Below are 72,089 nucleotides of genomic sequence, written 5' to 3' on the forward strand. Positions count from 1 at the left end.
CCTCAAAGTGCTACTATCGCACTGTGCGATATGTTCGTACCACTTCAAAGTGCTACTATCGCACTGTGCGATATGTTCGTTTTTTTCATATCACAGACGAACGGTTCGCTCAATAACGACGTGGTTTATAAGGCTACATGTAGGAATAAATTCCCTATCAAGTAACGTAATTAGAACTATGTAATTCAGAAGTTTACGAGGAAGAGTAAGAAGAATAGTCAGCTGATTTCGATGCGTGTTTGTCTGTCACGGTCGTCTCGCGGCCGACGCTCTTTGACGTTATTGTTTTGCTTCGTTCTTTTGATTTGTAAGTGACTTATATTATTGTTTATTGAGTAATTATTTGTGCTATGAGTGAACTTAGTAATTCAAGTGCCATTAGGCGCTGTTTTGATGACGATTTGAGTGGAAATGATAGCGATGCAAGCAGCACCCCCACCAGAGAGTGACTCAGACTAATTTTTTTTAGTCTAATGTATATAAGCCATTTTTTTTGTATTTTTAATACTTTATCTGTCATTTTTCTTACTTTTACTCATATCAGTAACTAAATATGTGTTTATTTTGAGGCAATAATCACTATCCACCTACTAACTGCCACTTGTTGATGTGGTAAATATTTTAGTAAAATTTTTGCGAAAAAACATTGTTTTGTTTTTTACCAATTAGTATTGTGATATGTTGTGCAAAAGGTTAAGAAGTGATATTTTTCTTATTCAGCATTATATTTGGAACATTTTGCATATTTTTAGAACTAGGACTACTACATTTTGTAGAAACTATACGTCAAGGATTTTGAAAAATAAAAATATAAAAAACTACACAACCTGTTAGCAGTACCAGATTTTTTTATGATAAAAGATAAGCATTTTTATTTTTACTTGATCTTATAGAACATATGTTTGTGTAAAAAACCATATGTAATACATGCAATTTGAACATATGTTTGTATATAAAAAGTTGTTTAAAAAAGAAATGTCATATGCTCGAAAATGGCCTAGCACTTTGAAGTGGTTTAGTCATCACTTGGAGGGTTAAAACAGAGGGGCCGGGCACTAACATGACTCAATGAACCATTCACTCCATAACTACAATTTGAGGAAACCAGAAAGTGCACTACGCCAATGACCATTGTAAATGAATCACAAAGCAATACAAAAGACAAAAAGTGAAATTTGAATTTGTTTATGACAGATAACCACTGAGGGGGAGAGATCCATTTTGCACTGACAAGGGATATGATGCTGATTAGCATATAAAGATTTATACAGTACCTCAACTGAACCAAGGAAATGTGATGATACAACAATCAGATATTGGAAAGCATAATCTGTAACCTACTTTACTAGTGGAGGATGTATCAAAGTAGGCATATATTGCCTTTTACGGAATTAAACTAATTACAAATATTATTAGGAACTTGGGAAGGTCCAAAAACATTTTGTCTGTACGAGTATGTGTGTAAAAACGGTTTCAGTCTCCACCAAACACACCTTTTAACTTGTATTCCAATCATTCTAAAATGGATCGGGAAATTGGAATATATTCTAGTAACCATCACTTATCTCTGGAGTGTTTGTCATTTAAGAAGGATATGCCTATAGCAACTCAGTTATTCAAGAAAAACTTGTGTGCAAAGCCATGAATAAAAGTTATAAAACAAGAAAAACATTAATTATATGTTTTAATTTTCAGTGTAAAGGAATGACCATGTTACTATTTACGTCATCCTACCGGCATATAAATCCAGAATCATCACAGAACCAAGTTTTTGTGTGGGTATACTATTAAGCACCTTAAAGCATCAGGGAGGATATAAATCCTATACTAATTTAGTGTACGCTGCACCAGTAATGAAGTTTATAGTAAAAAGAGATATCAATAGTATTAAAAATAACTAGATGTACTTACTAGATCCTTTACAGTTTGATACCAAACACATTTTAATAAAATTTAGTTATGATTTGGGTAGTATGTTTTATATGAGCATCCCCTTAATTACTTTTGTTAAAAATAATATGTATTTTTTGCACACTTAGATTAATACATTCCTGTTCCTGTGGTTAAATGTACACATTTTAGCGAAAGAAATACAGTTTGCAAGAAGAATGTTAGTCCAGTATACTTTTAAAGGAACCTTGAAATGTAACAAAAGACCTTACATTTTGGTTTAACTACTCTAAATATTACCCACAATGTAGTGTAAATATTAATTTAAAATCAAAGTGTTACAGGAACTGCTTTATACTCAAAATTCTATAAGGGTTAAGAACAATGTTTTTAAAAAGAGGAACAAAGTTTTATCCTATAGGATACAGTAGAGGCCACAATTATGTTGGTGGTTGGCATTATTCGTACTTTGTCATCTGTTAAAGTCACTCTTAGATTTTAAGTCCATTTTCGCAGCAGACAAATAATGAGTATCTGGAAGACACTTGTTAAGACTAGGACATCTTAGAAGTTGCTAAGCACATGTCCCTTGCCAATTATTTTATAGCCAGAGTTATGGAAAAGTGGATAGGGGTAGTTCAATAGGTAAATGGATAAACAACATCACTCATATCACCAAATAAGCCTGCTACATTATATCCATGCTATTTTATGCAGAACTCATCTTATAACCATGTTTAAACATTTTCAACATAATTAAAATCTTGAAATACTTCTTTCAGTGGTCAAGTGGTTCAGGAGAAACCAATCTCGAAAACTTTAAGAGTGACTTCTGAAACACTCACCATTATTCAACTTAGAAGATTTGAGTTTCACTGTTAGCACCTTATCTTACACGGTTAAGAGTCATTATTGTAAATACTAACCATGAAATTATTTTATAGATTTTATCATTTCACTCTGGCAGATGAAACCTGTGCTTTTTGGTTGAACACAAAATGACAAAATACATTCTATACCAGACAAAAAAACGCCTTAGCCACTTGCAACAATAGATGACTTGAACACAATATTTATTAGGAAAATATGTTATCTGGAAAATAAAATTGTTTATAGTTAACTGGTCCATGGTAATCAATAAAAATTGGTTCAATTATTAACCCTTTAAAGAGTATGGACATCATATGACGCCTTCCTTTGGTAGTCTAAAATGAGTAATGGATGAAATCCAAAAAAGTACCAAAAGGAGTAAAATATCAATCTTCAAAATCTCTTAAAAAATGTTTATTTACATTTTAAAGCTTATTAAAAAAGGACTACGTTTTCTACAAGCCAATATTTCAGTACTTTTTCAAAATCAAATGTCTTATTTCCTCACTACGGCAGACTCAATCAGATAAATAAGATACAGTATGCAGTATACAAGGAATGGCTAGTATAAGGTAGCGTCCTTGAGTCGGTGGCTTTTACCGGGTGTCTACTGCGATCTGGTGGTAATATCAGATTACAAGTGAATGCAAGAACAAACATGGAAGTTAAGTATGATGCCGATAGATGGAACCACTTTATACAGACTAATCTACCTAAAGGCAATCATTAATAGCAATACATTTTCGATAATACAAAAATACAGAGGCTAAACGTCATATGACGTCCGTACTCCTTTGGGCCACTATAAGAATATACGTCATATGACATCCTTTCCTTACTCATTATGTAGCATTTAAACGCACTCCTTAAAGGGTTAAAATCAACAGTATAATATATTAGTTTTTGTATTGCACTTTGACTAATTAATTACATACAAATCACAAATAATTAATTAATTGGTGATAAATTATCAATAAATACTATTAATTGTAATAACCACACTAATTATACCAGTGGCATGAATATAGAGAGAGGTCAAGAGAATCAATTCACCTTGTGAGCAAAAATAAATTTTGAAACTTGAAAAAACAGGAACATAGATTCATTTTTATTTACCTTGAAAAACAGTTATTCACATTAACTCACCAAGTGCCTCTGTTTTGTTAGCCTACTATTATAATAATTAAGTTTTTTGTTAAAATCATTATTAATACTGTACATTCTCAAAAGAAAGAAATAGTGTTTTTAACAATTCAGCTGCAAATTAGTCTATAAATAGCTTACATATACATGTAATATAACATATAAGTATTTTAATATGTTTCAGTTATTTTCCAGGAGTGAACATACCAACTCCTTCCCATAGTATTTGTCTTATCTATCGCCCCAGACAGAGACTATTCACAACACAGTTCTTCCATTTTATTGATAAAAACTACATTTGTTAATGACATTTTTATCAATAACAATTATTTTTTTAATAACTTTTGGATGAGAATTTTAGGAACATATTGTACTGTAATATTAGAGAGCATCTGACCAATACATTTAAGTGAATTTAATTTAAAATGCAAGATTTGAATAACATTTCCTTAACTACAAAATATATTTAGGAAAATCGATTGAATTATGCATTATGGTAAACTTATATGTCCTCACAGTCCACATCAAAGTGAAGACTAGAAGTGTTCATAAGAAATAGTCAAACCACATTTACTACAATTTTAAATGTAATGTTTGCAAGAAAGTTAAGTGCAAAATGCTCTTTGAATTTGTTGAAAACATACCATTTTACCAATGGACTGGCCATGTTTAAGCCAAAATATGTTTTCCACTCTTGGTGAATAAAATAATACAACTACAGCTAGTCTTTGTTTTGACCAAGAGTTTCATAGACTGTTTGATGTTAAATCATGCTTTCATTTTGTTTTCCATGGTGCCAATGGCACAATATCATCAACTAAACTATGATCATCAGATGTTCAAATAATAACTGGCCACTATGAGAAAACGTTTTAATATCCCATCAGTCTTTATTTGTGACAAAGGATCAATATTATTATTTTGGTCTTATAAAAGTCCTTTACAGATGGCTTTTTGGTATTTATTAAAATATTATAACAGAATATAATAAGTAAAACTAGTGAAAATGATAACTTTAAAATATTAAAAGAAACTTGATCCAACAATAGAAATGTGTCAACTTTTTTAAAGAATGTTTATTTTGCAGCTATTGTGTATTATATATTTGCTTGAAACTTATATTTCAATAGTAATTAAAAATATTTTATTTACAACTCTGGTGTCGTTTAAACTATATCATTTAAATTTTAACTTTCCAGTCCTCACTTTGAAAAATCCATTATAATAAAATTGCAGTAAAAGTTACATTAAAAATGTTATAATAAAATTAAAATACTCCTGTGTCAATAATCAATGATCAGTCTTAATGTAATACTACATATAAATAGGCCTATTTTAGAATTCTAGCTAAAACTCTGTTAAAATTTAAATACACATTAAAGAGTGATGTTTAAACAGTCTCCTTACTCCTGTTGTCGATACTGGAACAGAGCAAAGACAATTATTATTACTAGTATAATTAAGTAATTTTATTGATTTTCAATACACATTGTAAAGGTACTACATTGGCATTACTTTAATGTAAGATTTATACATTTTAATACTAGTACCGGTACAATATCACAACTTTTTGATAATAAACAACAGCAAAGAATTTGCAAAAGTAATGAACTTACCAGTAACTAGGAATATTCTCATGTACTTATTATAACAGTAGGTTTTGTTGATGCTGTGGAAATATTTTTACTCATTACTTAATGTGTTGTTTAATTAATTCACATTGGCTAACTTTTATTCTTTGTTTTGTTTTATATATATATATATTTTTTTTTTCATTTGGATTTACTATCAAACCCAACTTTTCAAATCCCAATTAACAACAATTCATGTAATAACTCACTAAATAAGACTCAATAAATATAAATAGACACCTTAATTTTCAGCTTGGAACTGATTACATAATAATTTATCCTATGCCTATTGGTCAGCATCACACTAATCTGTATATTAGTGAATACCCCTACTCTGCAGTAAGTTCAATTTGATAATACAGGACTGAATCTGCATGGTTGTATATGTATGGAGTTTAGTAACCAAACAAAACTATTATTATGATTGGTTACTAGAAGCCAATGGCAAAAAAAGAGGAATGTACCAAAAGCCGAGAAGACAATGCTAATTAATTATGATGTTCATTTTGTTCAATCAATTTCCAGCTTTAAGAAAGTATGAAGAAAACACTTGATGAATAGTAAGGCATTGATGACAATGACTCTGAATTTCAATAAATAAATGGTGATGAAATAGTTGACAGTGTAATTGAGGATAAGAATGAAAAAACATTAGTGAGAATTATCGTGGTTAGATCAACAGGTTGAAGGAATGATGATGACTCACATAGCTCACTAAAGATTGGTTTCTTTATGTTTAGAAAGATGAGCAAAGAGTAAACCACAATTTGTCTCTCTGAAAAGCATAAAAGATTTGACTGCAAAGAAATATACTTGCACCCTCTTGTAAAACAATAACACTTTATAAACAACAATTGCTTTTGCTGTAGCTTATGTCTATTACACTATTAGAGAAACTTTCCTCTATTTCTCATAAGAGAGGATGGTAGGAATTTTTATTTTTAACTCTGTAGAAATAGAAAACCATATTATTATCATTTCTTTAATTAATTCCTGATTATAATTCTAATTGTTAGAAACTATATTGGTATTGTACACATTTCATTGTTAAAAAGTGAGAAACCATAATGGTATATTAGAAAATTATATTTCAGTATTTCATTACAACGTAAGATCAAAAAAATAGCATACAGTAAGTAGAAAAGAAAATGCAGTTGAGCATTATATAAGGATATATTACAATGAAAGGTATAACATCTCAACATTTTCAGCATGCAATAAATGACCACAGTTAATGGTAATACTGGTAACAAACAACATTCACAAACATTAAAACGGGTTGAGAAGTAAGATTGAAGAGTTCCCCCACGTATCACTACTGGATCCCTCACTCCTACTCTCTTACTTCTTCACAAGCCTTAGCAAGTCAACATCTTTATTGCTAGTGGATTATTTTTCTGTAAATTACCTGGTGCATCTATTTATTTATTACATTCAACTACAGCATCGTTTAGTTATTCATTTAATTAGAATGTGAGAAAAATGGATGATTTACCAACAAGAAGGCACACTGAGAATCAATTCTTTGTTCGAGGTTTTTTTGACGATGGAAGGATTGTGAAGGAAACAGGATTTTTCAGGACATTTGCCATCGTTCAGGGAAACAAAAAATCAGTAACACTACGTTTCGAGATTAACTTAGTTTGTAATTATGTGTTAGTTTAGTTACTTACCTCAAGAAGAGATTTCAGATCTCGAAACAGTGTTACTGATTTTTTGTTTCACTGAACGATGGCAAATGTCCGGAAAAATTCTGTTTCCTTCAAGAAGGCATAATTAAACTAATAGTCCCTAGTAGAGTTCTCTTTTGAGTGATTTATATCTTCCAGTTGAACTTACATTGGGTACAGCAAAAACTGATGTATCACTTAAATCTAGGCAAACTTAATGATATCCAGAAGCAGCACTAACTGCAAATTTATAGATATTTGGGTACAAAGGTATCTATCTATCTACCTTAGATCGATAGGTCTAGTCTACTGGGAGAGATGACTGTTTGAAGTTGGTGGGGCTCACTTGGGCTGTTGCTAGTCTGCCTTAGTCAAACATAAGGGTACTGAGAGTGGTAGCTGGCTTCCCCTTCTTCCAAGGATACATGACAAAAATTAATGCCCAAAATCTTTCCTCATCGATCTTGACAGGAGTCGGCTCCTACTCCCAACCTTACCCATTCAGAATATCCTATCACTCCGGAAGCAGCACAAATGTCCTTTTAAGACTAATTGCAACTTCTCAGCTTCTTGTCCTAAGAGAACAAAAATAAAACTAACAATAACCATCACAAGGAGTGATGGAGGAATAACTCTCTTTATAAATCAGTATCTCTCCTCTTACAAACAGTATTCTTCAATGTTTAATTTTGCTGATAGTCTGCTTCGGTAGCAATTTTTAAGAAATTTTAATATAAAAATCTGCAAATACTGACCTTGTGTTGTGCCTGTTCTCAAGGAGAGCTCTCGACTTCTCATCACCGATAAGGAACATGGCTTCCTCGTATGAGGGTGGTGGTGGTTCTGATGGTCCGACATTGCCCCCACTGGCTCCCATCAGCAGATCATATGCAGGAGGTAGCGTTAGAGTGCTAGGGTTACGAGGGAGTGATGTACCTGACGGGAGATGCGATCCCTGCTGGGCCATCTCCTGCAGGCCCTGGACAAACACCCAGATTTGCTACAGTACAATGAAGAATACAAATATTATTGTATTATTTGTAATTGATCAAACATTCTCATTTGTACTCAGCAACATATAATTCTCATGTGTACTTAATTCATAGAAGATGTCTGAATGGCCAACTTTCATAAAAACAGCATAAACGTGTAAATAATTTATTAAGTTTTTTAAAACTTATTATGTTGTATATTTTCCGTTCACTAAGCCACCTTTCCAAATAAAATTAATAGGTTTTGTAGTTCCCACAAAATATTTTAAGAATATTTTTCTAATAACCAATGTTCTCACGTTGTAATCAAGTAGGCAAATATATAAAGTTAAATTTATGTGTGTACTGCTTTGCTATTACAACCTTCATTTACAGTGTTGTATTCTACTCAAGCAATAAGTATTGGTCTCTTTGAATTACTAGCCATTTTCTAGAAGGTTTTTGACAATGCACGTTTATAGCTTTAAGAAGTTGCTAATTTTTGAAATGCCTGGCATTTAAAATATTCTAGCCTCTAGAAGTTCCATGAACAGAAGATTCCAGTCTCTGTTCTAGCCTAAATATTTTGGCCACATGCAGCTCCCTGGAAGCTTGCAACCTACAAATTCCCAGCTTCAGTAGGCTGCCTACTATTGGAAGATTGTTTCCTCTGAAAATTCCAGCCTCCAGAACGTAACAAAGACTTCGGCTGCGGTAGGTTGCTGACTTCTAGGAGATCCCTACCTGTGGAACCTCCAGACATTTGGATGCTCCTATAATCAGGAAGATTCCTATTTCTAAAACCTTTTGAACTCTGAGAAGTACAGCCCCTAGAAACTAACACAGTGGAACTACCACAGTATCTGTAGTATTTTAAAAATTCCTATCTTAAATTTCCAGGACTTAGAGAGGACTGAGTATCTGGAAGCTCACGTTATTTACTAGAACCTTGAAAAATGATGTTTCCTACACCTAAAAACTTTGGTCTCTGAAGGGTCCTGATCCTTGGAGTAATTCAACATTGAAAAATGTCTACACTCTGTGAGCTCTAATCTAGTGGGTGTGAGTTTTAACCCTTGAAATTTAACTTATTGAATCCTTTGCTTTTGTAAACACATAAAATCACATCGCACTCCTTGGGTAATAATTCTTTAATAATGTATGTTTTTTACCCATGAATTAGTGATACCATGAGAATTCTTAGAATGAAAAATTGATTCTGGCCCCAGATTATTTACCCATTTGGCCTGAAAGCCCTCAGTACATGTTCTTGACAGGATAATAGGATTTCGGGCACTTGCCATCATTAGGCCTATATTTAACAAAATATATAACACTGTTGTATATACATAATATGTATTTAATACTTAGTATTATATATTTTGTCAAATATAACAATGGCAAATGTCCAAAATCCTGTTACCCTTTCAAACCACCCAACGTCAATGACAAACTTCAAACAAAGAATTTTTTTGTTCAAATATGTCCCATTAATTATTAATTTCAATGTTTAATTGTATCATCCTTGGTAATCAGGGACAAAACTGTACGCCATTGCCTTCAATATTACTCTGCAAATACTCTGTCTTAAGAACTAAACCATACATATGTGGAAAAGTAGGTTAAAATTCATGGATCTGACTATCCAAGATTCATGTGTTGGGTATGTTTTTATCTTGAGGGATTTGCTTTATTAGTTGGCCTAACCAAAACTTAGGTTTATTTAAGTCATTTACGCTCATGAAACGCATATTATGTGTTTAAAAAATTCTAATGTAACTTAAGTTATAATCATAATTTCAAAAAGATTTATTCTTTCATAATGGTACAGTAAATATTTGTTAATTATGTGTCAATTATTAAATTTATTTTATTTTATTTATTTTTTATGTACGACACAACCTACTTTGTCAAAAAAATTTTATTGAAAATTTTGAAAAATCTCTATAAATAGTTTACAATTTAGGTTTTAAGTTACTATCAAAATTTTGAAGTGAAAGGCTAATGGGTTAGTAGTTAAATAATAATTTAAGAAAATGTGTTTACAAGGTTTTGTAAAATTTTCATACTGTGTATCCTTACTTTTCTTAATTTCAATAAGATGATTATTATCACAATTATAATTTGAATACTTAAAAGAGGGTTGCCCCTAAGACAACAATTTAGTTATTTACAAAATAGTTGTTTTAAGTTAAACTCCTTTTTAGTTACAATGGTGTTATTTTATAATGTAATTTTTTTGAAAATGTAAGGAGACACACATAAATAATAATCAGGGGACTCTATCTAGATGATTCTTCAAGCCAGTTCCATATAAGAATTTGTGATTACTCACAATGACTACATGATTACTCAGATGGATGTGCTGCACAATGTAAAAATAAGAAAACCTAATTAATATTAACTTAAATGCTATCATGGAAAAAGACCACATGATGGAGTTGGGGGTCCAAAGAAGAGGCTTAATGAAAGAACAAGCCTACAATGTCCATTTTGAAGACCAAATTTTAACTCATTCCCCACCATATGAATGGGTTGTCAGTCTATAAACATCCCTCGAGATAATACCGAAATTCAAGTTCAGATAATGTTCATGAGTAACAGGGAATGTTTCATTTTGGCACTGCTAGTAACACATAATTTACTATAACCTAATCTAAACCTACTTATATCGAATAATAACATTCCACAGTGTAATATTTCCATTCCTAGTCACACTGCTTGCATGAAATGACCTCGGCTGTTACTGGTTAACGAGTAACCTAAAACCAGAAAATCTTTATGAGGACACCAAAACATTCAGCCCAGGTGTTACTGAAATAACAGTACGCCGGTAATAGGTTACCACTGAATTACCTGGTACTGACACTAATACTGCCCATCTGCAATAGCAGCAAGTACAATGAATAGAAATTTGTCTTTATTGAATACAAAGAAAAACGTAATTCAATTGGCGAGTTTAGGACTACTTATTAGGTAAGTCCTATTTAACACCTAACCATAAATTACATTGGCTATGTATAAGTTTTTTTTTGTGTCAGACATGTTTATTCTTCAAAATAGTAAAGAATAAGTAAATATTATACTGTTTTGTTTGTTAATTATAAATATACACATAGCCTGGATTGCTTTTTATTCACCATAATATTATTACTCTTTATACTATTAATTTGAAAGGTTTATAACATAATTTGGTTTAAGTTTGGGGAGTTAACTTCTAATAAGCGGCCTACATTCATTATTCAGTTGCTTTTATCAAATGTATCGATTCATTCTATCAAATTAATTATTCTATATTACGATTTATTTAACTTAACATATAACTTCAATGTATTCATAAATTATAATAATGTCTAACGTTTAAACAAACAACGAGTAATAGGTCTATCTATTTTTTGGAGATTTAACAAATGGCAATAAGTACGAGACTGAGAGTTGTTGGCGAGCGGTCATAGAAGTTTAGACTGTCTAGCAGACTATCTTTGTAATCGTTTGTACTGCAGAGAAGTGCACCTTTCAGGTAAGAATCCTTTCCTTCATTTCACAAAAACAGTTGCTCAAAGCTATCCGGGCAAGCTGTAAGTATTGTAAAGTATCTCTAACATGTTGTCCAGGGTAAAGTTGGTTTTGTTATTTTTAATGCTACTGTTGTTTTTTTTATGGTGTTATTCATGTATTAATTTATAATAATTCTTATTGAACGATTATTATATAATATTGTTGGGTAATATACCGAATCGTTCAATAATGACGATTGAATATCAAGAGTAGGCCGCTTATTAAAGTCTCGCTTTTAGTAGTTATACAAGATTCTTTACCCATGAATATCAATAATTCGATAACTTCAATCATTTAACTGTTGGATGCTTATTATACTGCAGTCCCAAATACTTTCAGTTCCCTAGATTGATGGACTCGGATCAATGGAGAAATAACCTAAATTCAAGCACGTTAATAATTTTAATGCAATAGTCTTATATGGTTCTTTCTGGAAACAAATGTATACTATTTTAGAAAATGGTAAGTTATTCTATGTAGCTTTGCTAATGTAAACATTACCCAATATAGCAAATATGATAGGCTACCACTAATTTTAAAGGGGAGACTTTAAGCAGCCTACACTCGTTATTTGATTGCTAATATCAAACAATCTGATCCTATTACCCTACACAATAAGAGTAATAATAAATTGTTGTAACAAGAAGAATCTCGCAACCAACTGCAGCCGAGACTTAGATATCAAAGAAAGGGCAGGGTACGATAAGCGGACCCGGTTTTTTATATCGAAATTAGCAACCGATATTACTTAATCATAACCATCGATATAATCAATCATACTAATTAATCATTTTGAATATTCTATATCAACAGCTATAAATACTTTCCAATAATACATATAAGGTAATATTTCAATTTTACATAAGTAACATTTGATTATTAAAAATGACAGTCAATTTTAGAAAACTAGACAACATTGCTTTGAAAGATGATAAGACATGTTTTTTCGTGGCTTCAACATGGACTCGTACCGAAAAACCCATTATGTGAAATTTGTGGGAAAGAAACAAATGTAACTGTGAGAGGAGAAAATATGGTCGTCTTCGGTTTTCCTAATTTTGGTTATAATAATTTGTTTGATCACTGTTAATATTAAATTCACATTTTAATTTAAAACATATGTTTGTTATTGGGGACCATAGATACTTTTATATCGATTGATAGTCTAGGATTTGAGATGCGAATATCAGGTATCGATGATTACATTCTTCGATATAAAAAACCGGGTCCGCTTATCGTACCCTACCCAAAATTACAATATTTATAACTTCCTACTTGATATCAATGGGTAATCATTTTTATGACATGGAGGAAAGAATTCTCCCTATGTGTTACCAGGAGCCAAACCTACATGTTGAAGCCACATAATAGGCTAGGCCTAAATTTTGTGAGAAATATCTCACATATTATCCTCACATTCATCACCATCTTCAGTCTCATAAATTAGTTACTGTACATCTTGATGTTTATTGTTTGCATTCAAATTACTATGGGAAGATTTTAATAAGCAGCCTGCACTCGTTATTCAATTGCTATTATCGAACAATTCGATATATTGTCCAATTTCGATGTATGTGAAAATCATACACAGAATTATAATAAATTACCGTAACAATAAGAATCTCGTACACAACAATTTTAAATACACAAATTTTACGATAACATTACAAAACAACAAAACCAACTATGGCCTACACTTAGATATCAAAGAAACCTTACAATATTTATAACTTGCCCAGTTTGATATCAATAAGTAATCGCTTTTGTGAAATGGAGGAAAGAATTCTCCCCAGTGTTACCAGGAGCCTAACCCACATGTTGAAGTTTCTTAAACAAATCTTGTCATTTGGAAGGAATAGGCTATCTTACATATTTTCTTCATATTCATCGCCATTTCCAAAGTCTTAAATTATTAGTTACTTCTTGTTGTTTATTGTTTACATTAAAATTACTATAACTAAGAAGGTGAAATTATATGATAAGTTAAATAAATTATAATATATTGAATTACCGTTTGGAAAAAAACAATTGAATCAATCGATAATAGCGATCGAATAACAAGTGTAGGCCGCTTAGTATACCCATTACTAGCCTATAACTAATAAGTTGAAATCATGAGCTTAATTAAATCAATGGTAATATCGAATTATTCCTTTAGATAAAAACAATCGAACCATTCAATAATAGCAATCAAATGAGTGTAGACTTCTTATTAAAAAGTCTACCCATTTTAAACTCTACCTGTAAGGATTTATGATAGACTAGCTTATAATATCAACTTAACTTATAATGTAAAATTAAGACTTACTCTTAGTAAGGCTCTCTGGCGCAATAGCATTTGGATTACACTTTTTCTTCTCAAATAAAGAATACTCTTTACAGCTACCATCATTCCAGAACAACAAAGAATAGGCCCAACTAACCACATATGTCCTAGGTGTAAATACAGATAATCGCCACCACTTAAAGCCAATACTGTGATGAACGAACCGAATGTAAAAAATATTACTGAAAGAACGAAATATGAATATGAAGTACAATCACAATCACCAAGGGCTGAAGGTTCAGGATACAATTCTTCCATTTGTCGTAATCTTTGTCTAAAATAATTGTTATGCACCAACATAGTACCCATCGTTAAATCTTTTAAATGTATTTAAAAGAAATGTAACTTGTATTGCTTTCTCTGCATCTATTGACTTTAAATAATCAAAACGTATCAACAACTGAATAATAACCTATAACTATGCAAATGCCATTGTTTTGATGAGCTGACATTTCGTTTCAATCGTTTCGTTTCAAGGATATCTAGTGAATAACAAACAAAAACAAATGAGAGGATACCAGGTTAGCCACTACTCCACAGTATAGAGAAAATAAATATCAAAACGTTCAAGATTCGATACAATACAATACAGCAAATATTTTCGTTTTAGTTTCGTTGTACTTTTAAGTTTGTTTAAAAGAGAAATTTGTAATGCTGAAAAATTAAGACGAGAATGTGTATTAATTTTTCCAACTGACTAGATGAGAAGGGTGAACTTTTGGCTGTACCAAGGCATACTACGGTGGACAAATGTAGTCTCATCTTTCAATTGCATAGGTATGGTGGTCTTCTTATTCTTAACACATTGATACGCTGGATTAAAGAATACTTTTCTGAGCATTACTTTTTCATCAGGTTTGTTCAACCGTATCCAGACAATTCCGTTTAGCGTCATTATCTGGGACCATATCTATGCAAAGTGTTTATTAATGATCGAAGTGTGAAGGGAGTTGAAACACTTATGTTTGCCTATAAGCATGAATTGCTGAAATTTTTCACTAAAAATGACTTAGTTCAGCTGCAAATCAAGTATAGTAATGTTGCGATAAGGACAAAATACAGATCAATCCGAGGAAATGTATTCATTTACTATATTTAATCGCCCTATTTCTCTACGCATACTCTTGTACTCTACGGGCGAAAATGTTTCTCTTAGGGCTTCAACAATTCATGATTCAGGTATTCTTTTTTTACATGCGAACAGCAGTTTAACAAGCATAATATTGTGATTGCCGTGAAGACAAACCAATTGCTTCAACTTGTATTGAGCTTTTTAAGAAGTTTTAAGAATAGTATTGCCAGATTTGTATCACCGACGTCATTTTAGTGCTTTTAGGTCAGACAGGGGTTCACATAATACTTGTTGTTTGGTCACGGATACACAAAATATTCCTTCGACTTGTGTCTTTCGAATAAAAACCAGCACCATGAAGACTTCAACTATACTAACTATTCGTTTACTTGGAGTTCATTTTCATACATTTATATGATGCTATATTATTAGAATTTCTTGATTATCGTATGACGATTTCAAGTACCTCAAATATATAAATATATTTTTTTAAAGTCCAATATATATAAAATAATAATTTTAAATAACTTTCACAACTTGAGCTCAGACAAGAATATTGAATCTTTTAAAACCTATATTTAAAATGTTCCAAACTTTAAACCAGCGTATTTTTTTAAGAGTTTACCCTTTGAAGTCAGATTTGTGGCATTGTACTTTACTAATAAAGACCTTTAATGTGACTACTCAACCTATGATGTCATTTAAGATTCTCTTCTGACTCCTCGTGGCCCATCCCCTGATATGACAAAAAATGGTCTTTTTCCACGTTGTACACACACACACACACACACACACACACACACACACACACACACACACACACACACACACACACACACCCTTACTTAACAGGGTAATCGGTCTATTGCTTCACATCAAGGTAACGTCATCCACTTTAAATCATAAATGACTGGCAATCTTGTAACCTCTGGAAATTTGCCTGTACGTATACTTCAATTAACAACGTGCTTCTTAAATTAGAAGCGGAATGCAAAGGAATTGATAGTTATCGATTAAGAGGGATGCAGATATGCAATCATACCTCGGAGCTAAGCCACTGTGCATGCTAGTAACGTACCGGTGAAGTTCGGTCTCAGTGGTAGTGTGAGTTGTGAATTCCATGTTAACTGTAGTCATTGTCATCAACGAAAGGTGGGCCGATTGAGTCAATAGGACGAGCTAAATTGTAACCTACTTGTGCAAAATAATCATTAAATTCTTCAGCCATCTGTTAACACTGCAGTTTCACGTTTATCACCTGTAAATTGTAAAATGGGGAGATTGTTTTTTTAATTCTCCCTTCCATTTTGTTTTATTAATGGCGTGGCAAACATTTTCTGATCATTCGTACTACTAATAATTTTTTATTCAGCTCCGAGTTATGATTGTATATCTGTATCCCTCTTAATCGATAACTATCAATTTTATTCCTTTGCATTCCGCTTCTAATTTAAGAAGCACGTTAATCTATAATAGTTAAATTTTGAAGATTTAATTTGAGAATTCAACGTACTTTTCAATTGGATATAGTATTATGTTAGATTTAGATTGAATGGCTGTTTTTAAGGGTTTACTTATTGTATCTCTTTTCCTAATGCCTCTTACTAACTCTGCCGTAATCCATGGTATAATTTTTCTACTAATCTATGCTTCTCATTATTTTGTAAGTGAAGTCTTAGACTTTTCAGTAAAACTGTTTAAAATTTGGAAGAATAATTTTGAACAAACATTGACCTCAGCGATATTTGTGATACATGTCCAGTCGTAGTTCTCTTTTCGTCGATCAAAGTAGTTTCACCAGGAGTTTTATGGTTTTGTCTTTGCTTTTAATTACTCAGTACAGTACAATAGTGGTCAGTAATACTAGTCTCGATCACCGCTGTGTGTAAACTGTCAAAATTATTGTGTTTAATAAAAATGTGGCCAACACAAGTCTGACTGGCCCCTGCCTCTCTAGTTGGACTGTATATGTCACACATAAACCTACATTCATACAATACGACCAAGTATCTTTCAGTCTTGTTGTCAGGTATCAAAATGTTAGCGTTTATGTCACTAATAAGTATATACGTTTTAGGTTTGGTTAGGTGGGAGTAGTGGTCTCTGAGCGCGGCAGTAGAGTCGTCTAGATCGTTATCGTGATTTCTGTACACCACCAGCAGGTTGAGTTGTTTGTTATTTTAAGTAAAGTCACACAGTAGGCCATGCACATCGCCCTGTTCCGTCTCTTGCAACCTCACACCACACACACTCTCTCATATCCATTAACACACCATTATTTGCATCTCACAACGTTTTGTAGCTCTTATATCCATCAAGCCCCATCCCTACTCCATTATCATAAAGCCATATTTCACTTAAAACAAGAATATCCCGAAAAACTTTAATGGTTTGTAAATAAACTAAAAAGCTGTCGAAGTTTTTAACATAGCTTCTTATATTTAAATGTAATATAATAAATCCCAAATATGAAATTCGTGAAACGAATTATAACTAAGTACGTCAACACTGCTAATAGTTACACTAATAATTCTTCTATAACCATCAATTAAATTATGATGATCGTTCACGAGTGGGAATATCCAATCCTACACAGTAACTAAAAAAAACAAAAACAGTTTGATTGAATAAGCTTGTTTGAGTTAACACACTGCAAAACGACGCTCTTTTAAATTAGTATCGTACTCATTGTCACACTCTGATACACAAATTCGATACTATTATAAAATATTCATTTATAAATCTCATTGCCTTTGAAAAATAGGCCCCTACTATATGTCCTTGTCTACAGAATGTACACAAATTAAAAGTTAAAACATAATACACTTAAAAAAGATCTAAAACATCATGAATAAAAACTTCACCTCATTAAGTAAATTAAAGTGTCCATACTATGAATAGGATACAAAATATAACATTTTTTGTGGTACGAAACATAGCAATAAAATTATTTCTTCCTTCATAAGACATTATACATACATAGAGACATACAAATGCACACAGAAATGCATCATATTAAATACTATTAGGATTCAAAGGCTTCAAAAATAGCTATCAAAATAGCTTTGATCATGCTATATTGATAATATACAGAATATTCCATGAAAAGGTTTAAACGTTTGGTTTTATACTACTTGCCCATTTACGCACCAAACATTTTCAAACTCTATGTAGTAGGGTTTAAAAATATTCTGTGAAAATTAAAGATCCCTAAAAATTGTAGAAGCAAAATAGAGACATATTAAAAACTTTACCATTTTGCTTCCTATACAAATTCATTTCTTGAATTACCTGATTTGATGATCGTGTTACAGTTTTAAAGAACAGCTGTTTAATAACGCTCATTTTTGAAAACAGCTGTCTGATTGAAGAATACTGCTTGTGCTATGAAAACATAACCTAACCACATCGATTACAGTTTTACTGATATTGAAGTTCGAGAAATGGCTTTTAATGTTGAACGAAAAGTGAAGTGTTGTGTGTGGGCTATTGCTTTTGGCAACATTAAATAAGTAGTTAGACAATTTCAGGTTGTCTACCCAGCAGTTGAACCACCTAGCAATCCAACAATAACTAAGTGGAAAAATCTTTGTTTCGTAAAAGTATCGTAAAAAATTACTCTACAATATCAAATGAGGGAACAGAAGTACTAGTATGCGCATCAATGCCCCACTCTCCAGGTAAACCGAAATCACTAAGGAAGGTTGAATTTGAAAGTGGTATTCCAAAGTCTTCAATACAGAGAATAATTAAGAAAAACAAAATTAAATTTTACAAAAGTCACTTGGTCCATAATCTTCTTGAAGATAATCCCAACAGGAGAGTGGAATTTCGCTCTGGTATCCTTGAGTTTCTTGAGTTAGAACCTAATTTTGGTAGACTATACTCAAATTAATTGTTTTTTCAGACGAATCCACTTTCTACCACAATGTTGATGTAAATAGGCATAAATTGTAATTATTACAACACCGGTAATCCGCACATTCTTGAACAGACTACTCAAATCAAAAGGAATTATTGTTTGAGCAGCTGTCAGTTGTAATGGGGAGATGTCTTACGACATTTCAGACAGTACAATAACTGGGAACAGGTATGAACAGGTTTTAAATGAACAAGTCTTGTCTCATTTTACGGTTCCAGAAATGGATCTAGCAATCTTCTAACAAGATGGTACTACTCCTCATTTCGCAAATCCTATTAGGCGATTACTAGCCGACAATCTTCATGGCCGTTGGATTTGTCGTGATTTTTTAGATTGGCTACCCCGATCCCCAGATTTAACTGTGTGTGATTTCTTTCTATGGAATTACTTAAAGGAACAAGTTTATACTCGTAGCTTCCATAATGCTGAGGAGTTAAAACAATCAATTGAGAAGGAACTCATGCGGTAGCAACATTTCTCTGTAAGAGCTTACTATTTATTTGTCAAACTCTGTTATCAGTGCGTCGCTGTGGATGGATTACGGTTAGAGTAATTGTGGACTGTAATTGTAGTTTTTTTAATACGCTATGTTCTAATGTTGTGATTGAAACGTTTTATTTATGTAGAATATGTCAATAAATAATTTTAAAAAAAAATACTGTTTTTTTACTGTTTTTAATGTATAGTTTTTCAAAATTGCCCCATTGCACCAAATTCCACCAGTTCTCCCCGGCTCATGTTGTGTATTTATATAGTATTGTAAGTGTTGTTCGTTGTGGCCGCAGAAGGCGCTCACTGACTGTGCTGTTTGAGAGCGCTTGCACATCCTCTTCAGAGTGGCAAGGAAGTCTGTAATACAGTTTTGCGTTTTTAAATTATATATATATATAATTTACCACTAACATGCTGGCTTAAGTTGCTATTTCGCACTGACGAGGTCCAGGAGAGGAACTCTTACCTCCTGTTACTTCCTCATCATGGGTGGTCGCAGACAGTTTCCAGGGTTTTCCTGCTCTGCTGGAAAGCTGGCCTCCGTGATGAGCTGAAACACCCTAGTGAACATCTGTGATACCCTGCTATTTGTTATTTATTTATTTGTTTAATTTAATTATTTGTTATTTTTGCCAGTTATTATAGTTTATATTTTGTTATTTAGTTTGTAAGTTTAGTTTAAGTGCCATTAAGTCTTATTTTTTGGTTTTCATTAGGAGCCTGCCCTTAGCCTAAGGATACCGGGTAGAATTGGCAGTTATTGTTTTAAATTATGGCTGTTCCTAATTTTGTTTATCCAGGTGCACCTGAGACCTACACGACAAATTTTGGGTTAACCGTTGTAATGTTTCTTTTTTAATGGTCTGGCCAATTTTGTTATTTTGACAGAGAGGTTCGTATCTTGGTAAAGAAATATTGTTTTGTTCTACTCTGTGTTGGTGACCTCCAGACTAGTAAAAGGTGAATCTGAGCACGCTATCCACGGTGTTTTTCAAGTTCCTTTTAGGCTTATTTCTGATCCGCCATCCCGTTCGCCACCATGAGGACTCGCTTCCTAATTGTCTATTTTTGGGTGTGCGAACAGAGATGTGCGGTTTCAATCGTAATCGGTAATGTCAAGAAATTGTAAAGACTAATTTTCTATTTTAATTGATGTATAGGCCTAGTATCTTCTTCAACTAGTCATTTCTTGCCCTATAGTCTCGTAGCTAAACGAATACCGTAACTAGTTTAGCGTTAGCGAAGCCTAGCATTCGAACAATTAAAAAATGTTATTTTGTCTGTCTGTTTACATGATATTTCGAAAGATGTAGACTTATAGATTTGCAATTTTGCATGAAATTTTATTTTTACAGAGGCAGCATCTATTTCGATAATATTGCATGTCACTTCATAGGATTTAAGGGGAGCATTAGCGAATATTTTAAGATTGGTATTACAGGTCTTATGCCACCAAATTGCATGATGTCAACGAGAAATTTTCAGAATAAATAAACAGAGTTTAATCGTACAAAATTTTAATACGTTATAACCTATATGAATCACAAGATATTTCAAGATAAATTGATGTGTGGACTTTATATTTAGCATGAAGCACTAATTTTTAAACAGACAACAATGTAGGCTATACAATGACGTTCATTCCTCAAATTTGGTTGAAAGCCATTGGAACCTATTACACAATACGAAGGTTTTTAGCGCTTTTCAACCAAGCTGCTACGTTGAAAAATTTATGACAGAAACTTGTGATCCTATGAAGATCGAATTTTTATACAAAATAGGTAAAACGTTTTTAAGTACATAATTTTACAATTATATGAATAAAGGATGTTATAAAATTACCATTTTAACTTTTATTCTAGACCGGGTGGTTAAAAATATTCGGCACGTGTAAAACATTGTGCAATATTGCCCAAACCAAGTTTCGTCTGTAAGAAAAACTTTATACTTTTCTGATCGGAAGTACCTATTTTCTTTAAACATTTATATCGTGAAGCAGCGATATTAATCGTACATAATAGGATTTCAGTTTTTCGAAAGAAAGTACCTGTTGTACAATTTGCATGAGCGTATTCATGTCATAATGGTAGGGCAGTCATGGTCTGATATAGTTGGTCATGCAAATTACTAATCGCAGGATACGTCTTATTTAGGTAAAAGCCAGAAATAGTTCTTCTTTCTTTAAAATTAAAAAAAATCGTCCAGTTTGATATTTGTCCGCCTCATAATCACACCGTGGTTTTTGCTTGCTACACGTCCTCTTGATTTTCCTTCGAGAATGCACCCAACTCTTCATTGTTGTTATAGACTTCCCAATTACACAAAAACATTCTATTAATGCCATAAACACCCTTGAAAAAAATATAACACTAATAGTTAATGCAACTTCACCATCTGATAAATTAGGAGATTTTAGCATCCTGGCTGATGTAGATACAACAAGCAACAAAAGCAGAATTCGTGAAACGGAGTTCAAAGATATGGTGTTAGTTAATAGCTCCATTTCCTGTAAAATATATCACATAATGAAAATGAAGTACCAATCACTCCCCCTGTGTTGTGTTGCGTCAGGCCAGGACATCGCAAACTAGTTACAACCGGAAAAGGTCAGTAAATATTTAAAAAAATACAACCTTGTTGACATATCTTTGGAACCATTGACAATAAATTTAAATTATAATTTGACAGAATAGTAGGAAAGTGATTATTCATATTATTTGTTAGCAACATGGATAGAATAAAATATAAAAAATGGGTTCATAATACCGGTAAGCAATATTTTTTTAAAGATGTCATTGGAGGTCCCAAGCCCGTATAAGCAAAGATGATGGGAATTGGTCAAATATATTAAAACCATATTTCACTTCCTCTTGCAGGCCAGGGCGCGAACGGTCCATGCACAATCAAGGGTCTTTCCTCAGAAGGTACTGAAAAACATCCTTGATTGACACATAACGTTTTTATTTACCAATTATTTTGTTATATTTTTCCAACCGCAAGACTGCCGCACATTATATAATCATATCGCGGGTACTTAGTTTATTTGCACTGTAAGTTACATTCCTAATAATTTTACAAGTTATTACAATAGGTATGGTTATATTGATACAATATGATTTTAAGTTACCATGGGTGCGGCCTCATAGCGCCCCAGCTCATAGCGCCACAGCTCACAGCGCCACAACAAATGTGTGGCGCTATGAACTGTGGCGCTATGAGCTGTGGCGCTGTGAGCACTCCGGCCAAATGTGTGGCGCTATGACCTGTGGCGCTATGACCTGTGGCGCTATGAGCTGTGGCGCTGTGAGCATGGATCCGATTATTTATTCGGTTGTGTTGGCGCTGTGAGCACTCGACCAAACCTGTGGCGCTATGAGCTGTGGCGATATGCGCTGTGAGCAATCGGGCCAATTCTGTTCGCTATGAGCCAGTCTCTACTTTATGGTGTTGCATAGCGCCACAACCTCCTATTGGTTCAAATTTATTAAATAATAACTTTGGAGGGGGACACTTGATGTAGGGGAAATACGGAGGCAGACAAGCGGCCCAACCACCGTCACGGCGCATGTAGTGGATAATGCAATGACATTGCAGTCGCATTTTAGTCATCTCTATACATAAGTTTGTTTTACGTCTTGATTACATATTATATCATACTATTGCAGTTAAAAACTGCACATATCAATTAGCAGCCCAATTCTTTTAGTATAGATTGTTTTTCTAAAGAAGATCGGTTATGGCTTTGTTGTTCCTACATGTGTGGTTTGGGTGAAAAACACAGACTCGGTGGTGTTGCGCGCCAGGCGGAGATCCCACGAGCTACGCACTAAGTTGGCTGCTCGCTCCCTCGCATTCCAATCTGTTTATCTGCTCATCTTCCGGTCCCGACCTACGTTTCATTTCCTGGCCACATCGGCTGATGACTCGATACACCCAGTTCATAAATAGTCCTTAATATTTTGGACACTTGTTTTCCAACAACCATTCCATTTTGAAGTTCTTGATCAATATACGGTAGCCTGTACGTACAACTAAATTATAATTTAAATTAATTTGTACGATTTTTTAATAGCTTGGAACCCAATTCAGATTCCAGATGTTGAAGTTCACACTAAAAATACTTAATGGGAAGCCCATTGTGTGGCATATGGTTTAACACTGCTTTTCTCCACTGATACCTTTGGTACAATAAAAAATGAAAATTGTTACACCGCTTTCAAGACAAATTAAAGATTTTGAAAGCATTTAAAAACACAGCCATGCCGTAAATGGTTTACTATAATTTGTTTTTCTACAGGATATATCTGATGGAACCGGGACCCGAAGACCTCTTTTACATGCTAAACATCTTATTTCAAACTTCTACCACATTAAAGTAGTCTATACACCTACATCACATTGGAATAATCTTTTACTGATTAGGTTGTATTCACACATGTATTCGAGTAAAAGAAAAATATTTTGTATATTATTTTGGATTATGATAACCAAAAACAGTTTTGTTTAAAATTTAAGCTTTCTCCTCGTTAACTTATCATTATTCCTTATTATTATTCTGCATTTTGTGTATGTCTTTTGAAGAACGACATACAAAGAAATCAGGAAGAACCTTACAAAATCGGTTATCAGTTATTATTTTGAGATTTAATAAACACTGTATGATATTACACGTTCTGCATGTGAATACTGATAGGGATTTATCCTCATTAGACATGTATTTGTTTATAAATCAACCAGCTGTTACACGCGGTCGTTGCCTACTTTGTCAAAGCACTTACGATGTTTGAATGTTGAATTTAGCTGCAATTCACAATCCTTTTATAGCAGTGTGTGGTATTTGACGCTGTCTCAAACTTGAGTCCTGCAGAGATCCAAAGAAAGTCGGCGACGAAGAAGCTCAAAACGAAGCTTTAACACCTTTACATCATCAGAGACACATACAGTACAAATAGATGGAGTGGTGTTCTCATTATCTCATCATATGCACAACTGAGTGCACTACGATGATCTGATACGGTCTCTAAGCACAGTGGAGCAACCGAGTTTTCTACACATAACGTAAATATGGTGGGAAGGGTTGGTTAAATTTGTATTTTGAATTTAATTCTGACTTTCTGACTATCTTTGGATCCCTTCACAGGAATGAGGTACTAGGAGTCAAGCCTGAGACAGTGTCAGATAACAGAAGCTGCAATAAAAGGAAGGTGAACTGGAGCTAAATTTAACATTCAAATTCAATACATCTTTCCTACCACAGCTATGTTTATGTGTAGAAAACTGTTGCTCCAAGTTTCGTCCATTTCCGGTACTATTGTACTATTGAGTTTTCCTCGATCAAGAAAATATATATAACAAAAACCAACTTCGATCATACAGCATCTTCTTTCGACTCTTTCAATTTCCTTTCGATCTATGATTCTTAAGGTGACATTTTTATAGTTAGCCTCTTTTTCCGATGAAAAAAATATATATCTTACAATGTGACTTAAATGTTACTGCGGCCTTATTTACGGTTACACTATTGGATTATGCTGTTGCACTTACAAAAAAAATCATCCCATTCGTTGGTTTTTGGAATCCAACTTAGATTAATTTCTGATACTGAAGTGATTTTGATGTTTTCACTTATCAAGAAAAATTTATAAGGGGTAGAGTATGCTCCCCTCCCTTTTCTTTAGCTACAATAAAAATGCCATACACAATGTCAAGAGAGTTAACCATATTCGATTAGCTTATGTGCAAACATTCACTGCTTTGTGCAATAAGGTAGTTTTTATAACAGTGTTTAAATAGTATTTTCATTGCATTACATGGTTTATTGATTATTGGTGCAAACTAAATTTAAAATTAGATAATTACTTCGTTTTTGCAATCTGCATTATACTACTGATCAAGCACTTTAAAATAGTTTAATATTTTCTGAAATTTAAATATGAACAAATGTTTCTGCCTCTTTGACGAAGTTCAGGTGAAAGTATTAACAGCTGTTAAGTATCAGTACACTGCAAATTACGTGCATAGCGCAGTCTTCGGGAATCAATTAAAATATTCCAAAATCTGCAACACTGTATAAATAAAAAAACTTATTAAATTAAAAAATTTAAATTAGACCGGATTGTAAATATAAACCATTCTCGAATCCACCTGAAGACACACAAACAATGTCAAAATTGGTTCATGCGCTTAGCAGGGGTTCAGTGACGCACAAAAGAATTATATATATATATATATATATATATATATATATATATATATATATATATATGTGTGTGTGTATAATTATACTAAAAATAATAATACATAATAAAAATAATACAACCAATAATTATGTATATATATATATATTTATATATGTGTATATTATATAATATAATATAATATTATAATATAATAAGATTCTATAATATATATGATATTATAGAATGAGATATATTTATATGATTCTGCAGCATTTATTACTGACTGTCCTTACTTGTACGTGTGGGTGCACATCTTGCAAAATCTTGGGTGCCCAATTCTAGAAATGTCGCGTTTTGGCCCGACCAGCCTCTGTGCCGTCAGCGTGCTAAACGAGCACCTATCTATCCTATATTTTAAAAACAAAATAAAAGATGAAATGTTGTTTGGACATAAATGTAAACACATGTTTCAGAAAGTTTGTGGAACATTACTATAGCTGTCAACAGCTGTTTAGTGCCAATTTAATTTGAATCATAAAACGTAAAACTACAATTTTTTCTGAATTCTAAAATATTCCAGGTAACGTTTTTAACTTTTTCTTCATAAAAACATTCCTCGGATTTCAATGGACATTTTACAAAAAGAATTAACCGACTTAGTCCAGCCGTTATCGAGATTGGCGCTTACCAACACATTTCGCCATTCATTTTTATTTATTTAGAAGATTACATCAGTGACGAATAATTCTAATGCATTGAAAATAATACTTAAAAGGTGTTCTAAAACCCACCTTAATGAAAAAAAAAAAAAAAAACTGTAAATATGTTTTACTTAAGGTTATCGAAACTGGTTGTCTCCCTTAACAATTTTACTTTAGTTAAAAGAAAAGAAAAAGGATTCCACACTCGTCCCTTTATATCGGAAGCAGAATGCAAGCGATGGAATTAGAGCCATTTTTACTAAAGTACTCTTTTTAAGCTTACGTATGCACATATTTTCTTGATCGGGGTAAAATCAATATTACTTTTAGCACCAGAAACATCACAGACGGCAAATAAACGCTTTTAAGTCTAAATTGCATTCTAAAACCCAAATATATTATTGTTTTCTTGGTCAGTGTACAAACTGTGAAACCGTCAATAAATTAGAGGGAAATGAACTTTATCGGTCATATCTGAATCTTTGGACCGCAGTAACTTTTTAGCCGCCCGTAAGTTACATAATATTTTCTTTATCAGGTCAAAAACGCAACCTATCACTATGGCACTTGACAAATCTTAGACAGAAAGTAAATTAAAAGAGCCGAAAGTAGACACTTTTAAATTAGAGATGGTTTTTATTGGTATATACGTATTTTCTTGATCGTTACACAAGGTAAACTCAACTGTGGCACTTGAAATACCTTAGATAGAAAATTAATCTAAACAGACAGAAGTTTTAACCAAATTAAGTTATCAAGACTTATGTCTATACAACAAAACCTAAAACAGAACCAGTCAATGTTATGTACGTTTTTAATTTCTCAACAACGGATACTGAAATAATATGTACCTGATATGTCTACTTATGCTTCAAACCATTTCAGAGCTTCATCATATTACATCATAAATGATTTCACTAAGAAAGTTATGGCCTCCAATTTTGATAATTTTGTGTGAAGACGCGGGTAACTGCTAGTAAGATACATAGAAATCGTAAGTATGGCTAATTAAATTAACTATTGACACGAAATAATTGTTTCAATTATACGGAGATAATAACACGGCAGTATAAGGACGAACTTTTAATTTCGATCAAAAATAATCTGTAAGTAACAAAATTATTCTTCAAATAAACTGATAGTAGTTAGTTTATTAATAAATATTTTCTTTTTTTACGTTATACTGAAATATAGATAGGCTATAAATTGGTTTTGAAATTTTAAAATAAAATAGTGTGTTCATCGTAGACAAAAGATTCTTAAAAAGGTTACAAAATTTTTATTTAATAAAATTTATATTCTTCAGTTGCTACCAAAAAATTTTGTAAGTAGGGATGGTAAAATGAAATTAATTTTAAAATTCATTTTTCGAGATTAATGACCCCTAACAAAAACGGTTATCTTTAAATATTAGGCAATTCTGGTGTCAAATATGATAAACTTTTGTAATCGTCGAGGGAACTGCTATTGTAATTCCTAGTTGTATTAGAGGTGAAATGTTAAGACGATTACACTATCCTTATTTAGGTTTACAAAGATTCAGCAAAGAGCAAACAATGTCATGTACTGGCCTAATGCAATTCTCCCAATATCAATGGTAGAAATAGATGTATTCTTCCAAGACAGTAAATCATTTTTGCTCTTATTTCTCAAAATTTGTTGAAGTTATAACTTTACATGGTATGTCAAGTCTTCATGTTGCTCATCAACTTAAGTGTGTTTTTATTATTTATTAGGCATGGGAAAATAACAGACAGGTTATATGTGATAAGTATGTCTCATATCTGACCCTTCCGTCCTCTAAATCTAATTATAATTCAGTTAGCCCGAGCTATGACAATGACCTGACAGCTATTAATAGCATCTTTTGAGAGCCCTCCAAAATATCCAGCAAGTATTAAAACAGGTCATCTGACCATATAGACCATCATAACTCAAACAAATTCGACCACGTTTATTGTCTAAATCTCACGAACGTAATGATCAGAACACTATGGCATAAAAGATCAGTAAGTAGAGTAGTTGAGCCTCAACAAAGACTTGACATGTAAAAGTCTTATAACATTGCTTTTCATTGTTAAAATTAGTTTATCCTTTCCATTTAATTTTATAGAGCCTACCATACATATTTTGTAGAAAGATACTCTTGTGTTTTATTTGTAGCCTAGTGCAATATAACCTTATGTGTTTATACTTAATATTTGAGCCTATCGAATCTCTTCAAAAAGTTAATTGATTTTTATACATTCATTAATCTATAGGCTATCTTTATTTTTTATGAAGAAGAGATATGTCATATAATCAGTGGCGTAGCTACCTTGGGTGGCACCCGGTGCGGAAGTTTGTGGTGACACCCCATCGAAAGTAAAAAACAATAAATTTTATATGATAAAGGTCATGGATATAATTTTTTTTTCTTTTTATTATCTATCAATAGAATAATACACGTTTAACAATTTACGCCAACCAAACACTTCACGAAACAAATGGGAAATGATGCAAATGAAACGTCAAAGGTCGCGAGTGTTGGACTAGGTATCCCCCACGACAGCGTCAGGCTCTTTTGCGGGAATCCCCGATTTATATATAGAGCTGAGCTAGTGCTAGTGGAGGAATCCCCGAAAAAGAAATTTTTGTGCTGGCGATTTTTTTTGTACATTTTGCTCTTAATATTGAGAGACAGGGTGGGTGTCACCCCAAAAAAGGTGACACCTGGTGCGGCCCTCCCCCGCATGCCACTGCATATAATTGTTTTAAAATTGATCTAATGTAGTAGGACCACAAGTTGTTTACCGTGTATTTGTAAGGACAGACGTCCAAAGATCACTGCGATAAGGGTTCTCTCGTGGCTCTTCCATGAATGTAACGGCACACGAGATAAACCAACAGTTCAGAGAACAGCTCGTATATTATTTATTCCAACTTGCCATATGACAAATTTCTTTAACTAAAGTAATGTTAATGTTTTCAAATCAATGTGCCCTATCTTAACAAGATACTCATTCAGTAAAAACAAGCTGTGTGAAGGTAGCGGCACCCATTAACCAAAATACGCCAAAAACTAGTGGAATCGTCTGTTTAACATTTGTTTAGCGTGTGTTTAGGTTTGTTTAGCCCATAGAGCACAGCTCTATGGTTTAGCCAGCTTCGAACAGCTGTAAAAACAAATTTCCCTGAATGGGATTTTGGTACATTTTTGAGACAGGGGATGCAGCCCAAGAATGAAAACTATTTTATAATTGCTTTGCATATCTTGTGGTTGGGTGGGTTTTACCCTAACCTGACTTATTCTATAGAACAAGTAAGAAACAAGTATATCCCACAGCCGGCAACTAAGCCGGAAGCTAAGGAGTCGTGCTCCCCATTACCTAACGGGTTTATACATAAATACTAACTCATAAATAGACCTCTTTATTTATTTATTTGAACAATTACGCCATTTCTGACAAATATTCCTAATTTAAAATAGCCTATGTACATGGTAACGGTGGTGGCTCATAGTGCCTAAGCTCACAGCGCCACAAAGTGAATTTGCTCACAGCGCCACAACGTGAATGTGCTCACAGCGCCACAACTCACAGCGCCACAGATTTGGCTGGAGTGCTCATAGCGCCAACACAACCGAATAAATAATCGGGTCCATGCTCACAGCTCACAGCGCCACAGCTCATAGCGCCACAGATTTGGTCGAGTGCTCACAGCGCCAACACAACCGAATAAATAATCGGATCCATGCTCACAGCGCCACAGCTCATAGCGCCACAACTCACAGCGCCACAGATTTGGCTGGAGTGCTCACAGCGCCAACACAACCGAATAAATAATCGGGTCCATGCTCACAGCTCACAGCGCCACAGCTCATAGCGCCACAGATTTGGTCGAGTGCTCACAGCGCCAACACAACCGAATAAATAATCGGATCCATGCTCACAGCGCCACAGCTCATAGCGCCACAGATCATAGCGCCAAAGATTTGGTCGAGTGCTCACAGCGCCAACACAACCGAATAAATAATCGGATCCATACTCACAGCGCCACAGCTCATAGCGCCACAGGTCATAGCGCCAAAGATTTGGCCGGAGTGCTCACAGCGCCACAGCTCATAGCGCCACAGATTTGAGAGTGGGGGAAACACCCGCTGGAGGGGTAACCCGCCTTCCCTGTACCAACCTCCAAAGTTATAATTCCCGTGATAACCAAGAAACATTGTTTCTATTGTTTGAACCGGTATTTTAAAACCTATTATGTGGTAATCACGCTTGTATTAATTAATTAACCTTTCTGTGTATATCTGTCTTTATAATGTTTAAAAATAGATTGTCATTGTTAATGAAATAATAGTAGAACAAGTATTAATTATCACGAATTGATTGTAGTTTTTTTTATTTTCTGTACGCATCATCTTTATGTCATTGTGAATTTGCATGTTGTATATTGAATTGTAATCGCTTTAAAATTAGTCTTCACACTCGTACATGCATAATTGTTGTTAACATGCTATTTTGAACTACGTGTGGGCTTGTGAATAATTTTTTGTTTAAGTTAAAACAAATTTTATTATGTACCTATACCTTTTTTAAATGATCGGATTGTTTTAAATTCTTCACGAATGACATGCGTATTTGAAAGAGAATACAGTTATTGTTTAATGGACGTTCAGATACCTATTTAGTGTACTAGACCTGAACTTGTATTAGTACATACTAACATTAACAATACTCATGTAATATTGTATGTATTTAGTAATAACAAAAAATACTATATTCATGGGAAACATATGTGCAGATCACGTCATTGATAGATAAAACAAGTTTACTTAACTAAAAGACAAGACAAAAAACGAGAGAAAAACAACAAAATGTATTAATTCTCATCTCACCCTGCTAGCGGTCTATTCTTAAGCGTAGTAGCCTCGAACATTGTATACACACACACACACACACACACACACACACACACACACACACACACACACACACACACACACACACACACACACACACACACACATCGTATACACACACACACACACACACACATTTCCATAATTTACGGATTCATAGAAATTACTTTTATTACGTTTATAACATTAATTTATAGATTTGAAAACGGTCAAAATATATTTCATTGTGTAGATCCCACAACTAAGAATTCTAAATCGATAAGCACAAGAACACACGAGAACAGATATCATAGGCTATGTACCAGATAATTATGTTTTTCAAAATAGAAACACTAAAAACATAATAACAGTATCCAAAGTGTTTATTAGTATAATTGTTATAATCGGTTTCTAATCGAGTACCTTACGATTAATTAGTGAAGACAAAGACATGTATGATCTGTTACATAACATATGGTTACATGCTAACTCAATTTTATAACTATCGCCTAAGCAATAATTTGTTACGATAAAATATTCTTGCCAAATTACATCACAACGAATATTTTTGAGCTATGTATTTTCAAGGACAAGTATACAAAGAGGGAAAACTAAGGAAGGTCGGATCATAGATAATGTAATATTTCCAGTATATTTTAATCTAAGAAATTATCTAGAGGAAGAATTTCAAAACAATCTGTATATCACAATTTTTTAATGAAATTGAAAACTGTCCAGTGTACTCGTATGTCATAAAATCATGAGATTAAACGATTAATCTAAGAGATTATCTAGAGGAAGAATTTCAAGACAATCTGTATTTCACAATTTTTTTGATGAAATTGAAAACTGTCCAGTGTATGTGATCAAATCGTGAGATTAAACGATTCTGAGAGCGGTCATGGGTAGGTCTGTAATGTGTGCAGTGACCCCGTCTTGTTAAAAGTACAAAGCATCAATATCAATATCCAGCTCCTCTAGTACTGGAATAAAAAAAGTTATTAAACATTACTACATACCGCGTAACCGTTTTCCCCCCGTTATCTTCAAATAAGTAAAATCCAAACATTCTCTCTGTCGGTCGATACTGTACTTTGACGTTATGTAAAAGCTTAGGTTGAAATCTCTCTGAGGTTATAAGCACTCTAATAACTCATTTTTGTTTGTTAACGTGATCAGAAGGGTAAAAGTGTGTTTCATCAGATATAATCAACAGGTTAGAAACATTAGGCCTCATTTTTAATGTCAATTATTTATCACACAACACAACTCTTTTTCCATAGTCCAGATCTTTAAGTTCTTGCATAATTTGAATTTTGTAAAGATAAAAATGAATGTCTTGGTGCAAAATCCTCAGCGGGGATCTGTTTTTGAAAACCCTAGTCAACGCTTGCTATCAGGCCGCCTGCTCTGGACTGCGACTAACTGCAACTCTCACTCTTTCCACATTGTTCGGTGTTTGAACAGTTTGTAGACTTCCTTCCCTCAGTTTTCTTTTGGGTAGAGGCCGTATTTGTAAATGAACTTACCCAGATTTTAATTGTTTTTAGATCTTGAACAGCGCTGTGCCGACCAATGTTAATGTGAGTTGTAAAAAATCTGTGAGTTTTTACATAAGAATCATTGTTCTTAAAACGTTTCTACAGCAAAAGCATGTTGGACGGTACTTATTTTCTTGGTTACATGATGGTTTTTGTGTGCAGTGTAATCGCTCACCTTTAAATTTGAAAATAGGCCTACATTTTTACAATAAACTGCTGGAATAGTTTTATTGACGGGTGAATATATGAGAAACAGTCATTAGCCGCTAAATAATATAAATCACGCAAATTATAACACTTTCTGCCATCCTCATGTGCTTCCTCTTTTAGATCTCAATAATAGTTTTTCTTGAACTGTAACCAAAAGAAATGTATATGATAATAATGATTTATTTTCGTTCTAAAGTAAAGGTTACAACATAGTACTTGTCGGAAAAAATACTGTCCAATTATACAGTATACGGACAGTAAGAAGTGAAAAAAATATTTACAAGTATTAACGTTTAAAGTGAAGTATATATAAAAAAGCAAAGATACCAGACGTAAATAACGTCAGCATTCCGTGGCGTCAAAAATTAATTTACAAGTAAACAGAGATCAAATGATTTTTCACACTCAAAATGAATGAACCACAAGTACCTTTTAGTTTGCAATATTATAATAAGTACAGTTAACTGAAAAGAAAATTTAATTTTTAATATAAACCATAAGTTTAGATTGATACTGAGTTCAAAAATTACATACTATTATTTTGAAAAATCGTAGTCAATTTAATTTAATTTTACAACTGAAGTAGTACTAAAGTATTTTGGTACGGTGAATTCAAAACATTGTCAAAGACAGATTTACTTACTTTGGGAATTCAAAATTTATTGTGCTGGATGTTTCTAGTTTTGTAGTGTAGGTCACTTGTCCCCAGTTACCACTTCTAACACAAAATAATTCTAAATTCGTAAGTATTTCCCCAACATATCAAGTCATATATACAACATATCATTTGTTATTCCCAAGAAAAATTTTTATCCAAAAGTCAATCCTTCATATTTAAACTTAGAACAAGTCCTATTATTTGACAGTTTCAGTTTGTAAAATTAACACAGTTACAATTTGAATTGTGATTTTTAAGAGTATGTTGAAAAGTGTAGCCTCTGAGATCAAAATTAACAAACTTGGTTTTACTTACATTTTATTTATATTACACCAATTTCAAATGGAAAGAAGATTTCATTTCATTTCTTTTAAAAATCTCTGAATGTTTTTGTCAGAATAAAAATTGCAACATCATAGGCAAAATGTTTAATTTGTGCATGTATATTCTGCTTTAAAAGATGTTTAATGGATGTTAATAAAAGACCTCCTGCGGCACTCTTAGCGCGACAAGCATGAGCTGACTCACGACAGCCTGACACTCACCTGCTAGCTGCAGTCAGATAAGAGCGGAACCAGTCCAAGGTCACGGCCCTAATGCCAATCGCCTCCAGTTTTAAACCAAACCAAAAAGTGACACAAAAGACTTACAAAAGTGTGTTTACATATCAACGAATATCAAATAAAAATAAAACTGCTTTGACAGAGGGCCTAAGCACGTGCACTTATAGCTCTACAGAAAATAAGGCCGAAAGAAAATGTAAGACCAAGTAAATTTTATAATTCTGTAATCAAATATTGAACTAAACATTTTTGTAAAGTTTTTTGGCTTAATAATTTTAATAATACAAACAAACTACTTTAGGACAGAGCTTATGGGATTTAGTTCTTAGCTTTGACAGCACTTATTTTCAGTAAAATAGATTAATCTCACTTTTATCGGAAGTGAATCATTTACATCAGGCACTTAGAATTACTACTAATGTTCATTATTATTGTTTCATTGATCAATTAAATATTACAATATACTATAGACGGTGTAACTATCCCTTGTGGTTTGAAATAATCATAGCTTATATTTATCCTATGTATTACAAAACCATTTTTGCTCACTTAATACACTTAAACACTAATATTTATCGCGTAAATTTTACGAAACGTCAGTTGCTGTTAGTCAAGTTTAAAATTATTACCAGTAGCACGCAAGGCAGCTGTAGTTTGAACGTTGTGCCACTAGATGACCTGGCAATACCCACTTAATATACTTAAACACTAATATTTATCGCGTAAATTTGACGAAACGTCAGTTGCTGTTAGTCAAGTTTAAAATTATTACCAGTAGCACGCAAGGCAGCTGTAGTTTGAACGTTGTGCCACTAGATGACCTGGCAATACCCACTTAATATACTTAAACACTAATATTTATCGCGTAAATTTTACGAAACGTCAGTTGCTGTTAGTCAAGTTTAAAATTATTACCAGTAGCACACAAGGCAGCTGTAGTTTGAACGTTGTGGCACTAGATGGAATGAATAGCAACTTGAAAGGATAACAGGATTTTGGACATTTGCCATCGTTGTATGTTACAAAAGGTAAAATACAACGTTTCGAGTATTGGAATTAATTTTCTTCGTTAGGTGTAGGTGATATTAATACATACAAAAATAAAGAATAGAAAGAAGAAAAGAAGGGAAAGAAAAGAGTTCAAACATACCCAAAAACTGATTGGAGGCCCGAGCACAAATCACAAGTACGAGAATCACATCAGTACAGGCCGCAATGGGATACTAACAAGAATATCGATGTCGTCTCTTTCATCGGCACCGCGAAGTGCCGTCTGAAAACAATGTGGCAGAAAGGCGATGGTCGAGAAGGAGAAGGGGTAAAGGCAAGCCGATTCCGGCCCAAGTTTAGGTCCTAGTGTCCAAGTTAGGTCTTAGTGTCATGGTGTGTGTATGAATTTTGTTGGTTGAGGTTTGTTTAGTTGTTAAAATCTTTTTAGATTTCCTAGTGTTTATTTCTCTTAGGACAAGAAGCTTATAAATTGCACTTAGTCCTATAAGAACCTTAGCGCTGCTTCCGAAGTGACAGGATATTCAGGATAGGTATGGTTATAGGGAGTAGGGGCCGCCTCCTATCGAGATCCATGAGGAAGAATTATCGCACTACATCTCAGTCATGTCCCCGGAAGAAGGGGAGGCCAGCTCTGAACCAGCCTCTCCATTCAAAGTAGGCAGGGGGTGACATACCCTTGTTGAAGCTAGCAAGAACCTCTGAGGTTAGGAAAAGAATCCCACCAACAGTCATCTCCCGCATTAGACTGGACCTATCGAATTGCCATTGAACCCCAGAATCTCGACATTTGCAGTTAGTGATGTGCCGCTCATTGACATCCACAAGGTTGCCCAGATTTAATTGACACATCGGTTTTGCTGTGCCCAGTGGTAGGTTCAACTGGAAGGTATAAACCAGCAAGAAGTTATCCTTGCTGGGTTGAGGTTTCATAGTTAGTTTTTTATTATTAAAAATGTAATATAAAAAAATCTGTACTAGTCAGTTCTTTTTTAAATATTACGAGGTTAAATACCCAAAGTGATCTAACCTCAACCAAAAATTAAATTAGCGATTGGTCTGCTTATTTTATGTATATAGCCTCAATAAGTTTGTGTTTGAAAACTTCTCCTCAATTCTTCATCCCATATCATGTGATGATTTTCAGACCAGCAATGTTGAACAATTTTAGACTTTTCCACTAGTCCTTTTTTCATATTGTCTTTATATTCATTAATTGTCACATTTGGTGGTATTTTTTCTCGTTTATGTATTCTCTATTACAAGAACATATTACACATATTGTAAACACACTTTTGTAAGTCTTTTGTGTCACTTTTTGGTTTGGTTTTTACGATACTTTGCCTAAGAGTGTTGTGTGTTCTAAAAGCGGTTCTGATATTATATTTCCTGTCTACTCTAAATGGCGAATGTTTATGTGAATAAAGATAAAGATTCGCCAGTGGAATACTGGTAGTTTTCTTGTTTTTTTTATATATATAACTTTTCAGCCGAGGGTTGATTTGAGAATTTTGGATCTGGGATTGACCTTTGGATCACTTTTTAAAACTTTTGCACATATGCTCTACCGTAATCATCTCTGATTTTCTTTTTGCTCCTGCAAAATAAAAACAAATCTGCAGATCTTTGATCATACAAACACAATTTCTAGTACTCTTCCTACCTGCGCAGCTGGTGATGCTGACAGAGCATTTATGACTGCCACGGCAATATCTTCACTCTCTAGTATTGGAGTCGATTTTGTTACCTCCAAGAATTCCGTGCCCTCAAATATCTCAGTAGCAACAGGTCCAGGGCTGATATTCTGGAAAATAAATCTTTATGGAAATTTTTATATATTTAATATTTTATGAACGTTCTTTAAAATAATTATTATTTGTGAAGTTAACATTGTTGGACATTATATGAAACAAAAAAAACGTGTGTGTGCGTGTGATAACATAATACTATATTATGTTATGATGCAATATTAAAATGAAATATAAGTAGATGCGATTAATTTCCTTAAACACAATGTTTTTGACGTAGGCTGTAATAACTGTAACTACGGGTAGGTCATTCGCGAAAAAAGTGAAATTTAACACTCTGCTGAGAGTGATAATGCGAATCTTAGAATATCTTGATAAATCATTCAATTAAAGTTCTTAAGCATACATAACGAAGATAGTTTGTACAGAACCGGCGTTCCAAAATAAATATCAACTAAGGCGATAAGAAGTCATTAAACTACTGTTCTATGCACCTACTGTATATTCATCACGTAAAGTGTCGAGAGACATTTCAAAACAACATCAGTTCAAACATACAAATATGATGTTGTTTTTGTATCCGTATAACAATTGAATTACGTTTATGCGTGCACACTTTATATCCTTTTTATGTCCGAGCAAGATCTTCAGACCCCTAAGCTCAGAAAACTGTCATGATCAACATATAAATTTCACTCATCACTAAAGACCTGTTCTGTGAAATGATCATGATCACATTATTGACGTACTAAAAGTTTTAACAGTATAAATATCGATGGAGTAAACAAAATACCATACTGGATATTTGAAAGATATATTTGAGCCAAATTTTATGAAAAATAATCAGTCCTTTTTAGGGTGTATCAAATACTTTTAGACTCGCCGGCTATAATTTTAAGTCAGATTTTAGTAAGGGTTGTGCGATATTTCGGTAGGTACCTGTCTTAGTTCATAAGAGACGGCTCTTAAAAATATCCAAACATTGATTCACCCGGAACCTGAAAACCCTGATCTTTAAGTATACAACATCTCACCTCTTGAAAACATGACCTATTGAAGCCCACGGTTTGTACAAATGCAATCTGTAGGATGTCTGTATTGGAGATACTGGTTAGAAGGATAACCCATTTATTATCTCCATCTGGTTTTTTAGAAGGTTCAATTTCCTAGCACCGGGAATGTACTTTGCAATCACTCGATTCCTGTACAAAGTTGGTGACACATATAGCATTCATTATATCTTTAGGTGTTCTTCCTCTATTCTCCCGGTCTAAAGAGGCTCTTTATCCTAGGAGCTCCCGAAGTATGGAAGCCCTCTGCTTCTGACAGTTTCCGATCTCTAGGAGCTCTCGGTCTTTTTTTGGCGTCTGGGAGCTTCTAGACTTATAAAGGCTCCATCCACTAGGGGGCTTTTGAATCTAGGAGTTCTTGGCCTCTGAGAGTTGCCATCTCCGGAGGATTTTTGACTAAGGTTACTGTAACTATTTATGGAAGAGGAAATTGCGTCTAAAGTCTTAACCTTCCCATTGTCAGTTTTTCTCTTTCTAGTATTATTTATCATTCCTATTTTTTGTGTTTTTGTTTTCTTAATTTTCTTAAACATTATATAAATTTGAAGCAATGAGGATTAAGATGAAATTCTTACAATTACATAACGAGTATAAAACTATTTTCTGAAATGAAACTGATTTTACCTCCGTGTTTGCGTTCTGAATTTACCTCCTGTACTATAAATATCTTAAAATGACTAAGACATTATTAAGATAATAAAACTGGCAGAACTGTTGATAAATGTTAATTTTATGTCCTTGACCAAACGTTTTAAGTACAAATTATCTCTTGGAACTAACTTATGGTAAAAACGTAGATTTTATTTGGGGCTGTTAGGAATATAATATGTCAGATATTTGTAGTCTTACACCAATAGTTTTGGTGATAAACTTTTCAATTTTCTCACTTTAATAGACTTAAATTGATAGTGACTAGCATGATGTAGAGGGTGTACGGAATACAATAGTTCAAGCATAAATTAGAGTATCTATAAATTGCGTCCAGTCGTATCGCCGAGGTAAGGCTACGATCCTGGAAACGTATAAGATAACGTATATATATATATATATATATATATATATATATATATATATATATATATATATATAAAATAACGATATATATATCGTTATTTTTAAAATTCGTCGTATTAATTTTAAAATTAAAATGTGATCCCACTAATTCCTTTATAATTAGTGTTAAAAAATTTACAACATGAATTTGTTATATTTAATTTTTTTATGTTCCTTTAAATTTAAACGTATAAGATAAGGATGTCCTTAAGACAACAGTTTATCGTAAGAAAACACTCACTGGCCAATACCTAAATGTTCAATCTAACCATAATGAAATCTGTCAAAGAAGGAGTTGGATACTTAAAATTAGTGCAAAAGAAACAATAGAAAAGTCAGAGAATGAAAACAAAGAGAAATTTACGTACATGTCGATTCCTTATGTGGATTATCGGAGAATATTAGTAGAGTAGACAGGAAATATAATATCAGAACCGCTTTTAGAACACACAACACTCTTAGGCAAAGTATCGTAAAAACCAAACCAAAAAGTGACACAAAAGACTTACAAAAGTGTGTTTACAATATGTGTAATATGTTCTTGTAATAGAGAATACATAAACGAGAAAAAATACCACCAAATGTGACAATTAATGAATATAAAGACAATATGAAAAAAGGACTAGTGGAAAAGTCTAAAATTGTTCAACATTGCTGGTCTGAAAATCATCACATGATATGGGATGAAGAATTGAGGAGAAGTTTTCAAACACAAACTTATTGAGGCTATATACATAAAATAAGCAGACCAATCGCTAATTTAATTTTTGGTTGAGGTTAGATCACTTTGGGTATTTAACCTCGTAATATTTAAAAAAGAACTGACTAGTACAGATTTTTTTATATTACATTTTTAATAATAAAAAACTAACTATGAAACCTCAACCCAGCAAGGATAACTTCTTGCTGGTTTATACCTTCCAGTTGAACCTACCACTGGGCACAGCAAAACCGATGTGTCAATTAAATCTGGGCAACCTTGTGGATGTCAATGAGCGGCACATCACTAACTGCAAATGTCGAGATTCTGGGGTTCAATGGCAATTCGATAGGTCCAGTCTAATGCGGGAGATGACTGTTGGTGGGATTCTTTTCCTAACCTCAGAGGTTCTTGCTAGCTTCAACAAGGGTATGTCACCCCCTGCCTACTTTGAATGGAGAGGCTGGTTCAGAGCTGGCCTCCCCTTCTTCCGGGGACATGACTGAGATGTAGTGCGATAATTCTTCCTCATGGATCTCGATAGGAGGCGGCGGCCCCTACTCCCTATAACCATACCTATCCTGAATATCCTGTCACTTCGGAAGCAGCGCTAAGGTTCTTATAGGACTAAGTGCAATTTATAAGCTTCTTGTCCTAAGAGAAATAAACACTAGGAAATCTAAAAAGATTTTAACAACTAAACAAACCTCAACCAACAAAATTCATACACACACCATGACACTAAGACCTAACTTGGACACTAGGACCTAAACTTGGGCCGGAATCGGCTTGCCTTTACCCCTTCTCCTTCTCGACCATCGCCTTTCTGCCACATTGTTTCAGACGGCACTTCGCGGTGCCGATGAAAGAGACGACATCGATATTCTTGTTAGTATCCCATTGCGGCCTGTACTGATGTGATTCTCGTACTTGTGATTTGTGCTCGGGCCTCCAATCAGTTTTTGGGTATGTTTGAACTCTTTTCTTTCCCTTCTTTTCTTCTTTCTATTCTTTATTTTTGTATGTATTAATATCACCTACACCTAACGAAGAAAATTAATTCCAATACTCGAAACGTTGTATTTTACCTTTTGTAACATACAACGATGGCAAATGTCCAAAATCCTGTTATCCTTTCAAGTTGCTATTCATTCCATCTAGTGCCACAACGTTCAAACTACAGCTGCCTTGTGTGCTACTGGTAATAATTTTAAACTTGACTAACAGCAACTGACGTTTCGTAAAATTTACGCGATAAATATTAGTGTTTAAGTATATTAAGTGGGTATTGCCAGGTCATCTAGTGGCACAACGTTCAAACTACAGCTGCCTTGCGTGCTACTGGTAATAATTTTAAACTTGACTAACAGCAACTGACGTTTCGTCAAATTTACGCGATAAATATTAGTGTTTAAGTATATTAAGTGGGTATTGCCAGGTCATCTAGTGGCACAACGTTCAAACTACAGCTGCCTTGCGTGCTACTGGTAATAATTTTAAACTTGACTAACAGCAACTGACGTTTCGTAAAATTTACGCGATAAATATTAGTGTTTAAGTGTATTAAGTGAGCAAAAATGGTTTTGTAATACATAGGATAAATATAAGCTATGATTATTTCAAACCACAAGGGATAGTTACACCGTCTATAGTATATTGTAATATTTAATTGATCAATGAAACAATAATAATGAACATTAGTAGTAATTCTAAGTGCCTGATGTAAATGATTCACTTCCGATAAAAGTGAGATTAATCTATTTTACTGAAAATAAGTGCTGTCAAAGCTAAGAACTAAATCCCATAAGCTCTGTCCTAAAGTAGTTTGTTTGTATTATTAAAATTATTAAGCCAAAAAACTTTACAAAAATGTTTAGTTCAATATTTGATTACAGAATTATAAAATTTACTTGGTCTTACATTTTCTTTCGGCCTTATTTTCTGTAGAGCTATAAGTGCACGTGCTTAGGCCCTCTGTCAAAGCAGTTTTATTTTTATTTGATATTCGTTGATATTTTGGATTGATATTTCTAGCTTGTTTTATGTGGCTTTCGTGTCATCTTTTTACAGCCAATATAGTAGTAAATCGTGTTGTCAAGAGGCTAATGGGCAATAACAGTTTCAAACTGGTTTATGGTTTATTCTGCTGCAAGACAATCCACACGATAGGACGTGCAGTGATACAGGGAAAGTATTTTGTCCATCTCAAGCGGAGTGCCGAATATGACAATAGTGAGAAATTTGTGACATGAGAGTGGAAGTGTTTATGGTTACTATAGTATTATTGTTAGCGCAAACGTTTAAGGGGATCAGAAGTCTGTCATCATTATTTATATGACACAGAATCTTCTAAATAATCATTGCGATATAGCCTAATAGCCTACATTATTATAATGAGCCATAAACTACTAAAATACACTTTTATTGGTATACACCTTTTCTGTAGCTCGATATAAGAGCAAAGTTTAGTTGGCAGTATCATTTAAATAAATTTTCCGAATATCTGTTAAATTGTAATTGTATAGCTTATATACAAGCTACATTAAAGTATTTATACTTACCGTCACTTTAATATTACTCTTCTTTTCAGCCAATTCTCTTCGTAGACAAGAGCTGATGGCCCTGATTGCATGTTTGGAGCCGGTATACACGTTTGTCTTAGGGTATTCTGCTATATGCGCTACCACACTGCAACAGATAGTATTAAGTTATTATAAGAAATAAAAATACAAATTCGTTTATAAGCCTCGTGCTATGACGTGACTGAATGTAACTTTAAATATAAAAACAAACAATACAAACTGGAACAGGGGCAGTTGTTCAGAATATCATTTTAACTATACAGCTAAGAGCTACATAATTTCTAATGAATATAAAATTTAATTTGAGTTATATTTAAGACTCTGCCAATTAAGAAAATCTTGAAATCTGGAAGGTATTTGCCAATACTTTTATTTTGATGCAACAATATAAAACTTATAAAAACGAACAAATTCCAAAAATCAAAATTTAAATAAAAGATTTTTCTCATAGAATTCCATCCCTAATAGGATTTTACCAATTAACGAACTCATCGAAAGTTTCGTGAAAAATGTCAGCCTGTAGAGCACACATAAAGTAATGAAAATCCGCTCAGGTATAGGGGATTCTAAGTTCTACAATTGGCCTACACAAGGGTACCCACTTGGATTTTGCTAACATTTACAAGATTTGCAGTTTTATAAATAGATAGCAGTACCTGAGTGTTATTTAAACGCGATTTTCTATTGCATAATGGGTACGTAATGAACGCCCATGAAAATAAATTATAGTCACAGGAATATATTCGAATATCCTGTTCAACTTCAAAATAATTCAAATCAAATCAGTGTTATTGCAGCGGCAATAGTACATTGTATAGAAAACGTCATGGATTTTAAAAAATTCTTACATTCATATCACAAAATTCTCATTCACACATACAGGTACAACTTTACAACTATGCACCTTTCATCCTTCGCCAATATAACCCACTTTAAACAGCAGAATCAGTCGAGTAATTGGGCGGTCTCCCAGTTAAATGCTAAAAACTCCCCTGCATTATAAAATGCTTGTAACACCAAAAGGTGTTTAAGGCGCATTTGAACGCCTTGAGCGCTAGGAAATTTTTGTATTGAATTTGGCAGTATGTTAATACAATTAACACCTGCCTGGGTCTACCTCGTGTCTCATGCATATGTACGTCACGGCCTCTGGTTAAGGTACACTTATACATATGAACACTGAAGTAATATGTAAATGATGCATGCCTACTTCGAATGCATGTGTATGTATGTATGGATGAATGCATGCGCGCGCGTGTGTTTGTGCACGTGTGTGTGTGTGGGGGTTCACACACAAAGCAACATCTTTATTCAGCAAAGATTCAGTTTACATAACATTCTCCCAATGCACCATGCAAGGCGCGAGCGGGAGCTTTCTTAATTGGTTATATTATTCATTGGTTTTCTTGCTGACAGTCTTTTGAAGATGACAATAAATTATTTCTGTGGACATAAATAACATAATACAATAGTATATAAATAAATAATTAAATTAAGTTACAGCTATAGACTATTGTAAATTTGAAATATGTACAACTTCCATAGTACATTTGATACATGCAACAAACAATCAATTACATAACAATTATAAAACTCACATAGCAGAAACATTTCTCAATAGTAAACAATGATATTAAGTAGTACAATAATACATACTCTAATTGAATATGTCATTTACGTGTCGTTGGGGAAATGGAAACAAGTATTTACAAGTGGTGTTACATATAAGCAAAATAAAAGACATAACATATATTGGGCAAAACTATAGAATTTGTAAATAAATAACAACTATATAAATCAATATAATATCAAACTGAATATTATATAAACTATATAAATCTATAAGATAACTGCTTCATATTCTTACTTCTTAGATTTTGTTTAAGATGACGGAGTAAAGGAAGTAACGTATTTTTCGCAGCTTTTTCGAAAGATGATGAAAGTGGTGATCCCATTTCAAATAATGATCGACGTATAAGCCTAGATATTCTACGTTGTCTACTACTTCAATATTTCAACAATTACAAAGATATTTACACTGATGTGTATGCATATCATATTTTAAACTATTATTTCTGTCAATCAACTGATAAAAAAAATCAAACCTTTAGACTTTGAACCATTAATTAGAAGTGTATTCCATTCAGATACTCTAGTCAAATACCCCCATATTCGTGATTTTAAGCATTCCTCATTACAGGCCTAACATACCATGGCATGTCAAAGTCAAACCTTTTATTGCCATAGGACAATACAATAATTATGTGGAAACCGGATAACTCTATCATTTTTACATTCGTTCACAATACTACATTCAGACATATAAGTTTTACATTCATGCATACCACTCACTCGCCAATTATCTCCACTGCCAACGCCAGTGTCAGTCTTCTAGATTGAAGGTCTCCCAACTATAATCCAAAAACGCATCGACACTATAGAATGCTTCAGACGAGTTTTAACGCCTTGGGAGTTTGTTAGTTTTTCATGGAACCGTGCCATCTGTTGATAAAACGGACACCTGCCTGTAAGGGTAGGTGTTCATAAACCACCTTTCTGTGTCACCCAGTACAGTAGTTGTATCTGCCTCTCGTTTCATATTCATGTACGTCTCGGCCCCTAGTAAGGGCACATTTTGAGTCATAAAATAAAACAGCTTCCAAGATATAAGAGACATGGCAGAGTCAACAGCTGCAATTTTTGAAAGCTGGTCGGCACGACTCTCTGACGTTCATAATGGCGATTGTTCTGATCGCTTTCTTTTGAAACTTGAAAACTCTCAAAATTTGATTTCTAGAACAAGCTCCCCACAAAACCACTCCGTAGGAAAGATGTGGGTAGATCAGACCATAATGCGCCGCCATCAGTACCTGTCTTGGGCAGTATTTGGCTAAAGACTTTAAAAATAAACACCAAATGCTAATTTTAAACAAACTGAATTAATGTGAACATTTGATGTCAAACCTCAGTCAAGGAACATTCCAAAGAATTTGGAGGAGTAAACTTCTTCTAATATGGAGTCTCCCAGCATGATGGAAGGCCCACACTCAAAGTTCATCGAAATTCAGAAAATTAGATTTAGCAGAATTTGTTGAATTTGCGAGGTTGAGGCTGTGAAACTGTTAGACACAGTTGTTAAGGTCAACAAAAGCTATTTTGTTCCAAAAATTGAATTTTTGTTAAAAAAAAAGGCGTGTCATCAACATACTCTACGAGGTTTCCGAACAGAAATAATGACTCGATGTCATTAACATAGTCTAGAAAAATGAGGATGGAGCCTTGGGGAAGTCTGTATTCTGTGGCTTAGTAACGATTTAATACACGACAGGGGCACACCTCGAATGCCATGAGATTCCAGTTTGTCAAATGTATTATGGTCAACAAAGTCGAATGCTTTGGATAAGTCGAGAAATACACACATGGTGGGATTTGACCAATCAAGCGTATTTAATTATGGTGTAGTTTACCAAAATAATCATTACGTTTTGTATATGTATAACGTACAAATGTATATAAGTGTATAGGTATTTGATTTTTTTCAATTATGTTTGTTGACAAATTTGGATTGATTAGAAAAATGTGTCTTCAGACTTAAGATTTCTTTAGGAATAGTTAAATTTTATACAAATGTTAGACTTTTAATTACAATGTATAAGTTAAAGTACACATGAGTTACATTTAATATCACTTAGTATATTGAACATATTACTAATAGAATATAATATATATTCTTTAATAAATATTATATGTATCTTTTTACCGATGTATTTACCGATAATTAAGTTAAATTTAGAATTGATATTTCCCTTTGCGATTTATATTCGTGTGTATGTATACATGTATGTGTATATAAATATGTAATCATTACGGTACGTACTAAGCAACAGTTCAATATAACAAAATTGTTAATACTAAATTCCTTGTATAAATAGATGTTACGTTTTGCAAATTTACAATATAGAACATCACTCTATATAGTTTCTTAGTATGTCTAGCAATACCCCTATTTATGTGTATATAAAGGTATATTTATGTTTTATCTGTAATAATTTTAACTTTGACTTATTTTTGTTATTCTTTGTAATTTGGTTACCTAAATATTTTATAATATCTTATGGTATCTTGGTATACTCTCCTGTCTAGGCAGGTAGGCTGTTGCGTGGGTAATTGATGTCGATGACAACATTGAAAACTATTTTGTTTCAACAATTTCTTAGAATTAGATTTTTCTACGCAGTACTTTAATGTTTCGAAGGTTCATTCATTGTGGACAATCTTTAAATATTTATTACTAAATAATATCCGCAGTTATTCCAAGAATATAGATGAACTACTAATCTACGTAGATACTTTTAATACTGATCTACATGTTATTGTGCTATCTAAGTGCTGGCTGACGGGGGAGGGGGAAGGAACGAGTGTAGACGGCTTTTAACTGGTGATGACTTGAATCAACGCAACCAAAATTATAGCGTTGTCGTTTACATTAACGCTAAATTGTTTGCAACTTTAAAATAGGTTTTACTTGGTGACGTTTATGGAATATCCTTTCACTTTACATTTAACGATACAATTATTAATTTACTAGCCATTTACAGAGCATTCGACAGTGATTCAGAACTTGTCTTGAGCGAATTTGAGAATTATTGTAAGTCTACGTAACAACGTAATATGCATATTTCTCGGAGACATAAACATAATATATTTACTTAAACCAGAAAGAGTACTGACCGTTATTTGACTTGTTTACTTCGAGCGGGACTTGAGCATGTGTCAACAAACACACTAGACAGACGGACTGTAGCGCGGCCTGTCTTTTCCATATATTTTTAGATATGATGATATGAGCAAAGTCATGGGGGGGGGGCGTACTGCACACCGCTGTCACTGACCACACTACTCCACTGCCTTCGCTATTCAGTGCTGCTGCCCCTGCCACTGCCAACATAAAACACCTCACTATTGACATTACTGAGACACGTGACTTCTTCGACCAGAATGTATTAACAAACAACCTAATTAACTTGGACTGGCAAACTGTTCTGCAATTCTATCTATAATTCGATAAGAAGTCCTAAAAAAAACCCATGTAAAGTCGATCTACTAGTAATAAAAAAAAGCCTTAGACATTATACGGTCTGGTAAAATCAATTCATGTGAGGTACAAATTAAGTAAGCCTCTATAAAAAAAACCTTTCAATGCAGAATTAAAACGTAACTTTAATGCCTACAGACACATATTAAGTAAATTGCTAAAAAGATCTATGAGGGATTAATAAAGGAGCAGACTAGCCGAATCAAACAATCCTAAATCATTCTTGGGGTTGATAAATGAACTAGCAGGCAGTGTTGGCAAAAAGACACCTTCCCATTGATAAATTTGCAACTAGCAATATTAACAGATTTTTTCAGGAGGGGGGAGGGTGTGAGGAATTGTACCCGCTTGTGAACGACTATAATTGCTGACTACAGGCTAATTTTAGTTTACGGACTGTCACTGAAGAAGACATTATTGGACACACAATTCTGGATTACGCGGTGGGTCTGCCCCAGCTCATGACTGTGTTTCGGCCACACTTCTTAAAAATAACACTAAATATATTTGTAAACCTCTTTACATGTGATAAACTTAAACATTAATATACATACATGTGATAAACGTTAAGTAAGTTCCCTTCGTTCAAAACATCCGAAAAAAAGACAAAGCAAATTTCCGCCCAATCTCTTTGCTAAGCTTTTTTTAATTATAGAAAAGGTTGTAAAAGAACAGCTGATAACATATTGCCTATCTAAGTAAACAATATTTTGTTCGAGAGTCAGTATGGATTTCGACAGGATAAAACTATTTGTGATAGCTTATTTGATATTAATAAAAATGTATTTCTAATATATATTAACAAAATTAGTAATTCTATTGATCCTCTTGAAAATTAGTTCTAATAACAGTTGCTGCTCTATTTCAGCACCTTTAGATGACTAGTCTAAATGTTCAGGTTTTCTATGTGGTATATGAGTTTTAAGAGATACAGTATGTGAAGCATAGAGTATCAGCCCCTTTGTTAGATTTAGGTATGCAACATGCACAACATAAATTTACTGTCTTTAATATTTAAATTACTTACTGGATGCATATTTCAAAATCATTTCTTGGTAATCATCTAGAGACTATAAACATGTTTTTCCAAGGTTCATATCCCAAAGTCATATAATGTTAGAAAATATTGTGAATGGCTTTAAATTTATCATTATCAATGCAGTATTTAGTCTCTGTCAGTGTTTTGTGTATTAATAACTCCAATTCACTCTCCACTTGATAAGCGCCTATAACCTTACAAGCTTAATAAAATAATGATCTTATATGTGTGTGTCGTGTTAGTATAGGATTATATTTAAAACTTGTTTACTTACATTGAACAGCGAAAATTATAAATTAGAATCGAAAGAATAACATTATTCTATGTACTCGTTATACAAAATTATTTAACGTACTCGTATTACAATTTACTCTACGTACTCGTAATAATATATTACTCTACGTACTCGTAATACAGTTTACTCTGCGTACTGTTATAATATATTACTCTACGTACTCGTAATACAGTTTACTCTGCGTACTGTTATAATATATTACTCTACGTACTCATAATACAGTTTACTCTGCGTACTCGTAATAATATATTACTCTACGTACTCATAATACAGTTTACTCTGTGTACTGTAATACTATATTACTCTACGTATTCGTAATAAAGAACTGTTCTACGGACTCGTAATAGAAAACTAAAATAAATACGCTACTTGACCGTCTATCTTATTATTATTTACCCTGTATGTAGAGAATAAAGTGACACATATTGATGAATGAATTAAATGATGTTGATGTTAAACTTAGCCTCAGTATATTTTACCTACTGATGGTGACAATATGGCCGTGCTGGTTGTTTCTTCTCTCCATAGATTTGAGGTACTCCCGCGTGCAGATACAGACTGCCAATACGTTAACCTCCAAAATTTCCCGCCACTCCTCCGTTGTCGCTTCTGGAACGTTGCGATTATAATTTAAAAAAAATAAATGGCAGTACATACGTAGCAGAAATGTTCTATTTCTTAGAGAACACCACACAATCCTATTAATATTACAACTAACAACTAAAGAGATATTTTGCTAGTAGCTTTCTTATTCGTATCTCGTTCTCACCAATAGCAAGCTTAACCAGCATCTTTAAAAAATAACAATTTACAGGTTAAGCTGGTACAAGTTTTTTGTATTTACAAACACAGGTACCTATTTTGGATAAATTGAGGCGAACACAGTTTTCCCATATCGTCAGCCTTAAGGTAAAGTGTGAATATTATGAATCTTTTCCGGCTTTCTTATCTCCCAATTACTTTTTAATAGCTGTTGTTAAATAATTAACGTCTGGATGATCACAATTCAAAATTTTGATTAAACTGTGTTTGATGAAGTTTGAAAAATAACTTAATTGGTTTGACATAACAAAGTGGTGTACGATTATAATTTAACTCGTAACAGGTAAACAAAACATATTACAGCAATAAGCTGTTAAAGTGAAGACTCGTAATAAAAATGGGGTATTACGAACCAACCATAAAATCTACTAATAAATGTTACTTCAATTTGATATTTTTGAGATGGTGGTGACACAAAAAAACTCTTTTCTTTGAAGGTGCCATATTAAGGCACCTAATTCATATTAGGTTAGTTAGTTATACACTATTATTTAATTTATAGGAGCCTGTTTGTAATTATATTATTATCTCAAGTGCTCTGAAACGTTTACCTGAGAGGTAAGTAGTGTGGAAAACCCCAGCGTTGTTCACCAAGACGTCCACGCCACCCAGCTGCTTCTCAACCCAAGAGTACGCTTCCAGGATGTCTTCTTCCTTCCGCATGTCTGCTTTTACAGCAAAGAGCTTCCCGGGCTCCCCAGCCTTGGCCAGCTCTTCTGCCAGTTCCTGGAATGGGAAGAGATTTATTGATTGTTTACTTTATATGTTATTTGTTCAACATAAGAGACGTTTTATTGCGTAATAGACTTGACTCCAAGGAACATTTTCATCACACAACTATCTTCTATACTGCGTATGAGGAAAAGTACAATGAGAGAAGACACATTATATTGTATTGGTGTCAATTAAGTTATGAACAAGCACCTCCAGTCCAGGATTAATGTGGTTCGGAACAACACAGGTTCATGCGTCTAGAGAATATGCTACTTATTTCTTGAGCGCCGTGAGCTTACAAAAGTAATGCATTTAAACTGAATCTAACTGGTTACAAATAGTAGAACGTATAGTAGAAATATTTGTAACATATTACGAAGTATTAGGCTTTCTAATTATTAGAATTATTATAACTAAATATAGCTGTAAAGAAGTTATTTTTAATATTTCACGTTTATTTTAATATGCAGAAAAATTTAGCAATAATAAAATAATGCGAAATTTGACTTTGAAATAGCAGGACAACAGTTATAGACACAGAGTAATAAGGTATATATACCTTATTACTCTGTGGTTATAGAAAGCTGCAATTTATATTTACTTTTACCAACAGATTCAGCAGTATATTGTATATGCTTCTCAATTGCCATTTCCGTGCCTTTGCTCGGTAAGAAGTCAAATATAATTTTGTGAAATGAGCGAATTACTATTGAAATAATTTAACAGTAATTTAGCTTTAAAGATATTTTAAAGCTAAGTGTTAATAAAAGAGATAAGCCTACATGAGGAAATTTCTCTTCTGTCACCCCTTAAAGATAGAAACAACACAGGCAATTAATAATTTTTTTCGGAAGTATTCCTTGATCTACAGATTTGGAAAATATGTTATCCAAAATCGGTACAATAAACTGAAAATCACTTTTTAATGGCGACTATACTGATGCTATCCATAACAGAAATATTCTTACTCTCCATTTTAAGTATGGCATGAAATATTTCATCAGTTGAAATGTTAAAATATTAAAATATTGTCTTTTTCTCTGCTTGATCTTCATTAAACAAATCATAACCTAAAAATTGATGTTTTAATTTACCTGAAACATTTACAATATATTCATTACATTGAATTGCTATAAATCCTTAATTTTTACTTACATAAACAATTGTGCCGTTATAATAGATTTAATCAATGTTTTTCCTATTCTTTTCTAAATGTTTTGATAATTTTCCAGTACTTTATTAATAAGTTTAGAATAAATTAATGTTGTCATGTTTATTTGTTTCTAAACTAATTTTGACATTTCGTAATAATGTATTCTTAGTTCACAAATACTTTTATCTCTACAACATAATTTTTACGAACAATTTTTTTCATTAATTAGTCAAACCAAATAGTCAGTTATCCATAGACGCCTTCTCTTATTTCTAATAGTAGTGCTCTGTATTTTAGCATTGTAACAATTATTATAAATTTATAACGGTCAGATTCCGTAATATGCCCCCAACGCTTGAACTTTTTTCAATGAACTTAGAACGTTATAAAACGATGTAGTTGAGTAACAGAACTAACATTATGACCCAACGCTAATTTTTCATTTATGGATGATTATAATGAATTACAATTGGTTACTAGCTAAGAAAAAAGGGCATTTACGTATTATATCGACCACACCTCTACATTTCTCCAAACACAAAAATTTAACAAAAACAAACATTACCAAACAAATACTAAACTCTTTATTGAAAAAACAACACATGAAACTTGTTTTTATTCTTGATCACACTCTGCCACCCAAAATGCGAGTGCCTCCGGCCATCAGCGCGGGCTTACGGTGCTGCCCCGCGCTGATGTCAACGAAAGAAAAACATCCCTCGACATAGTACCTCTCAGTAAAATATTAAATTATAGAGGGGCAGATCAGAAATATAAATTGAATTGTAATGGAAGACAATTATGTACCGTGCAAAAAACTTAAATAATCATGTGATGACGCGCGGCCTGTTAGTCAACTACATCGTTTTATAACGTTCTAAGTTCATTGAAAAAAGTTTAAGCGTTGGGGGCATATAACGGAATCTGACCTTTATAACACTTAGATAGACTCTCATTAACTTCATTAAATTGATAAAAATGTGTCCAGTCAGTTGTTTTTAATTGTATATTAAGCTTATACTATTTACTATGTTACACAATGTTTCCATGATCAAAACGGACTCTTTTGAGCAATCAACAATCTTCTTGGCAATCAAACTTAAAAGGTTTATAATTACAGATTAACACATGGTCTAGACATGACTGGAAGTCACCCCACACTCAGTTGGCACATTATTATAATTTATAAAACCCATATGCAGATATTAAGTTAACATATTCTGGACCCGATCCAATTTCATTCATTATAAAGACATTCATATCGCCTATTGTTAAAGTTAAAATTATTGATGCTTTTAAAATATTTTCAAAGTCGTATATAAACCGAGTACACGTAAATTTACAAAAACGATAAAACAAGACAAGGATATTTTATAGCTAGCTTTGTTGAAAGTTGAAACAGATAGTATGGCGTTGATAATATCAGCTGTGGTTAGAGAGATAAGCCGGTAGGAATAGCTGAGCCCAGAGTCCAAGTAGACAAGAACACTCCCCGCTCAATATTCCTGTGTAAGCTGCAACAACATGTTGTAACCTGGCATACAGTATCTGTCCTCTTCACTCTGTATGATAACTTCTGGTTCGACGACCATGTTAAGTTTGCTTTCTTCCTACGATCAAGAAAATTCGCTTACAAGCTGATTTAGCAATTTTTCCAATCAAGAAAATATATATACATACACAGCTCTGAGAAGCCTGCTCAAATTTAGGTTTCATAACAGTCTTTAAATAAAAGTTAGATTTCATTGTCTTTTATAACTCCACTGCTAGCAGTTAACATACCCGCTGCCTTGCACGCAATTTAGTAGAAGTTGCACATGGTCGTACACTACTGGTTCGAGTGAATTGTATTTCGCCAATATTGAGTTTGCCTTGTTGTCACGATCAAGAAAATACTTAATAAAGTGCATATATATGGCCATTCTAATTTAATTTGTTCTTAGTATATTTTGTTTCATAGTTGGTTTCGCCTTGTTTCTCGATCAAGTATATATGTATATATACATACACACACACACACACACATATATAGATATACACTACAATATAATATAACTGTTATACAATATCACAGATCAGAGAAGCATACTTCTGTCAACAGTGAACTAAGATGGGGTTTATATAGGTTTTAAATTTATGGTAAAAGTTAGATAGTAACAGTCTTTTAAATCTAATACTTAATCTATAAATATATATATATGTATATATATATATATATATATATATATATATATAAAAATGAATGTTTGTGTGTTTGTCCTTTATGGAATCGTGAACTAATTGGACCGATCATTATGAAAATTTGTATGTATATGTATTTTTCTACGGAGAAGGTTTATATGCTATGCCCATTGATGTAACTCACCACCAGGTGGCGCTGCAAAAGATAAAAGTTTTCAAAGCGCCTGCACATTATAAACTGCAATTACGAGACAATTACGTATATTAAATAGGCAAACACTATTTGAAGACGATAAGTTTTTATGTATATTGATTGGTCTTTTAGATCAATTTCTGGTTGAACTTAAAGCTTGAGTGTTAGACTACTTTATAATAAAGTAAAGGTACGTGTACAATAGCTATACATAATACAGACACTTTTTGGTCGTGGCAACAAGGCAAACTCTACATCGGCGTTGGAAATCTAATTGACTCGTACCAGAAGTGCACATACACGGGCAAAGCTTACGTAGTGCGTGCGAAGCCGCGGGAATCAGCTAATATTTGATAAAATTAACAGTTAGAAATTCATTCACAGTGACACTACGCGTTTGCTTCTTTATAAACTGAAATATAATGTTAATATTGTAGAGCATTTAAAGCTGGAATTGATACATTAGTACAAAAGCACAATCTACCAAACTTTCATCTAGAACGTAGTTTTTGTCGACTTTTTCAAAGGGAGTCTTCGGTGTCAAATTCTAACCATCTTCCTTTCATTCTAACTATCTTTTAGGACATTTTGTAAGGTAGATGGGTACATACCTAATCGCTGAAATCTAATATGGCGTGTGAAACAATGGTTATATCTTATATATCTAGATTGTACTCACTATAAATGTATTCAATTTGAAAATAATAAACACTGTTCAGATAGAATAGTCGGTTACATTAGACATGCACTTTTAATTAATATTTTAAACATTGGAGACCAAGATGCTAATTTTTGCTACTTTAAAGGCCAATAGGACAGATCTCAGAGGAAGTTTTGAAACAAGAATACCCTATATTCATCCCAGGTACGTAAGAATGTCCATGTAAAATTTGAGTACTATCGGTTGAATAGTTTACGCGTAAAAAAAAGCAAAACAAACAAACAAAGGCATTTTCATGTTTATAATATTATCATGATATTATTGAGATATTTCCCCACCCCCCCCCCCCCCCACCCCCCCCCCCCCCCACCCCCCCCCCCCCCCACCCCCCCCCCCCCCCACCCCCCCCCCCCCCCACCCCCCCCCCCCCCACTGAACTTGCTTCGGCTACATCCACTGGTCGTTAGAAGGGAGGTTGCTGATGTTGTCTTTCTTTATAAGATTCTCAACTTTGTGGTAGTCTGCCCCCCTCTTTTGGAGCGAATTGCTTTTCGTCTCCCTTCTGGCACAAGGTCGCGCCGCCTCTTCGAGCTGAGCCACTGAAAACCGCAACTATCTCCAGTTCAGCTCTGTCCCAAGAATACTTCGGCTTGGCAACGAGGTGTGCAGTGAAGTAGACTTTTTCTGCAATCGACTGGGAGCTTTGAGACGTGCTGTGTTGACAGTGAGGCTGGAGACATTTGAGTCAGAGTGAGCTTGCCGAGTCCTGCACAGTATTACATTAATGGTTACTCCATTGTTATCTTTGATGATTTAGTCTATTACTGTTATCATTATTGTTATTGTTGTATTATTATTTTTTATTACTTTTTATATCACTACTTGTTATTGTTAATGCACTATTGTTATTGGTACCCACTTTCGTTATGTTTCACATTGTTTTAGTTTTATCTTTGTTATATCTGTTTATTTCACTATGTCGTAGGCATGATCAATTGCTGAACTTGATTTTTCATACTGTACTTTTTTATGAGAATTTATTACTGTTCTAGTCATCTTAAGTATTGCAATTTTGCAAAATGGTTATACCGTGGGAATGTAAATAAATAAAAACCGTTCTGATGCCAGCCGCACCCAACTGGTCGCTCTCTACAACCTGACCAACAGCTGATCTACAATGTTTACACTTAGGGTACTGGTAACTAACTTATAGGCTAGTATCCAGTCTCAACGTAATAATGGGTTGGCACCTTTACTGATTTTACTGATAATAAACATTTATAACTAACTGTTTCAAGGCCCCCTTGTGATTGACATTTACACACAGTTTACTTATCCGTACATTCTTTTCATTAGTGTACGAGCTAAGTACTAAGGTTGTTGATTCTAAATTTACATGATGCTTTGCCTTATAATCATGTTCGGACTTAACATTTTCGCAAACACCTGATTTTACCTCATGCAATAATGTTTTATTTTCTACAAGTAATTGTACTCTTATTGGTTCCACTTTCCTTCTCAATACAACTTCATGAACTTCAAATAAATTTAAAATATCATATAATTTTTTTCCTGTTCCCTACGTTGATCTGTATCTACTGGTACATAATTCTGCCTAACTGTATTATTATTCTTAGAATCATAATTAGTTTTGTTATTACTTTAAAAAGTTGCATTTTTCTTTTATATATCGTCCCTTGGACTCCCGTGTTTATTTATTACAGTTAGACCTATTAGAATTGTTTATGGGTCTGAACACTTTCTCTAAATGTCCATTTTTATTGAGAAATATATAATTTTGCTCATGATACATTGAAAGCTGGAGTGGTTGAACTTAACACCACACTGTCGGCAGCTGCGAATTGTGATTGCGTCATCGCCTTCATGTTGTTGGCTGCAATTTGTCTAGCTCCGCTGCTCAGCAATAGCCCGGATCCAAATAGTCCTCCGGAGTGATTATCGGTACTGGTCTATTCTACGCAAACTCCATAGTAGTGTCGATCTACACAGCTTTTTTGATACGTGAGAAAAAGTTTCTTTTGAATGTGGAATGTGGATCTACAATATTCACTCACTGTCTCGTGTTCCAACTGATTCCTGCGACTGAATAGTTTGGTTATGAAAGACGGTTTGGAATGCAAATGCTTACTGATCGTTTCCTCTATTTGATTATATGTCTTTGATAAAGGGTTATCCTGTGTTATTAAGTCTTTAAGCAAAGTATAGGTCCTTACTCTTATCTAACATACTTAAGCATTTCCTGAAGTTGTCGAAGCTATTCATTCAAATAATACTGCAGTGAAATCTGTGTATAATACTGATAAAAACTGTTTATTTCTTCAAATTCATGGCCACAAAACATTCAAACATTTAAATTTACTTTATATTGAAATTTATCAAGAAACCTGGAATATTTTCCAGTTGCAATCAATAATTATAAGAGTGTTTATTATGCCATTATAAAGAATATACCTAAGACGTACCTGTTTCACAGCTAAAACATTTTTTATACTAACATTATCGGCCGTTACAACATTATAAGTGTTCATTAATATAATGATTTCTGAAGAGTTACATTTCTTACATTCAGCATTAAAGCCTGTCAAATGATCTTTCTAGCCGTAGACCTTCTTATTACTCTCTACCTTAGAAAATTCACATGATTGCGAATTTTCAATTCGTCCAGACGATAGAGCCGTGGTAACGGTGTTCATAGTTGCACCAAGTACTTGAAATTTATTTATACAAAATAAACTGGGAGATCCCAACCAAACTGACTCGTTTTCCCTGAAGATTGTTTCGTGCGCTCTTAAGATATTTTTTAGCCATTCATTTGTTCAGTGGGAACACTAGGAAGTACCCGTTTTTCGTATCAATGAACAATTGCAAATGTTTTGAAAAAATCCATTTCAGGGTACAAGAGGAGTGTGCCTGCGTAACCCGACCAATCTTCAAATATACGTAAATGTAAGTTGTCTAGACAATAACACTGTAAAATTCGTGAGTTTTCTACACTATTCTTCTACGACTTCTTTTTGGATCTCTCCAGACGGACATGACTCTCCAGATTCCAGGAATCAAGTTTATGACAGCATCAAACTCCAGACGCTGCACTAAGAGGAAAGCTAAATGTAGCTGAACTCAACATTCAAACGTAGTATTTGAATAAAGATTCTTATATTTTAGACCAACAAGTTCTTCATCAACTTAATCCTGAATTTAAATTAACTATTCACTTCTTTAGGTGTTCAAATGAAAATTTTAACTTTAACTATATATTTCTAAGTTTCTAATGAATTACGCTGATAAACAATGTATAACTTAGATTAGTAGTCCTTTGCATTAGCAACTGAACTGTATGATCTAGATCAGGATAACTAGCTGTTAAAGAACAATCAGCAGATAATTATACAACACATTATAGAAGTTACAACAAAACAAATTACTAAAGCTTAGTATCAATACGTCCAATATTTAAATCCAATAAAAAATAATGAACATCCAAATTTGGCCTTTTTTCTTACATCTGAGAAAAACTAACAACAATATAGATAGGGTAATAGGGAGACACAATAAAAAAATAAAGACTATTTGGGACCAGAAAAGGATACGATTCCCCTAAGAAAGCCTGGAGCTTATGAATTAGAGAAACAAAACTATATATATATATATATATATATATATATATATATATATATATATATATATATGTATATATATAAATTCCGAATTGAAATTCACTTGAAATTAACGGCGTTAAAAGATTTGTTTCAAAGAAAATATTCTAAACAGGCAAATTATAATAAAACTCTCATACAAAGTCTTATTTCTTCTGGAATCCTGAAAGTATATATTACTTGGTACCGAAATCCATTGGATAAGTCCTCTATCCAGTCATCACTTGCTTGACATGTGTAGTTGAACTGTTACCTCTCTCTCTCTCTCGTACTCTGTCTACCAGACAGATCCGTGGAACTCCACGTGCCTCCTCTTGTGCTATAGTTTAAAACTAATGACACTTGTTTAACCTCTACTAAGGATAACCGACGTTCCAAGAAGTCACAGTGGTTCACTTATCTTCTTATTGGTAAATTACCGTCCGGTCCTCAGTGGGTTATTGGCCACAGCCTGCTTGATGTCGTCCTCTCGTTAACGTATCAAGAGCTGCCAACATGCTACCAACTCGCATGGTGTTCCGCTGCAGTTTTATACTATTGACACTTTCTTGTAAGTATCGTAAAAATAATAATTACATGTCACATTGTAAATTTATATAAGTTTAAAAAGTACGTATTGAAATTATTTAATAATTCAATTTTAGTTTTTTGCTTTAGGTTTTAATACATATTCACATATATAAATAATCCTCTGCTATAAATTTGGAATGATAAGCTTTCCAATAAGTGTCGCATGAACAGAATCTTGTTTCTGAATGTGATTGATCTGATCCTTACAGTGTCTATATAAACTGAAGTTCAAATCATAACACTGCTTAAGTTGGTACTATTGTTATCAGAGTAAATAAAAAGGTTTGATGTTTGAATCAGGTAAAAGTCGTCTTTCACAACACTGATAACACAAATTTGACAGTTATGTACTACAAATAACAATTAACTGATTGTTATTGTACATTAAAGTCAATGATGAATTGGTATGTAAAACATTTATTTATTTACATATTTAAAAATATTATTGAATGTTTGGAAATGTATCCTGTGATCAAAATGTGATTAGAATTGTCTGTTACTACACTCTACAGTCGGAAATAATTAACTGTGCCAGAATATTTTGTCTTATCACTTAAATGTATCCTCTGCGTTTTCTGCCAGTGGCAGTAGTTAACAACATAGGTGTTGGAAGAGACGAGAAGGAAATGGCTACGTTGTCTACCAGTAGAAGTGGTGAGCAATGTGATCGTTGGGAGAGATGAAAGAGAAGGGGCCACGTTCTTTGCCAGAGAAGTGGCTATGTCGTCTACTAGTGATATTGACCAGTGTAGTGGCCGCAAGAAAATATGGAAGAAAAGTGGCTTCATTATCTGCCAGAGGAAGTGATCAGTGGCGTGGTTGTTAGAAGAGATGAAACGGAAGTGGCTGCTTTGTTTGCCAGTGGCAGTGGACAGCGAAGTTGATGTCTTTTACAAGTGCAATTTTACTAACCAGTATTGTTTAGCTTTTGTGTTCAGGACTTAAATTCTGCTTTCCTAGTCGTGAGGCAACTGTGTATGTTACTCGATGGAATGGCAATAATGTTAATATACGGTTATGAGGTAACAGGAGAATTTGTGCAGGAAATAAGGGTTAATATAGTTATAATAGCAGTGGATTTTAAAATACAGCTCAACGTGGTCAGAGAAATGACTCCAATGTCACCTCAGGGTGAGAGACAGAGTTAGTGTTTAGTAAGACGTAGAAGAGTGTGGAAAACATAACCATGCACAGGCTTAGTATAAAAAATCAACTAAGGGGTGAGAAAAGTTTGATTTTTGTTAGGTGTGATGACCATGAGTATTTGAAGCCTCTCCAGACAGTCGATGACAAACTCGTATTATTGTGTCACTGTACTTACTATAGCTGCTGCCAAACAAATTGATGTAAGGGTTTAAATTTGTGTGTGAACACGTTGTAACGTGTAAAATTTATATCTCGAGATCAATATTAAAAATAGCAAACAACGGAACTGTAGAAGTCCCGATTTCTGTCTGTAATGGAACTGACCCTAATATAGTTTTATTACACTGAGGGTACGCCTCAGAGCGAAGCTGAAGGATTTCCAGGCTAGAAATCTATGCAAAGCTATGGACATTAAATCTTACATTACGTTATTCGATTAGTAAATATTAATTTTGTTCGATTATTGACTGATATTGGTTTTGTTGAATTTTATGGCCGAATAGTAATTTAAAACATTTCCTAGATTGGTGTAAGGGCTTGGAGCACAAAATAGCTGCAGAAGATGACATTTTACTTAGAGACGAGGAGGCTGAAGGTAAGTGAACTATTCTATACCAATACCGATTTAGTTTTATCAAAGTGTCCCATACATTGTTTGCCATCGTTATATGTTACAAAAGGTATAATACAACGTTTGGAGGATTGAAATCTATCCTCTTCGTCAGGCGGGGGAGGTATTAGTACATACAAAGTTTATCCCACTTTCATCCGTGCTGGTGTGATGTGCGATTGAGTTTCTCATACTCGTGACTTTCTTCAGTGACAACGCCTGGACTAGACTTGACCCAACTTTTGGGTAAGTTTCAACCCTTTGATTTCCCTTCTTTTCTTCTTTCTGTTCTTTATCGTTGTATGTACTAATTAATACCTCCTCCACTTGACGAAGAGGATAGGTTCCAATCCTCGAAACGTTGTGTTATACCTTTTTTAACATATAACGATGGCAAAAATCCGAAATCCTGTTATCCTGTCATTCCATACTAGTCTTCTCAAAGCAGTGCAGTAGTTTGGGCAGTTTATGTATGGGAAACATAAACGCGTATAATTAATTAAATATACACGTAATGTTTGAAATTTCGGTAGTATTACATTAATATTTAAATACAAAAACGTAATATGAACATAAATCTGTTGTTCCTCTGGAGGTTATACTAGAGGAAACACGCTAATGCGATAAATAAAATCCGTATCAGTGAGAGAAATGAAAGTGATCAGTCAAGCGAGAGTTGCTGACGTCATTATTTCTTAAGAAAGATCTTTTCATCCATTTAAAGACTCATCTTCTCAGTCATCATTATCAGTTGAGACCCTTCTTGAAGTGATAAATTGTTTTCTATTTGATTGATAACAATTTAGATCCTGGGTTCTCTTAATTGTATCCTCTATACATTTAGTGTAAGAAAATACAATATAAAGTTATCTTATACTATACTAATGATATATCGTAATTGGACTGTTAACGAAACTTTTTTGACAATTATTAAGGTGCTTAACAGTAATGTTATATATTTTTTAAATTTTTACTTATTTGTGCGTATCTTTTAAATCCCGAGTTGTAGAATGTATTATATGTGTAGCCTATAGTCTGAATAGTACCATCCCTCCTTACCCGCCACTGTTTATGACTAACAGTCGCGAATGATTCCTCGTAGGAAAGCAAAATTACTTTCTTGCCTGAATAACAGGTAAAGTTCAAACTTAAATTTAAACTAACATAGAATAGAACTTAATGATACTTACGCGTAGGACACACTTCATTAAGTTTAGATAGATTTAATGACTTTTTTTAAAGATTATGGATTTAAATGTTTAAGTCATCATGCAGCTGTTGTGTAATAACAATTAAAAATTTCTTGAATGGAAACGCAAGGGAATTAAGGTCTATAATAATTATAACCATCAAGTAATTATGCCTAAAATGAAGTCTAGTTAAACTCTTAATGACATTTTAAAATAACTTCAAAATTGTATTATTTATAAATTGAAAACAAATTTGATGTACGAGGAGATAGAAATACTACAGACGATGGGAGGGGAACATTTTGAACACTTACTTAGATCACAGGTACTTAAAAATTGGTTTTTACTTGCAATACTTAATAATATAACAATTGTTCAATAGTTTTAAAATGCAAATAGCTTTAACTACTGAATGAATCCACCTTTTGAAATCCGGTTTGCGGCATTGTACTTTGTTAAGTACGACCTTTAATTTGATACCAAACTTGACCTATGCAGCTATTTAAGAATTTTGTCTGACTCCTTGTGGACCGTCCCCCAAAGGGATTATCCGGTCGGTAATTGGACAGATGTGTGCGTTACTATCACCAATAAGCACGTGTGAACTTTGTTATTTCTTTCTATTGTAGTTCAAAAATTAAAAAAAGAGGTTCCAGACTTAATTGTAACCCTGTATAGTTTACAAGGATCATTTCAAACTAAGGTTTGTGTTCTCATTCTATTGCAGTGCTAAGGGACCGGGTTCCCCCCTGTTCCATCTATAAAATTCATAGTACGATTATTTAGATAGGGTTTTCATACGTGCATAAAAACAATTCTTGAGTGAGTTACTTACACCGTGCTTCACTAATGCATAAAAAGAGTAAAGAACATTTGTATTCATATAAATCAGAAAGTAATATAATCAGACCGTAATTACATTATATTGCAAAACAGGCTACTTTATCTTAGAGGTTTTGGTGTTAAAGATCAACAGATCAGCAAATAGATAAGACAGATTTTACTGGCATCGGAATTATTTACTATTCTTCGAAATAATATAATATTTATTTAACATCAAATCAAGGTGGTAAGAGGGTAATATAAACAAATGCTTAGTTTGCCATGGTGACGATCCTAATTATTCACGTCTGCATATTCCTTTTTGGAATGTATTTATTATGTTGACAGTATACAAATCAGTACAAGTGAATATTTAAATAGCTGCATGCATGTGTTTTGTTGCAGTTAAATCTTGTGACCACTGGCTTATTACAATTTCACGTTTTAATTACTAAAAGGTGCTCCCAATTGTTTTAGATATATTAGAATTTGAAGCCAATAATGTACCGTATGCTAGAGTCTCCAATCCATATTTGCAGACATTCACATATATTTTTATTTTGTAACTGACGTAAATAATGTAATATTAAAATATACTTAAAATTATTTTACAAACTGTTATTATAGGTTTAGTATTTTCATATCAGGCATCTTGCACAATGTAAAAATGTCTAGGTCTTTCAGAACCATTCCATAATAGCTTTGCTTGATAAATTGTTAAGAAGAAATAAAACCAAATCAGATAGATGCATTACGATTGCAGGTACTTAAAAGGCGTGCTGCAGGGATCATTACTTAATCCAAAATTATATTTTAACCTTGTAAATAAACTAACAGACAAACTTTATTTTGAGAACCAGAAATTTACTAAGACCAGCAGTATTTGACAGTCTTCTCTACAAGTACTGATAAAAAGCAACGGTGTTTTAGTTATACTTCTTAAGAGTACTACAAACTGTGTAGTTATTATATGGTTATTTAAAGTTGACTTCTTATCATAATTTATTTGACCGAATAAAACTAATAGTAGGATGAGGGTTCCGATGACATTTAGGAATAATCTGTTTGTACAAAGTAAAGAATATTACCAAACTCTTGCCTAAAGCGTAGCTAACTTCCTTTGCTAAACTCAAACAGAGCTTATAACTGAATTTAAATACAACATAAATAAAAAGGGGTGTATTTTCCAGCGTTATGGTCCTCATAAGAAACGCCGTCAGTCCATATCTGTTATTTATCTGGTCTAAGGGTATTTTATTACAGATTATGCAACGGCTATTAAACATAGGAAACTTGCTTCAGTAAATCTTTTCTCAAGTAAAGGAGAAGTATGTTGTTTGTATGACAACATTATTGGTACCTTTTATATATTTGAGACTACAATGAGGAATACGGTGGACTGCTATAACAGGTTAGATGCAAAATAGGCCAGAACAACTGCAGTGTCTTATTTAAGATTGCATTTTGTAGTACAACATTTAGGTAATACTATTAATAGTATCCTTGATTATAAGAATTATTCGTATAGAACACAATGGTAGTACTCAAGGGCAACTGCCTAGACGTACGTTGACGCAAGAGTCTGTTCTAGATAAACCACTATGTTCCAATCACATCCACAAATTCTACAGGCAGATGAAGTGTGAACCGGAGACTACACCGGGGGCAAGGTGTCCAACCAGCTACAAGTGCCGTAAGTCAACTCTTACTACTACATATAAAACTGGAATTCAAAAGTCGCAAGGGTTAAACATGTCCTTACCAGTGTCGCAATCTAGTGGCGAGCGCAGGTTATTCTTACTATGCAATCGCAATCAGGTCAGTCATTCCAAGACTCCTCAAGTAAACTGAAATTTCCAACATTTCTACGTATATAAGCTATGGTTGCTTTTCTGCTAGTTGAGGCTAGTTGTGATCATGCCAAATTCAGTTTTAATAACAGTACTTGGCAAAATTAGGTCTTCTTATAACGTATTGAAATTCTTTTCATTCATGCTGATGTATCAGTTTTTAATGATAACGTTGAGTGTTTCTTTCCCGTTAAATTGTATGTAAAATCGTGGGAAAGCACAAAAAATATGTTTATGGTCTCAAGCTCTACCATGGGATGGTTTGTCGCATTATATCAGGATAAGCTCTGATAATAGTTTATTAGTGTGTGAAAACCGGTTTCAAACCGGAATTCTTGAAGTTAAAAGATGCTCTTGACCTTAAAAGTTGTCTAGAACAGCTGATAGACACGAAAACGTAACGCAATATTAACTGTAAGTTTTAAACCTTGTGGTCAATAAAAGTAAATACACGAAAACAGGGGTGGAATTAGGAATATAATAATAGCCAGGATATTAGTACGTCCAACTTTGGCAACTTTAAATTAACTAAAATCCAACCCTTAGATCACTGGACTAAGTTACTAAAATTTAACAGCTCCGATGGCCATTATTTATTATTCAGAGATATTCGTATGGCGCAATAAAACATATAATGTTTATTCCCGGAAGAAACCGAGACATAAGAGCTAAAGTTATTAAACACTCCAGTCTCTGAGACGATAACATTTCGCAAAACGTAATCGGGCATAACTATAATACGATGCTATTAGAAACATTGAAAAAAACCAGGGTCAAGACCTGATTATTCTGATACTTCATCTACATTATGGCTTATAAGTTTCTCAACTCCGTTTACTTGAAAAACTGTGGAATGCGCTAATATTTATAGCTTTATAATAGGAATATTTGGTAGCGAGTAACAATGTTTTCAGCTAGGTGTGTATGACATGATTGGAGCTCGTCCAGACAAATATGGTAGCAGTTGATTTGAATTTTAACCAAGTAAAAGTCCCAAAATTGAATTCAAATGGATACATATTTAACTAAACATTTTGAGATAGGCATATTTGGACGGAGTGAATTCAAGTGCAATAGGGGTTTCGGAGGAACCTCTGTCATCAAGTCAAGATACAAGTAAATGCATTTGAGCCTAACATAACTAGCCAAATAACCTAATGTGATTTAACTAGGAAAAAGAGCAGTACAAAATTATCTTCAAGCAACAAAATTTTACGAATTTCATGAAGACGGTTATATTTAGTAAAGAGAGATCGATTCCATAAGCGAAAAAAATTGACAATCGATTAGAAACATTTTATTGATTTAACTTAATATACGAGTTCTTTTACGTTTAGATTATGAAAATGATAAAATGATCTCCATTAGGTCTCCCTACTCTGCTTACACTATTCCTTTCTAGTGGTTGAGGTTTGACCTGCAATAGCATAGCCCCTAAAGTTACCATAATTGAGATCTAGGTAATAGTAGATCCTACAACCACAAGATGTAGATCTATTCTATGGGATCTCTCTCTCTCTCTCTCTCTCTCTCTCCACTCGTCCTGAATATCCTTTCATTTCAGAATCCACGAAAGATATGTCTTAGTTTGAAATAGGATTAGTATTTTCCCCAGCCTTTAGCTCCAAACATACATGTACAAACAATCGTAAGAGGTTAGACGTGTTTTAATTATATGGTCTCCCAGGAAGGTTTACGTGTGTTATTACCTGAAATGCAACGGTTTTTTAGCTGGATCCGCTCTTTGCGCAAACTTCGTTTTCATCCATTACTCCAATTACAACAATAACAGCCATAATGAGTTTTCTCCTTTTCTAGCTACTCTGGAGGGGCGAAAGAATGACTCCTGTTATTATGATAACAAAGAATATCCGCTGGGAGCTAATCTGACTCTGGACTCAGCGGACTTTCACAACCCCTGTATACAAAGTTGTCAGTGTGTGAAGGTGCTAGAAGAGTAAGTAGGCCAAGTAGTATGTGAATACTTCCTTAAGAGAAACTGGTATTATTAAGAGGTTCTAGTTTAACTACAGTAAAAGTAGTTACAGTATATGTTCTTAATAACATTATAAAATGTATACCCTTAAAATTATAACATATATTATATAAACATATTATGTATATATATATATATATGTTACCGGCAATGTGTACAATTCAGGCATTGTATGGAATACCTAGGCATTGTATACATTGCCGAGTGAATCCAGGCAAAGTATGAAATAAACTCATTTCTTAACAATTGTACAAACTTTGCCTAGGCATTGTGTATAATGCCTAGGCATTATATAGAATGTCGAACGTTTTGCAGGCAAAGTATAAAATGAACAACATTGTTAAAAATTGTTTATTGCAAATAACAAACATGAAATGTATTAAACATAGGATCTGAAAATCCTCATATTTTACTAGAGTAAAATTTAAAAGTGAAATATTAATTTAAGAAATTACTTGTTACAGCAGGAAAGAGAACTATGGCACTTCGAGTTGCATTTTCGATTGTTTTTAACACAAGCACATTGTTTGGTTTGACATTTAGTTTTGCAAGTGCATCTCACAAATCCTTGGCCGCTTCCTGTTGACTGAGCTGTTGCAACGGTACGAAGTCCTGTTTCTTGATCAGGCACGTCTTCTACTCGAACTAGGCTTTTTTGGCAAACTGTAAACTGTAACCTTGCGTACAGTTGTTTCAAAACTCCGTTGGCGGTCCCTAATTTGCAAAACCCATCTTCTGTCGTATCCATGACCACTGCCAGAATATTTCTCAAGTCACCTCTTCCTTTGTCAACGTCAGGAATTGGAACACGAACAGTGACTCCTTTGGTGACGGGGGGAAACTTTTTATCGGAATTAGCTTTCATCTTCTTAGCTTGTTTTTCAAGACAAGCTTTTGACCTCGTCCTCTCTTTATCAATATTTTCCGAATTAAAACAAGGGAAACACAACAGGGGTTTTTCAGTATCATCACACCCCTGAATTGAATGGCCACATGAAATATGTATGTCCGCTAAACATTTTGTGCAGTTTTGTTTCTCATTAGTTTGCTGCAAACAAACGCTACACATTTGTAGAAGGCTAGAACTGACCGAGACATCAACGGTTGCCTCATTAACTTCTGAAGTGTTATGATCGGTTTGGAGTGGAGGTTCTAGACTTGACATTGTTTGTGTTTCTGTTGTGTGCATGTTATTAACCACTCTTTCCAAATCTTCTTCGCTCTTAATGGAATCCAAAATGTCTCGAGGCAGAGAAGATGTTGTAAGACCGACCTTTACTTTACAGCCGAAGAGAGCCTCATAGGGCGTTCTTTTGATTCCTGAATGTAAGGCTCTATTTTTCATAAGTTGCACAAATCTCAATCCCTCACTCCAACGGTCAGTTTTTTCATCTTCCATCCAAGTCGAAATCATGTTTTCAATATCTTGGTTTGCACGTTCTACACTACCCTGACTTTTAGAATGACGTGGTTTGCCATGAACGATTTTTAACGTAGGCCAATGATCTTTTAAATTGTAAACTATTTTGTTTGCAAACTCCCTTCCATTGTCTGACTGCAATATACTTGGTGCTCCAATGAGAGTAAAAATATCAACTAGGTGATATGCTACTTCCTCAGCGGTTTTAGTTTTGAGAGGTTTAAGAATCACAAATTTTGTCAAATGATCCTGATAGACCATTATGAACTTAAACTCCCTGTCGGGCTGTGACTGGAAATCAATTAAATCTACTTGACAACGAGAATTAAATTCTGATGAAATCAGGGGCTTTACTACCACTCCTCTTTTCGAACCCTTTTGTTTCTTCTGACATAGCTCACACAAACTAATATATAGCTCAACATCATGACGTGTAACATTTTTGTACTTAATATCTAGCTCTTTTAACATTCGATCTCTTCCACCATGACCAATAGCTACATGAGCTTCATGGAGAACAGTAAATAAATCTGAATCGTGGACATAAAATTTTACAACACTGTCTCCTTGTTTTAATGGGTGTATTAGTTTTTGCACATTTTCTACGATCATTACATCATACCTGTTGAGTAGCCAGTAGTGACGAGGTTCCTTTCTGGGCTTGGCCTTGGCATCTTCGACCTCCAACACCAGCTTCTTATAGTCGTCTTCAGTCAAAAAAACACTATTTTTAGCACTTGCATTCCGAATTTTTAAAGTTCGGCACTAAAACGAAGTTTCATTAGCGATAAACGATCACTAGAACTACTGATACTACTGTTCACTTGTGACATTTTCAAGCAACAATACAGTGGCATGACAGAACAGAACTGAAGCGTAGGCCTAGCACAATACTGTGGCGTGACGGAACAGAACTGAGAGCAGCGTTATAGCGGGGATGGGCGGGGGGAGTAGGTGAGGCAAGCACGTTGTAACTTGAAAACAATGGAACAGACAGATTTTTAACTCTGCCTGAACTCCAGCAGGCATTCTATAGAATGCCTAGGCAAAGTATGAAATGTTTAAAATTTCACACTTTGCCTGCTTACTTTTGGCAATGTATAGAATGCCTAGGTATTCTATACAATGCCTGATTTTACACTTTGCCGGTAACATATATATATATATATATATATATATATATATATATATATATATATATATATATAAGTTTTAATGAAAATGGCATTACACTATTGTAGTTACATTACTGTGTTATCTAATACTCTTTTAATTGCATGTATTTAACTTTCAGTAAATAATTGCCACAACACCTTTCATCATATCTTCTAAGTGATAATTATAATATATTACAATTGTTTCGTATAGTATTACCATAACAAACTTGTAGTTCGTCTATACGTATGTCAGTAATCTCATATCCCTCACTAAAGTTTCACTAGAAGCAGCTGTTACAGTCTAAACAAAAGTGCAAACAATTCCCAGAGTATAGAGTGATTCTGATAAAAGTGCGCATTTGTATACGGATGGATAAAGGTTTTAGCCACTGTATTTATGTAGAGAAAATACGCTAATAGGAAGGCAACTTATCTTTAGGCATCGGTTCTGTATGATATTTGTTCGTTTCCGTCGTTTTTCAAACAACTGTTTCCGTTCTTATCCGTTTCTCTGGGCTTCTAGATATATATTTCCTACTCACTTTCTTGTGTTTTACAGTTGAGTTTAAATGACATTTAAAGCTTGTTTAAATGACTACGAATGTGATGTTGGATTTCCTTGTCGAGCAGTATCCAAGACATTACTTTTGTAGATATGTTCCCATCCACTGTCCTGCGAGATTTCCATTATCTTATCTCCCTTGACATTTTATTTTGGGTCTACTTATAAGATTTATTGTACACTAGTAGAAAATGTAGAGATACTCATTGCACGTATTGGTCACTGCATCAACTGAAGTAGGGAAATATTCCTAATTTTGTAAATAATAGAATAGCAATCAGTGTTGTGAAGAACTCGGCTTTGCATCAATGCAAAACACGAGGAATTTTTACTGTAATAATTGTTCTTTTTTAGTACGTTTGATGAAGTTATGTTTGGTATGTTTGATTTGATTATAAATAAGCATAAAATCAAATTTTGATAATAAAGATTTGCGCTTTCTACATAAATCTCTAAGTGGGTTATAACACAATATTAGTAACCTCAAGTTTATTGTTATTACAACCTTATTTATCCATGAATTAAATGCGCACTTGTACCAGAATCACTCTGGTTTTATTGCTGTTATGTATGTAAGTATGAAATAAGGAATTTTACATGTACCATACGCCAAAAGGTTTCAAAGTAATTAGAAATATAAATGAAATATCCGCCTAAAAATGTTTTGAATATTATTTCTTCATATTGTGTTTTTTCTGCCAATTTAAAGAGCAGGTTTCCGATGTTCGGCGAGGGAACAAAAGTGTGAAGCACTGCCACCAGGCTGCAAACGTCTCCCATTTCAAAGTTCCTACCCCTGTTGCCATAGAGCTGTGGCCAGTTGCAATAAAGGTTAGGTAATATAAAGATGTATGTATACATGTCGTAGACATACCATGGATATAATTAGCTTTCAAACCATGGTTGGTCCATAAATTCCGTAATGCACATATTTATGAATACACTATATTAGTAGTGTGAGATAAAAACATTAAACGTAATCCTAAACAACTATAAAAATAGAATGCTAACTGTTTAAGTAATGCTGCAATTATTTATCAACACAGTTTTGCTATATTTTTCAGGAGAGAAAGTCAGATGTAAATACAATGGAATCACCTACGATGAAGGATCCAAGTTCTACCCGGTGGCTGATTTTACTTGTATACAATGCGTCTGTGCAGCGGGATTCAATGGTATGAGTTATGAAGGAAGTTGTATACCTGTATTATGACAATATCATATAAGGTAGTATTATCAAAATTAACTAATTTTTGAAGCGATTACTTCTTTTAGCGGACTGCGGATGTATGTTTTGCATAAGAGAAAAACTGTGGGTTCGCGTCACGGAACGTAACGTCAAACTTGTTCGTTCTGTATCCACTAGGGGTGGAACTATCGCGGCCTTTTTGTTGTCGATAAGGCGTTTCTCCATTCAGTGGCTATCCAGGCGTTATGAGAGCTTACTGTCACTCCTTGTTGAAGTGACTACTTCTTATGGCGTGCTATGGATATATATTTTACACGAGGGAAGCATTTTCGTTTCGCCTCACGCATGTTTATGTTTTCCAAATGCTTTCAAAGTAGAATGATAACTTTACCGAAACGTAAACAAACCGTTATATAAACATCTTATATGAACTAACAAAAGTTGACGTCAATGAAAAATCTGTAAGGACAGATTAAGAGGAAAATATAAATCACAATATCAATGTGATAAGGAAATTAACGAAACGCTTCTCTAATCTAGTAGTGTTTTACAATGATTTGTTTACAAAGTGTTAAATCATTTTACTCCTATTATTATTGACCAATGTGTTTTAAATATCACATAATCCGAGTCTATCCCTGCTTCTGCAGACTTTCCTTGGTTATAGGATTTTTCAGATTAGGTTACATAAGCTCCAATTTAAAAGCTGTCAAAATGTACAAAACCAATTCATACGCTTCTATTAGTAGCAATCTTGACTTTAACACACTAAACAACTTCCAACACCAAACATTCGTTACAAAATACTAAAATGTTTGGTAAAATACTGGTTTAAATAAATTTACGAACTAATAATTTATTATTAATAGTTCCAATGTAAAATGATTGACTTACTGCATTAACAATCAGATTTTAATAACACATTTTGCTAAAGAAACGTCACAACCTTTAATGGACTTTTTTAAACATACATAAATTTTAGCAATATAAAAAGATAGAAACATAGGTACCACGGGATATAGAACAACAATAGAATCAAAGGATATTTAGCAAGGTTTTATTCCAGAGTTTTTATTTCTTATTTCAGTAATTAACCCATAATGTTTTAGAATATGATGACAGTGACAATGAAGTAATTATTACGGAAATACAAGATTGTAGTGAAAATGTTACCGACCAAATTGTAAAAACTAATATAAACAATAATAAACAAATGTATGAATATTAATTACTTTCATATTTATATGTCAGTGATAATTGTAATATATTAAATGCAAAATATATATAAAAAAATTATATAAAATTAA

The 72,089-nt window shown here is 33.6% G+C and overlaps 2 protein-coding genes across 2 annotated transcripts in view; one reads left to right on the forward strand and one right to left on the reverse strand.

Moving 5' to 3' along the window:
• Positions 1-3,158: 3,158 nt before the first annotated feature.
• Positions 3,159-50,437, reverse strand: LOC124354350 (farnesol dehydrogenase-like). The gene is made up of 5 exons (XM_046804733.1): positions 50,243-50,437; positions 49,349-49,478; positions 42,420-42,546; positions 7,960-8,183; positions 3,159-5,324 (listed from the first exon to the last, which is right to left on the reverse strand). Exons 1-5 carry the CDS (start codon positions 50,352-50,354, stop codon positions 5,294-5,296), a joined length of 624 nt encoding a protein of 207 aa, XP_046660689.1. The 5' UTR covers positions 50,355-50,437; the 3' UTR covers positions 3,159-5,293.
• An 8,228-nt stretch (positions 50,438-58,665) lies between these two features.
• LOC124354351 (kielin/chordin-like protein) overlaps positions 58,666-72,089 on the forward strand; it is a 20,572-nt gene continuing 7,148 nt past the window's right edge. The window contains exons 1-6 of the mRNA XM_046804734.1: positions 58,666-58,820; positions 60,510-60,581; positions 64,200-64,301; positions 66,277-66,415; positions 70,303-70,424; positions 70,658-70,768. Coding sequence (XP_046660690.1) covers positions 58,766-58,820; positions 60,510-60,581; positions 64,200-64,301; positions 66,277-66,415; positions 70,303-70,424; positions 70,658-70,768 — 601 coding nt within the window. The 5' untranslated portion in view covers positions 58,666-58,765. The remainder of the gene's footprint in view (positions 58,821-60,509; positions 60,582-64,199; positions 64,302-66,276; positions 66,416-70,302; positions 70,425-70,657; positions 70,769-72,089) is intronic.

This window comes from Homalodisca vitripennis, chromosome 2 (genome assembly GCF_021130785.1).
Source record: "Homalodisca vitripennis isolate AUS2020 chromosome 2, UT_GWSS_2.1, whole genome shotgun sequence".
Classification (NCBI taxonomy): Eukaryota; Metazoa; Arthropoda; class Insecta; order Hemiptera; family Cicadellidae; genus Homalodisca; species Homalodisca vitripennis.

Excerpts from the sequence above, each read along its gene's own strand:
- LOC124354350 (XM_046804733.1), bottom strand. The coding sequence starts at position 50,354 with ATGCGGAAGGAAGAAGACATCCTGGAAGCGTACTCTTGGGTTGAGAAG. Across the intron at positions 49,479-50,242 it reads CCACACTACTTACCTCTCAG|AAGCGACAACGGAGGAGTGG; the intron begins GTAAACGTTTCA and ends GCAACGTTCCAG. Across the intron at positions 5,325-7,959 it reads GAGAACAGGCACAACACAAG|TATCGACAACAGGAGTAAGG; the intron begins GTCAGTATTTGC and ends GCTCTGTTCCAG.